The 71,563-nt window shown below is 48.0% G+C and overlaps 2 protein-coding genes across 6 annotated transcripts; one reads left to right on the plus strand and one right to left on the minus strand.

Annotated features, from left to right (window-relative positions):
- Positions 1-12,237: 12,237 nt before the first annotated feature.
- LOC111841717 (zinc finger CW-type PWWP domain protein 2 homolog) lies at positions 12,238-18,565 on the minus strand. Of its 5 annotated transcripts, none has more exons than XM_023807688.1 (6): positions 18,522-18,565; positions 16,305-16,605; positions 14,912-15,074; positions 14,351-14,470; positions 12,995-13,126; positions 12,238-12,488 (listed from the first exon to the last, which is right to left on the minus strand). In XM_023807688.1, exons 2-6 carry the CDS (start codon positions 16,568-16,570, stop codon positions 12,393-12,395), a joined length of 777 nt encoding a protein of 258 aa, XP_023663456.1. In that variant the 5' UTR covers positions 16,571-16,605; positions 18,522-18,565; the 3' UTR covers positions 12,238-12,392. The 5 variants fall into 5 exon arrangements, with proteins under 5 accessions (XP_023663456.1, XP_023663453.1, XP_072572001.1 ...); XM_023807685.1 differs by having other exon boundaries at positions 12,995-13,141; XM_072715900.1 differs by lacking the exons at positions 12,238-12,488; positions 12,995-13,126; positions 18,522-18,565 and adding exons at positions 13,176-13,656; positions 18,188-18,372.
- Positions 18,566-18,627: 62 nt separating this feature from the next.
- On the plus strand, positions 18,628-35,539 carry azi2 (5-azacytidine induced 2). The gene is made up of 8 exons (XM_072716315.1): positions 18,628-18,790; positions 21,783-22,006; positions 23,019-23,135; positions 24,062-24,161; positions 24,245-24,366; positions 25,978-26,039; positions 30,528-30,643; positions 33,381-35,539. The coding sequence occupies exons 2-8, from the start codon at positions 21,791-21,793 to the stop codon at positions 33,725-33,727; spliced, it is 1,080 nt and encodes a 359-aa protein (XP_072572416.1). The 5' UTR covers positions 18,628-18,790; positions 21,783-21,790; the 3' UTR covers positions 33,728-35,539.
- Positions 35,540-71,563: the final 36,024 nt, after the last annotated feature.

Here is a 71,563-nt window from a genome sequence, read left to right on the forward strand (position 1 = left end):
ACAAAGCTAACGACAGAAAAAACATAATAAAGCTTGTGGAAGCGAGAAAGTCTAAACAAGAAATCAGAATGTTAACTGCAAAATGTGACTGCAAAGCATCGTATAACATCGGTTTTCATAATTGTCTTTTACTTCTTAATGCTGGCAGTCTAGTGTTAGTAGTACTTGGAGGACATTAAGGTCAAACGCAATGCCCCCCCTAACAGGACAACTGCTGCTAGTCAGTTAAAATGGTCTAAGAATGTCACCGAGCGCACAGCTCAAGATCACAACACCGATTCGAACCTGCAACCTTTTAAGCAAAGAACTCTGCTTGAGGACTGCTGCACCTAATGCCCTCTTCACACCTCGACGTCAAGTCACGGAAAAGAGCAGCATCCCTCAATGTGACTCTTCTTCAAACTTCCCAAAACAGAACCCTAACTTTTTTTATGAAGAAGAAAACTAAGTTAAGCTCTTGGAAAACATACGGCTAATTTTATTTATCTTAGATTAAAAAAAGCTAAATGTTACATTTGTTTGAAATAAATTACATCTGCGGTCACGTGTGAGGGAGGGTAACCTGGGGGATGAAGGGATTCGAGACACAGAGGAGGAATGAGAAAATGGGGCTAGGGCACAGAGACACACACACACACACACACACACAGGCCACATATATCTACATGTACATACATACAGCCACAGAAAAAATTGAGACCACAGCACAATTTTTGTTTCACTCATTTATCAATTTATGGGTGTGTATCTGTGAATAATATTTTTTTTCAAACTGCAGCCTGGTTCTCCTCTGTTTCTCATTAATGAAGGGCTTCTTCCTTGCATTATGGGACTTCCTGCTTCTAGGAGTCTGATATGAACTGTCCTAGCAGTGCACTTCACACCTGCACTTAATGTTTCCCATTCCTTTCGAAGGTTACTTGAGGTCATCCTATGATTCATGAGAAACTGTCGGATAAATCAACGGTCAACTCTGACATTAGAAAGTTTCTGCCCTCTACCTGGCTGGTTTTTGGTTATTGCCAGTGTCTCCTGCTTCTCCTTGTTCTTGTGTGCTGCTGACATATGAATTATGAGCCTAGAAACAACCTTCAGCTCAGCATCGTCTGCCAGCAGAACCCCGATTAAATCAGTTTTTAAAAATTCAGATGTTTGAAAATATAGAGTGGTCTCTTACCTTTTTCCACAGCTGTGTACACACACACACACACACACACACACACAGATATATAGAATAGGAAAAATGTAGGCATACAGTTTTCATTTTACAACACTGATTGGGTCATGTTTAGTGTCTTAGATGGTTGAAATGTCCTCCCTTAATGTTGATACATTCCTGCAGCCTGTCCTGTCACTGAGACACACTGTGGCTGCCTTGAGGACACCTTTCCACAGTGCTGGATCTTCAGCATTGACTGACCACCACGTTCACCCAACCTGACACCCATGGACTTTTATTTGGGGGGGGTGGGGGGGGGGTAGGCGTACAGGAGAAGGTTTTTGAGAGGAAGCCCCACACAGTGGATGAACTGAAGGAGTTAATCTCACACGCATTTGTGGATTGATGCTAAACAGGATTTGTGTGCTAACGTGTGTCACAGTGTCAGGGAGAGGCTCCAGGAATGTGAGAAGGACATCTCGAACACCTAAGAGGCTAAACAACACCCAATCATTACTGTAACATAAAGACTGTATACCTGCTTTTGGCTCACCATGTATATACGCACACACACACACACACACACACACACACACACACACACAGTGTAACACTTCACTTGAGGGGACACAAATAATGTAGTAGTAAGCTCTTACATAATTTTTACATATTTATTAACCAGAATGTAAACGTTAGTTAAATATACTATGTTTATCATTAATCAATCATGACAGTTTCATGTAGGAACTCATGATGTGTTCTTGAGTAGTAACTCAGTGATTAAGTTATTTGTGCCTGTTTAAAGTGTAACTCAGACATGCTATCAGAGCACAACTTCCTTCCTTAACCCCACCTGCATCTGTCCAGCATTTTGCAAATTCATGTTTTACTGATTAATAGTAGGGGCAGCTTTTGGGGGCAGGGACAGGGACGGGGACAGATGACACACTCTAGATCATCATTCTCCTTGCAGAGCCGCAGTCTGCACACGATGCCACCCTGCGGATCACAATCCAGGCTTCAGGAGCTTCTGCACACCTGCAGCCAAGCACCAAGGACGAAAGGCAATAATGACACCGGCAGAGAGGTTCAGATGCTGCTCTGAAGGACGACTGGTGCTAGTCAGTTAAAATGGTCTGAAGAATCACCTCCTCCTATTAGTAAAGATGCATGAGTTACAGTTCAAGCCAGGCAGGGAAGAAGGTAGAAGATACACAGAATTCAGATTACAACTTCCCTGTGACACTTTTATACTGTAAATATGAGAATAATAAAAATACCAGACTCTGCAGCTTCAGCGTCGTTGATCAGCACTATGCAGAGCCAGCAAATTTGGTGGGAGGGGTCAAAGGTCATCACACTGCAGTGGAACCAATTATCTCACAGATCCTGTGTTCTGTTTAAAATCGCCTCAATTGTTCCATACAATGGTGCTAGACTGGATTCCTCCCACAGACAGATACAGGAGGCCCAGGCCATTAAGAGAAATCTGTTAAGAGAAATCTGGTGGCATTTGAACTACCCATAATTAAGAGCGAGAAGCCGTTCCAAGAAGAGCTGAACATCTGAGCGTCTCTGGCAAGCCTAGCTGGAAGGCACCAGCCATACCGTCCTGTTTCTTCAAGCACACTGACGACTTTGCGCGCTTTTCAGCTGTGACACTAATGCCTCACAATCAGGGCTGAACCGAATGTGCTGGAAACCCGGATTAAAGATTCAAAGATTCAAAATCGTTTATTTGTCACATACATGTTATGCTATGAAATGTATTACCCAAGTCGCTCCTGGACTGTGTAATAAAAATAAGAAGCAGACAAAGAAGAGTCAGCAAAAAGATTTTTCAATTAAAAATAACCATTAAAAGACAATCCGTTAAAAGGCAATCAGATGGAATAATGCAATTAAAAATATATACAACAGAATAGCAGCTGGACTATGAATCATAAGTAGGAGAGGTGCAAATACAATAAGGTAACAATGTACATCGTTCACAGTAGTGGACATAGAACTAGAAAATGAACAACGTACAAAGTGGCTCTGTGCATGTAAGGATTCAGATTTCTGAGGTGCAGACGTGAGGTGCGTGACGTCTGGGGCGGTCGGAGGACAGGCATGTCACTATTAAGGATCCTAATGGCATGAGGATAGAAACTCCCCCCCGAGTCTCTCAGTTTTGGCCGTCAGGCTGCGGAATCTCTTTCCTCAGTTCAGCAGAGTGCACAGGAGTGCAGGAGGCAGGCCTTTGAATGTTAAAATGTCACGGAACATACAGGAAAGGCAGAGGGCGCTGGACCTGCAGGCTCAGGACACCCGAGACGGGTTTAGCAGGCTTAACACGAAGCTGAGCGGCAGCCTGAAGAAACCTGCGGCTGGGCCCCAAGCCCAGGGGGAGAAACGAAGGTGGGTGTTTCTGAGATAACTGGAAGGAGCATCCCAGCCCATTTCTCCAGTCACCACAGAGGGAATCCAAGTCATGGACATCAGCCGAAAATGACCACCAGGTGCATCGCAAGGAATGTCCTTAATCAACAACTCACAGACCGCTTTTACATGCAGACAAACCGCGTCCTACTGACCCCGAGAGTCACTGGTACATGAGTCCCTGCGATTACAATCAATTCAGCACTACAGACACACAGATCGCCAGTGTCGGAATCTCTGTAATTAGAGCAAAGTTATCAGCAGACACAGAAATCACAGTAATCAGTGTAGAATCAATGTAGCGCACAATGTACTGAATGACCACTGGCAGACTGTACTGAATTAAAATCACAAACAGCAAAGTCAGACGGCCCTCCACAGCGCCTACTGGTCTGCTCAGACCACCCACCCAGAAATCTACACTTTCCAAACAAAGGCGGCCCAAATTCCTGCCTTCCAACCAGTTTCACCGCTGTTGACATTACTGCTCATAAATACGCATAGCCTGTATAAGAAATGAGCAATATCAGCTCACACATTTCCCTAGATCTGAACTGACACACACACTCCTAACCCGAAACAAAAGTTTGTTGTCCACAGGGAAATTCAGCGAAGAAAGAGACAAACTACAAAATCTGCCTTTTAATCAATCACAAAGTGCCCATCACATCAGAAAAATACAATGAATAAATGACATTTAATTACAATGGACAGGCTGAATTTAACGCCTGAGCATATAAACACAATATCTGTCCCTACAATAATGATTAGAAAATCATTACCAGTGTTTTTATAGCAGCAAGAACAGACATGCGATAAAAAGTGTAGAAATGAGCGAAAGGGCGTAACTGTCACAATTAGCTAATTGTCATTTGTGTAGAATCAGATAAAAAGCTCAAGTTATGCTAATTTTCTTCATCTATTACTTAGACATCGGCCATTTGCAACTTCACGTGTGTGACAGTGCTGTGACTTTATTGGTTAGTGTGCTTTTCAAGTTACTAAGCAACACAATACTGCAGACCCAGGTGCCTTTTCCTCGGGCTCCTCCCCTAAGGCGCCCACAGATACCACCCGCCTGCTCTGCTAAAATCCTCCAAAACTACAGCCTGGAAGCACGACTAAATCACGACTGGATCAGTATAAATGCTCTTGGTTCTTCATTTTTCTGCATAATCCTGATTTTATACAACCATCGACTATGCAAAGGTCATATGTAAGACAGCGGCTCACTATTGCAGTGACAGATCCTCATGCATGTTTAATTTTTACCAGCATAATATGTATTTTTAAGGTACGTTTGTGTTTACTAAACAAGGTAGCGAATCACAGCCCCGAGGGAACAAAGTGCGTCAATTGGACACTCATGAACAGCAGGTGGGATGGAAAGATGACAAGTGACCGCAGATGGTGACGTCCAAACAGGGCAAAAATGAGCAGACGTCATAGTAGAGTGACATCAGCTGATAAAACAGGCAGACCAAACCAACATGGCTTAAGGCAGGGGTGTCAGACTGCAGTCCTGGAGGGCCAGAGCCCTGTGTAGATTACGGGAGGTCTGGACCACGCCACTGGTTATGGGAGGTCTGGACCACGCCACTGGTTATGGGAGGTCTGGACCACGCCACTGGTTACAGGAGGGCCACGCCACACCATGGAATATGGGCCACGCTACAGGTTATGGGAGGGCCATGCCACACCATGGGATATGGGCCATGCTACAGGTTATGGGAGGGCCATACCACACCATGGGATATGGGCCACGCTACAGGTTATGGGAGGGCCATACCACACCATGGGATATGGGCCACGCTACAGGTTATGGGAGGGCCATACCATGGGTAACGGGAGGTTATGGGGCGTGGGGAGCATCCAAAGAGGAACAACAATAATAAATATGTGTGGTTATAATGCCTGGCTGTTCATGTGACTATCAGAAAATTTTGAAAAATATACAGTAAAATCTCACATTAGGAATAACCACAAGTTTTAAATAAAACATTCAAGTAGTAATACACTGAAATCCAAATTATAGTTCTAAAAGAGCTATTGTGACTTCAAAAGTTAATTGATAAGCTCAATGGGCGCCTTTTAATTAGCAACACCATTGTAATATCAAACAACAAACATTTGTGTTTAGTATCCCTATGAGAGCCCAGTGACTACAAATAACAGAATGGAAAGAACAGAGCGGAATGTATCAATCAAAAAAATTATGATGCTTAATAAAAAGAAAATGTCTGTGTTAAGGATACGTGTAGATATTGCTTGTCGATGGACGTTTATTATGAAACCTATGAATTTTAAACATTGTTACAGGATTAAGCAAGCAAAGCATTCCAAAACTTTCTGCGAGCCCTGCATGGTGCCGATTTCTTATGCCGCCCAATGATCTGAACTCAAGAACCATAAAACTATTTTGTGGTTTGCATGTCGACAACTGAACAACCTAATGAAGTCCTCTAAATCTATGGAGTGAATTTCGTAATGCAGAGTGATCACTTCATTTACCAGTTTTCTAATTCTGCAACACTGGAACAATGGAAATTACACTGGGATAAAACTGGCGAAATATCACAAGCACGAGGAAAATGTCACCATTAATTCATGGGAAAAAATTTGAAAGTGAATAGAGGCGAGAGTAAGGAGTGCACAGCAACAAGTTTCCATAAGCTGGGTTTGCTTACGAAGGCCCGAGCTGGAGGGTTCTGCCATAATACCTCTGGATCCCTTACCTGTGTCTCACTCGCACATCTGGCAAAACTTTGCTCTGCGTTCTATGATCAGCATCACTCAGAGCCAATGAAAACTAAGGGGTGGGCACCAAGGGGGCGAATCAGATTTCAGGGACATCTGTGGCTCTGCTGCTGGCAGTGATGACATTCATCGGGCTATCTTAGTCATGTGCTTCACCTCGCACCTTGTGGGAAGTCGTAGTACTTGCAGATGGAGTTTCAGATGACAGATATATGACGTATTCCAGCATATGTAAATCTGTGGAAGCCTGTGGTGATCGTACTACCCAACTCCACACTGCCAGCATCACTCTGCTCTTCAAACAATGAACTGTACTGGTGCCAGAGAAGACAGAAGTCAGCCGAATAGAACGCTGTCATAGATGAATAATCAGTAGTGGGATATACAGTTTGCTAAGCACACGAGTGCTATATGCTGAACTACGCAGTACACCTTGCATAAGGTGGCCCCCCTAGGATTCCAAGAAGGTGGTCCTGACCACGTTTGTGCGCCATGTGGCCCTGGCACCCACCTGACTGCGGGTTAAGGGCACCAGGCATGGCGGCTGCATGCAGACCTTGCAAGGAGGCCACGCCCCCCCCGGAGAACGGGAGAAAAGCCAATGACGTCCATCCAGGCAATCGCGGTAGACCGTTTCAGTGGAGCTCATTCATCACTCTCTCTCTCTCTCTCTCTCTCGCTCAGGGCACTCGCTTACCTTCCTGTCCTCCTTGGGGGCGTTCTGCGGTGCGGGGGCAGCATCCGTGCCCTGCCCTGAGCCGGGGGCTCCGCCCTGACCTGGAGGCTCAGCCTGGGCCAGCAGTGGGGAGGCACACTCCGGGGGCTCTGTGGGGGGCTGAGCAGCTCCCTGCCCCTCCAGCTCCATCGTCCCCTGCGCTGCTGATGGTCCCGTGAGAGGAGACACATAAGAACGGCGGGCATGAGAGACACGTGGACACGAGACAGGCACAGGTGAAGACAGGGAAACACGGCAGTGAGATCCAGCAGAGGAACCACACACACACGGCAGCGAGATGCGGCAGAGGAACCACACACACACGGCAGCGAGATCCGGCAGAGGAACCACACACACACGGCAGCGAGATCCGGCAGAGGAACCACACACACACATACAAGTGCACACACCCATCTTAGCTGTCCATCGTGTCCGATGATGACACTTGCTCCGGTGAGCGGGAGTTAGAATTGGGGAGGGGGCCACAGGCGCACACACGCATACAGAGACACGCAGACATGCACTAACACACACGCTAATAATAAATATGGGTTTGTTAAGGTATGATTTTCATCACTTTTGAACTTTCCGGTTCTCTGATGATGACGCACCCCAAAGTTTGTGCCATCCACCAACCCCCACCTCTCAAGGTCATGTCCCCAAAATCTGCTGATGGCAGACTTGCCGTCCCACCCACAATGCCCCCCACCCCCACCCCCTAGTAGGTTAAACACAGATCAGCCAATGAGTGAGGGGAGTCTAGCAGGGGGGAGGGGCAGCACAGGGCACACACCTCTGCCTGCTAAAAGCTCCCTGTCAGCACAAATCTCCGCTGCAATGCACAAGACCCTGGGCTGGGCTGGGAGATCCCGGGTAACAGCTTCTCATTAGCATTAACGTCAGACAAGTAAGGGCTGTTAACTGCTCAGGTTTAAGCAGCATGCCCTGCCACAGGTGCAGAGCTGCCAGAGCATGGAACAGCACTCGTGTCCCTGGGTGACCCTTATGGGCACTGCCTTCCTGGGAACAGATCCTCACCACTAAGAGCAATGAGACACACGGAGAGCACAAATCCCTAAGTTTACTTAACATACTATGATGACACACAGCTTGTAACCTGGAACAGACGGACTGCAGCATGAACGAATATGGTTTCCCTCAATATAGCATGCTGCAGTTCCAGCAGAAGTGATACAGAAGAGGGGACTGACTCCTGTGCAGCTGATTGGTCAGACAGCTGTCCCGGGGATAATTGACCTAGAGGTTCCTCATCAGCACTGATTTCCACACCTCCTCTGTAATACAGGGGCAGCCAGCCGGACCCAAAAGCCCAAGTGGGCCTCATTTCTGACTGCCCAGCTGCTCACAGACCACCATTATCCAATCAATGGTTGTTGTGATAAGAATGGATTCTATCTCTATAGAGAATGCGGGGATACTGGAAGCCGTTAAAAAAATAATAGAACCTTCTGGACCAATGCCCAGTGAGCCTGGAGATCTGCAGCACAGCACCAGCCAACAGCACCCACAACAGAGCCCCCAGTGAAACTATGGCACAGGGGATGCTGGGGACCAGCTGAAGAGAGAGATCATCCCACTCAGGGGACCCACATCGCTGCTCTGTAAGGTTTAAATCCCCCTTGTCCCACAAATACAGACCACTTTGTTTACCGTTAAAGGAAAAGGCTGGAATTAACTTCCTTTGACCAGAAAACCTCTTGATGCCACCACAGCTAACAATATTCCTGGGGAAAAAACCCTGATGTCTTACTTGATCTCTTGGATTTAGGTTCTTAAAGATATGCTCTAAAGCAGCGTTTCCCAATCCAGTCCTCAGGGACCCCACAGCAGTCCGCAATTTTGCTCCCTTCCAGCTCCCAAGGTGCCTGAATCAGGTATTCATTGTTCTTGATTGGCTGGAAGCTGGGAGAAAGTAAAAATGTGGACTGGCTGGGGGTCCCTGTGGGCCAGGTTGGGAAACAGCGCTCTAAAGTTTCTCATCCTCTTGTAGATTCACTATTAGCAGATGCTAGGGCCATTCTCTGCCACTGGCCCCTCCCAAATAGTATCAAAGTTTGCGGTTTTTTCCCCCAAAGTTCATTGAGACCTGGGAGGGCTAGGTTTTCTGAACCACCTTGGAGGAATGCAAGAAAAGCAAAGATCTAATAAAAAAAAACATAAAAGTTTAAAAACAGAAGATACTTACAGCTGATGCAAGTCAATCACTGGATTTGTGGATTGTCAATAATAGCAACAAATTTATTTCTTATACAATTTCTTGACTAAAAAAGTGGCACGACATGACAGAAACTTCACTCAAGCTGCGAGTGTATATCTGAAATCCTCTCCTCCTGCTGGCTCCAGTTGAATGCTGAGAGTAAATATGGAATTTTTTTTCCTCTAAAAAAACTTTGGTATTTATATTTGGAAATACCACATGTAAAGTGCTAACTTTGAACTGCGGAATAACACCGATAAACCACAAACGAAAGCAGCTCCAAAAGCAAATTCTGCTAAATACATGGAAATACAAATCATCGATGTTCAGGTCATGAGAAAATCAGAAACTTACGCATGATATCAGCGTTGGTGTAAAAATAATGAGCCAATGTTTATCAGATTGAGCTGGACAGGTGATTGAAAGGTTTTTTAAGAGGAGGAAAGGCATGCAAATGGAAAAAACAGTCTTTAATGTGTGCCACTGTGTCGAGAGATCAGTCAGACAGGGAGGGAAGTTCTCCAAATGGGAGATATTTCAGAAAGATTCAGTGATGGGTCCTTAACTGTCTGCTTGCTTGCAGTGAACGTGCCCAAGAATAGCAACACATTAGCAGAAGAATTACTAACAGAAGCCTCTTTAAAAGACAGACGAGTTTTAAAAAATGTTTTAAAAATAAAAATCATAGAAAGGTGCCCAAACAATACTGCCTGCTATTTTCTTTGTTACTGTGTGGTTCTAGGCATTATTGAGTGAAATTAGAAATGCGTTTACTTTTTGAGGGGAACTTTTGTCTTGCCTAGAACACAAGTTTAATTAAGGTGATAAAGTTTAATGTGGAATCCATACCTTAATAAGCTTAAGTGGGCTCTCTCTAATAAGTACAAATTTAGGATGCAACATCAAAGTCATGCTGGGCACTGTCTCCTTCACTCTCCTTCCTCAGGACAGCTAGGTATCTAAGAACTCCATATATGATATGTAAAAATGAGAAGGAGATACACAGGCTTTGTATTTCACATCTGGCCCCCACCTGACAGGACGTTTAATACTGAGTACTAGGCAACTGCTTTATTGTCAAGCACGAAGTTCAATCTTTCTGGAGATACCGAGGATATAGGGGATGATGATCTCCCGTTAAAATGCAAGTAGGTGACCGCAACACTGGCATCCCATTATACCCGGGATATCCTTACTTGTGTTTTGATCTGAAGACGACATCTCGTCCTACAGTGACTCCCAATTCTGGCCATTTAGGACCGCAAATAAACAAACCGCTGACATAATTCAACACCAGATCGCCTGAAACAATTCGAAACTAAATAACACATACTCATACAATCACATAAAATCACGCAAAAGTTAATACTGCGCGTCCATTTGGGTCGGCAAAGAAGGGAAAAGAAGCAGTGCTGGAGCATGCAGACGTGCTGGGACACAAAGGCGAGTTAATTGGACCCACATCTGCAAGTTCGCAGAGCAGTTCAGCGGGGCGAACCGATCCGATCTGCCCCGACACCCCGACCGTGGCGGCGTAGCGCTCCTTGGCGTTAAGGTGCCACAGCTAGCTCGTCTATGCGCTTTATTCAATTGATTAGCTACGTATGCTACGGCCGGGGTGTCTTTTTTAAATTATTAACTGAAAGATGCAGCGGCAAACACAATCCAGTGTGCAATGGCTATCCGACGTGCAAGACCAGTAAGTGCGATAGATGAGACGCGGAAAAAAAACGCGCTGCTATAATGCATTGCGTGGCCGTGCATTGTGCAGAAAGAGGCACGAAATACGGTAAAACGTGTACCTTTGGCTTCAGTGTTCCCGGTTACGTTACAGTCTGTAACATAGTAACTGGAGAGGACAATGTGGTGGTAGTTACATACTACTCATCCTTTTTTTAAAGTGCACACCCTCGACGGAACCCAAAAAAAACAACTGGATTTACAAAAGAACAAATGAAAATTGACGAGAGAACGACCAACACGGCTGGCCGATTATTAAGTTATCCTTCAAAAAGTGGGTCCAGCGGAGCTTAGCTGCTGGTTCCGCGGTTGACGACACCGCACGAACTCCGTCGATGTCACCGGGCGGGCGGAGCCGTCGGCGCGGCACCCGCCCTCCGCCCCCGCCCCGTCTTTTACCCCAACCGGGGGGTCACAAGCCCAAAACCCTCCGAGGAGGAGTCGAGGGGAGGGACTGACGCTACTTAAAAAGGTGAAGTGAGGTGTGCGGAGGCGACAAACTGCACGCCGATACTGCCTCGTGTTAAAGCAGCCCGGTCTTGCTGTGCGAACACATATTTTTGCACAGTATTTCTACAACATTTTATATCTGACTTGCTACGCTATACTGGACTTAATACAATCACTTCAATCTATATTCCACAAAGACCTTTACAATATGCATTTATATTTCTGAAAGCACCATGCAATTGCTGATAATGGAATAAAATGTCTGAGACTGTGCAATAATAAGAATGTAAGGTAAATCGGTGTACCGTCACGTCGGCGCTCGGGGACGGTCCTTCCGTGGCCAGGCATGAAGAATGCTTCAGCGAATCGCGTTTCGGGCCCCACGAGCCACCGGGCATCCCCGAAGTTCAGACCCGGTCGGCGGCGTCGGCGGTGCGCATGCGCCGAACACAACCGATTCCGGGCTCCGGGAGCACGTGCAACGTGAACGGTGCCTAAAACCTTGTAATTACCTTGTAATTTTATTATTCGGAAGGAATGTCTTCCTCAGAGTAAAACGCACACTCCTTCCCGTCAGCTTCCAACAGATTAACTGACAGATGTTCAAAATGACTTTAAAACTACACAATTCTCCTGAATTTTTCGTTAAATTGATTCCCGTACTTACGTTCCCTTACATGTATTTTTAAAATGTACATCAATGCATATAATGAAACACTTCTGCCAACAATCACAGCACAATTTTTAATGATTCTTCTTGGAACTGTACATAGCGAGTAGACCAAAAGCATTTTTTCCCATAAATACTATTAAAAAGAAATTGAAGGACAACACATTTCTTGCGGGTTATCCGATAGGCTAAACTGAGGTTAAAATCTCTTAATCAAACAATTCAACTATTGTAAAATGCCAGAAGTTGTAAAATGGTTGGTTCATTCCGCCGAATGCTGAGTCTGCCCTGGGTCTCTCGGAATGCCTTGCGAGTGTACTAAGCGGGTAAGGGGAGCTGACGGGGCCACAGACCTCACCTGTAAAAGTGTCACCTTTATTGCAGGTGCAGAGCATGTGTGCATACTGAATGCATTCAGTTTGGATCAGGTACACTGCAAAGGATCCGTGGTATTACTGTACAGCTCAGCACTGGGAGCAGCCTGGCTAATGTTAGCGCTAGGCTACATTGGCCTTCTGTGAGTGTGTAGATGCCTTTGTTGGGGGAGGGGGTGGGGATTAGGAGTACTATATTTCAGCATCCAGGCCCATGGTCTTGTGTTGGATAACAAACCTGATTGTGATTACTGCAGGAGCAACCCCACCTCCCCAGAAGGAGCATTCCCTAGGATTTTAATCCCCCATTTCTGGGAAACAAACATACATATATAGAAAAGTTAAACAAAGGTAAAAAAAAAGTTTTAATCCCCTGCCAAGGCGTACATAAAAATCTACTGTGTTTCCCTCCGAGTAAGGAGGAGCCAATCAGAGAGCTGCGCCCGGTGCCGCCCGTTCAGCAGCACATGGCTGCCCTGTCTCCCCTCACCTGGCGGCCCGGATGGCACGCTGTGCCCACAGCATCCTCCATGTGTGTCCAGCTTTTAAAAACGAAGCCGCCAATGATGATCGTTTCTGCCTGCGGTTCCGACTGCATGCATGCCGTCGCGGAGGACCGCGCCTTTAATGCGTGATTCTAATGAAAAACAAGCTGCTGTCCTGGTCATCAGACTGCTCTGCATATATATATATATATACACACACACACCGACATACAAAGCTCTGGAAAAAATTATGAGACCACAGCAAAATTTTCAGTTTCACTCATTTCTCAGTTTATGAGTATGTGCCTCTGTAAAATACACATTTTTTTGCAAACTCCAACCTGGCTCTTCCCTGCTTCTCATTAATGAAGGGCTTCTTCCTTGCTTTATGGGTCTTCAGTCCTGCTTCTAGAAGCCTGATACAGACTGTCCTAGCAGTGCACTTCACACCACTTAATGTTTCCCATTGTTTTTGAAGGTCACTTGATGTCATCCTCCAATTTATGAGGCACTGCCGGATAAGTTGACGGTCATCTCTGGCAATAGAAAGTTGCTTCTGCCCTCTGGCTGGCTGTTTTTTGGTCATTGCCAGTGTCTCCTGCTTCACCTTGTTCTGCTGTCTTAGAAAATCTGAGCCTGGAAGCAACCTGCTGCTCAGTCTAGTCTTCTGCCAGCAGAACCAGGATTAAACCAGGATTTAAAAATGCAGATTTTTAAAATATATAGTGGTCTCTTAATTTTTTCCTATGTGTGTGTGTAAGTAACATATTAACATATAAAAAATATGGCATGTGATGAAAATAAGGATAAAGCAGTTTAAGCTTGATATCTTCCTGTCAGTGTTCACTAGGTTACATTGGAAACTTACACTCACAGGTTGAAAATAATCACTGAAATAGCACACGATTACCACAGCACATGGTCTAAGAGGACACATTCTAACACACACACTCTGTGTCACTAAGGCAGATTCGAGTAACTTAAAAACGAGGTCAAAATAGCAAGTTTATCAGTAACCTCTGAACATCCACATGAGGCAACATGTTAATTGGTTATGTCACATGACCATTCTGGATGGCTAGGGTTTTTTGCATTATGAATACCATCAGTCAACTAGTAATTAATCTTAAATGCTAATCCATATGCCATATAGAGATGAGAGAAACATTTTCTGTATTTTTCAAACTGAAATTACACTCTCGAGTGTGCATTTAGGTTTGGATTAGCTTTTCATTTTAAATATTAATGGAGGCACGTAGAGACTGAATTACCAATAAAAACACATCAAAACAAATCTGTTTTTTAAAATCAAAGTGATACATGAAGTAGCCTGCGCCTGAGGTCACTGGAGGTCTACTCACGTTTGTCGGTCTGAAGTGACACATCTGAAGTCTAACCTCACAGGGCACGTCCTTCATCTGGACAGCCTCCTCCATAGCAATCACATAAGAGCGCTTCAGGGAGCCCCTCATGGCTCTGGGCTGCACACCAAGACATTCATGCTTATTTTCACCAATCACAGTACTTACAACCCCCTTTAAAACAATGGGATCGTTCCCTCTTACACTTACTTATCGGGTTTTAATATTACCGCTCGACCAAAGGAGCATCAGTACTGTTATTACCGGTCTAATACCAAGATTAAAAATAATAATAAACACACTCAGTCAGTGGAATGTTATCTTCAATTTGAAGTCAGATTGGTTTTTGTCCAGCGGAAGAAAAAGTTTTGGTATGAAAGTTTAAAAAGAATTAAATGTAATAAAGCCAAACTGGCCTCGCCCATTCCTCCCAGTCCAACCAGATTTGTTCTGATTACAGACAGTGGAAGCTGTACACTTTCCCAACCTGAGGCCATTGAACATTTAACGCTGTTGCCCTGGAAAGCTGCGTGATTCTTTCCTGCTGAAAGTTAAGCTCACATTGGCACAGGGTGCGTGATACAGCTCCGTGCTTTTTGGCGAGGCCCAGAACCGGGTGCGCGGACTTCCCAAGAACTCCACGTGATACTTCTGCATGCCGCCATCACCGCCGAGCTTCACGCATTCCCCCGATTCCGGGTCGGGGCTCAGAACGGCCGGCCACCTGACACACAGGAGAGCTGGCCATCAACCACTTGACAGTACTGATAACATAACAGGGATGCAGGCTAACCGCCATGGAGTGTAAGGAGAAAGCTCCACTTCTGTCTTAAACCTTCTTTCCTATGCAGTTGCTGTAAAACAATCTTTCATCTCAATTAATACATACCGTCATTTGATAACCCTCGCTAAAACAATGTCTGCCAAAGTTGTTTTCTTACAGCATTTGTAAACAGTCCCCTTTTGCACATTGCTTAATAAATGTAAACGTGAAAGGAAGGCAGATTTTTCTTCAGGCATCTGCGGGGACACTGTACCAGTGCCAGACCTTGGCGCTGAACTGCCGCTGTAACGGCATGCGTTGCAGCTACTGAAGAAATGCGTCAGAATGAACACGCTGGATGCAGTGTCGCACAGCTTCATTTACACCAAGGTAAGTAGCTACGCCACACTAGGGCAGCGGAGTTTGGATAAACAGCCACAGCAAAGCAACAACAGAACTTATACAAGGAGATAATTACATTTTAAAGAAGATTTATAAGCATTTTAAAGAAGCTTTTTGAAGTTATACCCTCATACCTCTAGCACGGATCTTCTAAACTGAACCCAGGATTCAACATTCAGTCCATTCATATGGATTAACGTCTGTTTATTTACATGAAAGTAGCCCAGCCTTTTGTTCATGATTGGAGAATCATGGGAATTCCTGTATGTATTAACACCATTGCTATGCTGGCTGACCGTTGTTTCCATGTGCCTTTAAAGCTTTAAAAGACAGTTACATGTAAAAACCTTGTGATAACAGGGTCATGAAATATCACTGCCTGCAGGTGGTAAATTTATCTATGTAATATGCTATCAATGACCTTACTATAAAAAAATCTGTAAGCGGTAATGAGCCAGAGGGTTTATAGATTAAATGATCCCTGTTAGATAAGCGTATTTCAGGTACGCTTCATTAACTTCAGGATAGAGGGGCTCCTGAGCACTGATCCAGGATCAGCTTCATGCCTTCTTATTGTAACAGCTGGTATTATGAGCAAAACTATAAAAGGTCTCACTCTCATTCTTCAAAGAGCCCAGTTTTTAAGAGCCTAAGTTATACATTTCCTCTATGCTTTTATTAAGTCCTTGCACCATGTTTAAAGGATATGCTGTCACCAGTGCTTCTGTTGACACGACTGTGCTTTTTAAAGAGCTTCCCGACCTTGGCCTCTCGCTAAGGCTGTCTTACCATGGCCACCTGCCTGCTTTCACCATCAGCAAGGTCCCGACGGGAAGCTGGCAGCGCCTCCCCCTCAGCTCCTGGGAGACGGAGCGGTGACAGAACGGCTCCGGGTTGGTTCGACCGCTCCACAGCTGATCCGGATCGAATGTGCAGCCATCTCTCACAGACTGCTGCCTCCTTTTGAGGCCTGCCTCAGAGTCATGCTTCACCAAGGCCCTGTCCACGTAAAATGGAACCTCCTCCTGCTGCTCGCTCTGACTCTGGGACTCCATTCCCTCTGGGCGAAAGGAGGCTGCCACTAGCTGGCCTAAGACATGCAGAATTTATCAGCGAATATTTACTCTCTTTAATAGGTATTATCCATGGCACGACAACACGGTCAGGTGACCCAGTTAACGGATGAGAAATTCTTATTTCTGAACATGAAGAAAAGTATCTACTACCAATTTGTATAATGATGACCTGTTTCAACAGCTATTAACCAGGCAATACACTGCCTTTGTTTTTGCTTAATTTTCATAGCATTTTCGAAGGACTGTTTTAGGCTCCTTTATGCCCATAAATATTAAAAGTGAATTAAGCTTTTTTTTTTTTTGCTTATAAAGTACATTACCTCAGTACCTATAATAATTATTGTATTCTTTTACCTGAAATCCATCCATCTTCTGTACCTGGTTATCCAGTACAGGACACATACACTTACACAATATGGGCACTTCAGATACACAAATTCACATACTTTTGGTATGCGAGAGGAAACCCACAGAAATTGTACGAGGGGTGGGAATCAAACCCATAATGCTGGTTGTGAGCTGGCACTGTACTACTCACAGAGCCACCAGGTTATGTACATCCATCCATCTTCTCACCATTTAAACCAGGCAGCATCATATGGGGGGCTGGAGCTTTACTTTGGAAGGATTCCATTCCCTCACAGGGCACATACACACACAGATGTCAGTTAACCTACTATGTGTTCCTCAATCCCGTTCTCAGGGACTCATAGTCGGTCCATGTTGCTCCCTCCGAGCTCCCTGCCAGACAGTCCGCATTTTTGCACCAGGCTGGGAGGGAGCAAAAACGTGGACTGACTGTGGGTCCGCATGGACCAGATTGGAAAACATGGGCCTACTATATGTCATTGGCATTGTGTATGCGGGTTTTCGCAGCAACTCCCTAATTAGGTCACTAATTAGAGGACTCATTGGCTGAAGAGTCCTCACACCTGGGTTTGAACAGCTGACCTACAGGTTATCCCAAAAACCTGCATACACGCCGGCCCTTTGCGGATAAGATTGGCCACCCCTGAGCTAGAGGAAACCCACCAGGCAAGGGGAAAACAAGCATGCTCCACACAAACGCAGACAGCAGCGCTACTCACTGCCACCATGACACCAATATATGTACATGTAGAGCCAAAATAATACAGTGGCAATACAAAATATTTACACTGAGTTTTGGCAAGTAGCAAATGAACATCACACTGAAACCACATAATGTATCAACAATGGTAAGACGAGTTTCAGTGGTTTCAGCCTCCAAAGAGAGAAACATAGAGACCTTTAGTTATATGTATAACACAGTGTAAACATTAATATTGTTCTTTTGATATTTTTTGCAACTAACTATATTAACTCTAACCAAAGAACGTGCTATTTTGAAGTGATAACCTGGAGTAACATTTACAAGTTATTTTAGTTATTTAATTTTAAAAGACGTGAAAATTATATAGTAGGAAAGATCATGTAACTAAATACATTATATTTCATTACAGTCTCAGGTTTTTGCGTTAAACATTCACGAGAAGAAAAATTAGACAGCTGCCCAGAGTCATTTCTGAAATAATGCCTTTTAAGCTAAGATCATTAATCATGCCACGGCGTTATTACCGAATGGCACGGTGTCTTAAAGCGTAACACTTTTGCCTCACGACTCTGTTAAGTTTAAACGTTCACCCTGTCGCGCGGGTTTTCTTATTCGGTTTCTTCACCCAGTCCAAAGACTTGCTGCGAGGTTAATCAGTGTCTCAAACAGTGTGACTGTGTGGTTGCGTGTACAGTATGTGCCAGGCGACAGACTGGCATCCCATATAGGGTGTACCTCAGCCTTGTGCCACAACTGCCGCGGAAAGGCTCGGGGCTAGCACGCGATCATGACTAGGACATGCGGTTACAAGGTGAATGACACAAAGAAATACATATGTTAAAAATAAATACTGAGTACCTAAAGCCGCTGGGTGATTTGACTCACTATCGGTTTAGTCGTATCACGTGACTATTACGTCACTTCCGCATGTTAGTCCCGGCCGGATGAGCCGTTTCCGGTCCCGTGCCTCATCTTCAGTGTTTTTTAGACCGATGGTGGTCGGAAGCGATCGAGTCGAGGGGGGATCGCATTTTTATAGTCTTATTATGAAAACGTGACCTGTCCCGATGTTATTTCCCTATTTCTAATAACTTCCTTTTTTAGAAAAGTTGTATTTTCAGCGACTGGTAAGTGGCTAGCTGGCTGAGTAACCAAAAGTGTCAAAGTTGACAAACTAGACAGCCAGGAAGTCAAACGGAATCATTTATACAGATTCAAATGGTTGGATCTGTTGTTATGTATGAGATATACAGCCGATTTTGTTGCATTTCTCAAATAAGGATATGCCGTGTCATTCCACGGTCAGTCCGTGATCATTCCTATTTTAGTTGTCATCTGAAGTTCTTTGATGGGCATACTGGCGGACCAGCTATTTTCTGTCTTTTTTTGTTTGGGGTTATTCTGCCAGCTGATTTCACATCACGTTATTAAGGCTGTCGTTTGGTGTGGGTGGGTGTGTGTGTGTGTGTGTGTGTGCGCGCGCTATATATATATATATAATAATAATAATAATAATGGTGTTTCTTTGTTTGCGTCTACTCCAGTACCCGGTTTGTGCACTTTACCTTTCGTTTTCGTCTTAGAGTTGACCGGCTAGCTAGCAACTTCCAGGTCAGGAAAGGGCTCAGAGAGCACCGTGTCATGCATGGCTAGTGGGTCATTGTCACAGGATGACTTGAAAAGGTACCTGTGTGATCCCTTTGCATGCATCGTGACTCCTGGTCTTTGGAGTGAAATGCTGCTGGTTGTGGTGGAGCTACTATATAGCTCAAACTCCGGTAAAGCGCTGTACATCTATATAATGTATATCACACACCAGCCAGCTGATCGCACGGCTGGAAAGGGTTGTAAAGCCACAAAACATGCGCTGTTACGCCCTTGAGTGCAGTAAATGTGCTGCATATGGATCAAGCAAACTGTCAGTGTGAAAGGATATCGGATCTGGCACGCTGACACTGCTGATCGTGCTGGAGGACCCATCTAAAGGTTCAAAGTTCCAGTTTATACCATTTATCGTCTAAACCCATGTATGCCTTAAGGGTTTTGATTAAGCGTATCTAGCAATACAATACTTTTAATAAGTATTCGTTGTGCTTTTTGTTTATAGAACCTACCACGTTTATAGACAGGGAAAATGAACTGTTAGTGTCTCTCAAATGTTGTTATAGTTTATTTCTAAATGGTTGCCATAGGCTACTGTTTAAAGTATATTTTAAAATGTATTGAAATATCAAGGCTTTTGTTTGCAGCCAACCTTTCTGAGAGAAGAAGGGCCACTATTCGCAGATAATTTGGAATTATTGCTGAATAATTCATGTAAATTGAATTGAATATATATGTATATATGGTATTTGGTTTTATGGGTGACAATGTTGAAATGCCAATCAGCTGAGACAATAGCCAAACAAAATTATGTAATTTAAATGAATGGTAATTTTGTCTTCTGCAGGTGGGGCACTGGTGACTGGAATGAAACTCTCAGGAGCTTTGATGTGCCTCTTTCAGTTCAGTTCTTAGTGCCATTGATTTGAAAGCCAGTTAAGCTACAGGGAAAAGTAAAGGATGTTTTTCCCATAATAGAGCTAATGGGTATTTCCTCCCTGGTAATGTCTTAACTACTTTGAAAACAAAGATGTAACTTAATGAAGTGTTTACTGGAACTTACGGTACTTTGGTATAATGGCACCTATTGTATTCTACATAGTGTGATTTTTCCACTGAACTTTACTTTAAGCAAGAAATTAACAGTTTAAAAACAGTCTGTCAGATGTCCAGAAATATGTAACACAAAACAAGATCCAGGGACTTTGCTTGACTTTCATCGCCTGTTTGATGGTGAAAAATACAGTCCTTACTGTAGCCCACAAGGAAGGTGAAAGTCAGTGCTATTGTAAGGTAAAGGTGCATTGAAATTAATTCCAGAGCTAGTTTAGGTGCCAGCTGTCAGGCAGATATTACAAATCACACACTGATGGAATTCTAAAACTGTAATGGAAGATGAATGACAGATGAGTCTGACTATTATTCCTGATGATGATTGGTCGAATGCTTTCGCAGGGTAGGGCGTGCCCTTATTGTAGTGCTTTTTTATTGGGGGAGAAGTTCTTTGGCTGTGGGGGGGCAAAATGAAAAGCCATGCCAGTGCATGCTGGGAAATGGCTCTACCCCAGAAGCCCATCGATCCGACAGGCTTCAAGGACTTTCCTGGAAGGTCTGGTCATGCCTCCACGTGGTGGTGATGGAGGATTTGCGGGATGGAAAACAGCTTCTCGTGAAAAGTTTGGGGTGGGGTGGGGAGGGTCACAGAGATCCCCATGAAACTTATGGAGTGCTGTGCAGTCAGCCTGTGCATTTCCTGGGGGGTGGTTTATTTTGTCAAGTGCATCGGTTTGCAAATAGGTACTGCTGCATTCCCAGAGGCTCTCTATAAACGATATTAATTCCATGCAGGAGGACGGGAGCCATTGGCCAGAGAATCTAGGCCCTTCCCAAATTCACTCTGGCCTTTCAGTTGCCCCAGTGTCACCAAAGTGGAATATAGACCTTGCGTCTCTCCCAAACTGCCGTCTGCGCAGTTTTAGACAGCCGAGCAGTTTTTCTGTTGCCCATCTGATGTCGCAGTGCGCAGCCACGTCTGCGAGGTGCAGCATGTCTGCGGGGCTTGTCTCTCACCCCCCCCAAGGCTGAGTCAGAGTTGCCCATCAGCTGTATTAATCCTGAAAAAAATAACTCGCATTTTGATCTAACATCTCACAAGTTTTCCAAAGAGTTATGCAGTTTGGAACTTATACCAGTACCAGTAGACTACTCTGAGTGCGTCAGGGTCTCATTTCTTAGCCCTGAGGTCTAATACCTGCTGTTCTGGGCTTTGATCCTCCTCCCTGTGTGCGTGTATATGTGTGCATGTGTGTGTGCATTTTCTTCCCTTGTATTGCCGACTGTGTGTCTTGCATCCAGGGTATTCCACATGCGCTACACTTCCTGGCATTGAGCTCTGGTTCTCCGTGACTCTGTACTGGATGTGTGTTTATGAGCAAATTCAGGAAAATAACCAAGAAATATGGTTTCCTGGTTGCATGGTCGACCTTTGACCTTTGACTTTTGACCTTCGTCCCCCAGGGCTGGCCATGGATCCGGCAACCATGGAAGACGATATCTGCATCCTGAAGCACGAGACGGCATGCCCGCCAATAGAGAGCCCAGTGTCGGGGTGCCCCGGGGACGAGTCACTGGCCTCGCACTTCGCCCTGGTCACCGCCTACGAGGACATCAAGACCCGGCTGAGGGACGCGGAACAGGAGAACGCGTTACTGCGGAGGCGCGTCAGACAGCTGGAGGACAAGGTGCTGAGCGCCCACATCTGCAGGAATGTTCCGGGGCTAGCCTTCACTGCTCGCATGTCCTGTCCATCATGCTTGGTGACATGTTTCTCTGCTTTTATGAAAGCATTGCTGTACAGTGTTCATAAGAATTCACCAAGGCCTGTCATTGGTAACCAATTATTTAAAATTGACAACAATTCCAGTTTGCTTTGAATTATCTTTGCTGCCCCGTGTACTCAGTGTAAATGTTTCTACAAACTGGCTCTTCCCTGTGTTGTGATGCTCTCTTATTTCTCTTTAGAAATATGTGATGCTGCCAGGAATTTAAGCTCAAAATACATATTACAAATCATGCCTTAATGATAATGAAGTATGTACCCTCTTGTAACGAGACACAAATGAACATTACACAGTCTGAACTGTTCCCATATTTAATGTCACTGCTGTCGAGGCTCCATTTTCCGAGGAGTTTCCAGCTCGGAGCAACACGGGTTTTGTTCAGCTCACAAAACATCCAGTTTCATCTGTGTTATGGACGTTTCCTATCAGTAACCTCTCTGAGAGCTCGGAAGTGCCATTTTCATGTTTTCTTTGCTGATTTTTGGCATCCACATCAAATTAAAACGCATATTTAAAATAAATTTACCTTTTACTTTGACGACATCTGACAGTCTTCACACAAGGCACGCTACAGATCCTCCCGATTCTAATTTTCACTTAATTCTTTTGTTTTACACTCAAGTTGGTGCTTTTCCTTTTTTTTCCTGTATTTAAAAACAATCTGGTGACAAAACAGAAATTGAAATTGCAACAAAACAGTCTTTGAGTTATATAAGCACTACGTCCGGATCAGGACTGAAGAAGTCGACCATTAAATCTGCAACCCATAAAACTGAGGGTGTGCTGCATATGGATTCCTTGTTTTAAAAGCTTTGAAAGCTCTTTAATAGGCTGCAGTTTTTTATGACGTTTGCGCCTCTGACTCTTACTGAGAAAACGTCACCCCCATGTGTCCTACTTTGTTACTGCACAGCTGTACAAACCAGAGGAGGCCGCTACAGATGGTCAGCGGTACGTCAACAAGGCCTACAGCGCATATCGGGGCATCTACATCCAGAAGAAGGACCTGCAGATGGAGCTCAACAAGCTGGTATGATGTTACCGGGGGGGGGGGGGGGGGTATGGCTTGGAATATACGGCTTGCGGGGTCTCGCTTAGTGGCACGGCAGCATTACACTTCTGGGGACTCTTTGAATATTTTTGGGGCATTTTGCTAGTTCATGCAGTCGCATGGTGTCATCCACAAGCAAAATGGCTATTTATATTGCTGCCAGTCTTGGAAGGCAGGCCTGTTGCGTTTCCATCCATGCAGCTCTCGTTTGTTTGTCACGGGTAGGTCTCGGGCGGGCAGTACACGCACAGCGGAGGCAGCATTCAAACCCCCGACCCTGGAGCTATCAGTCACCAGTGCTGGCCGCTTAGCCGCCATGCACCCTCCTCCTCACTATCCCTAATTTTCAAATTTCCATTCGGCGATTTGTGCTTGTGATACACTAATTTCAACCCTTAACTGAAGGGGGTCCTATAGACCCCTATTATTCAAATCACGGTCCTCGAGGTCCGATCCCTGCTGGTTTTCCAGCCTTCCTTTACCCGTGAGCCAGGTGTGAAGCCTCTGACCAATCAGAATCAGTAATTATTAAAGTAACTGCCTGGGAGAACTGAAAACAAGGCCTGGATTTGGAATCGAGGTCCAGATTTGAAGATTCTGCCATAGATCTTCTGCCCATAGCCTTTGAAGGGAGGGGGCAGGAGACCCTGACACAAAGACCAGACCCGGCTGTGCGTCGAGGCTTAAAAAGCGGGGCGCCCCCTCCCCCAGCCATTTCTGAGCAGAGCGTCTTCGTCGTGCTCCAGTGCGTGTCTCTGTCTTCAGCAGGACGCCGGCCTCCTCAGCTTTTATGTCCTCCCCAGTCTGAATGCGTGTCCTCTCTGAGCCATTCCCCCCTATGTCTTGGTTGGAGGGAGATGCTGAAACTAACATGTAAGCCCCCCCCCCCCACACACACACTTCAGAAACAGGAGAAGAGTGAGTCAGAGAGGCTCCTGACGGATCAACTGCAGGCCCGGGAGCTGGAGCTGCTGCAGCTCAGGACGGAGATGGAGACCAGTCAAGGTGCGACCTGTGTGTGTGTATGTGAGTTTATGTATGTGCTGACCACCAGACTAATGGCAGTGTATTTGCCCGGTCTCCTTCAGTGATGCGGAGTCTGAGTGCTTCCCACATGGGCACGGTGAACAGCGAGCTGCAGATCCAGACCCTGCAGCAGGAACTGGAGAGGCTGAGACTGCAGTGTCAGAACCTCCAGGAGAAATGCCAGGTGGGACCTCTGCCTGTCTCTCTCTCTGTCTCTGTCACTCTGTCTCTGTCACTCTGTCTGTGTCACTCTGTCTGTGTCACTCTGTCTGTGTCACTCTGTCTCTGTCACTCTGTCTCTGTCACTCTGTCTCTGTCTATGTCTGTGTCTATATCACTCTGTCTGTGTCTATGTCACTCTGTCTGTGTCTGTCTGTCTGTGTCTCTGTATCTTTGTGAGTCTGTGTGTGTGCGCATGTGTGTGCGTGAATGTATGTCCGCAATGTGGTAAAACCTGTTATTTTTCAGGTCCCCACAAAATGAACCAAATGCCAAAAGTCTGTTATTGTTTTTGGTTACTTATGGTTAAAGTTATGGCTGGGTAAGGATGAAGATTGTCATTGTTAGGATTAAGGTTTTTCTCATAGAAATAAATGGATTACAGTGTTTCCTCTAGGATTTTTTTCCTCCCAAAGGGGTTTTGTTGTACCTGGGTAGTGTGCATACTTGGTTCATTTGAGAACAAGTAATATTAGGTAATTCTCTCACATCACAAATATTTGATCACCCAACCAGTAAACACTGCAGATGCTACCTCTGCCATTGCATACTGCAAAAGCAGAAAACATTTCTCTCCCTCCGTAGCTAAAGTAACATTACCTGACCATCTTCCTCATGTTAGGCATCTTTCTCTTCTTGGGGAAGAAGAACAAACTCATCTGAAAATGCAGTCAGGAATATTTTATTACGTAGCTTGTATAAACATCGTTGGCAATTATTTTACTGACGTTTATTGAAGTAATGTTACGGGTATTCTGATTCACCGAGTTCGCTAATGTTAACGTTAGGTTAGCTAGACCATAATTTCATGATACATTAAGAATAATAATTAGTTGGCCATGAACATAAATAGAGAATTACGTCACATTGCGAATGTTCTTTTAAACCGTAAAATCTATCTAACTTAACGTTGGCCAGTTAAATCGACCTTTCTTTTACTTCTCTCCTGTCAGCCTTTTTCTCTCATTTCTCTCCTCCTGTCGGGTGCATGGATCATAGATATCTGACTGAATACATGCATATGTGTCGTCACGTGTCTCCACTCCCTGTATCTTTCATTTCAGATTGATGCCTTTTGCAGACTCGTGTAATTGCAATTTCATGTCATTTCATAAAATTCTGAAGCAGCAGCGGCAATAAATGAATATAGCAGAAACACTGGAATATATATGTGTGTGTGTGTGTGTGTGTGTGTGTGTATGTGTGTGTGTGTGTGCTCGCGCGCGCGCATGCATGTACACTCAAGTTGAGGTGCAGGAGAAGTGTATACATTGCACTGTTAGGACCTGTTATTTTGACATTGTGGGGACCATTTTTGAGGTCCCCACAAAGATATGTGAATGCAGTCAGAAAACTTAAAATGCTAGATGTCTTGTATTTTGTTTGGTTACTTATGGTTAAGGTTAGGGCTGGGTAGAGGTTAAGGTTGTTATTGTTAGGGTTAGGGTTATGCCCATAGAAGCGAATGGAGAATGCATACAAAAATATAGATACCTAATCTGTGTGTGTGCACATGTGTGAGACCCTTACAGTCTGCCTGCCTTTATCATCCTTGTTCTTCTTCATTGCTGTTCAGGAGCTTCCTGAAATGCCAAGCAGGGGTGCCAAGCAGAACCAGGAAGTGGAGTCTCCAACTGGGTATGTCCTGAGCCCTGTCTGTCTGCGCTGGGTATGTCCTGAGCCCTGTCTGTCTGCGCTGGGTATGTCCTGAGCCCTGTCTGTCTGCTTTGGGTATGTCCTGAGCCCTGTCTGACTGCGCTGGGTATGTCCTGAGCCCTGTCTGTCTGCGCTGGGTATGTCCTGAGCCCTGTCTGTCTGCGCTGGGTATGTCCTGAGCCATGTCTGTCTGCGCTGGGTATGTCCTGAGCCCTGTCTTTCTGCGCTGGGTATGTCCTGAACCCTGTCTGTCTGCGCTGGGTATGTCCTGAGCTTTGTCTTTCTGCGCTGGGTATGTCCTGAGCCCTGTCTGTCTGCGCTGGGTATGTCCTGAGCCCTTTCTGTCTGCTCTGGGTATGTCCTGAGCCCTTTCTGTCTGCGCTGGGTATGTCCTGAGCCCTGTCTGTCTGCGCTGGGTATGTCCTGAGCCCTGTGTGTTTTTGAATTTTTATATGTCTTGAGGCATGTCTGTGTACACTGGGTGGGTCCTGAGCCCTGTCTTTCTGCGCTGGGTGTGTCCTGAGCCCTGTCTTTCTGCGCTGGGTGTGTCCTGAGCCCTGTCTGTCTGCGCTGGGTATGTCCTGAGCCCTTTCTGTCTGCTCTGGGTATGTCCTGAGCCCTTTCTGTCTGCGCTGGGTATGTCCTGAGCCCTGTCTGTCTGCGCTGGGTATGTCCTGAGCCCTGTGTGTTTTTGAATTTTTATATGTCTTGAGGCATGTCTGTGTACACTGGGTGTGTCCTGAGCCCTGTCTTTCTGCGCTGGGTGTGTCCTGAGCCCTGTCTTTCTGCGCTGGGTGTGTCCTGAGCCCTGTCTTTCTGCGCTGGGTGTGTCCTGAGCCCTGTCTTTCTGCGCTGGGTGTGTCCTGAACCCTGTCTGTCTGCGCTGGGTGTGTCCTGAGCCCTGTCTGTCTGCGCTGGGTATGTCCTGAGCCCTGTCTGTCTGCGCTGGGTATGTCCTGAACCCTGTCTGTCTGCGCTGGGTATGTCCTGAGCCCTGTCTGTCTGCGCTGGGTATGTCCTGAGCCCTGTCTGTCTGCGCTGGGTATGTCCTGAGCCCTGTCTGTCTGCGCTGGGTATGTCCTGAGCCCTGTCTGACTGCGCTGGGTATGTCCTGAGCCCTGTCTGACTGCGCTGGGTATGTCCTGTGCTCTGTCTTTCTGCGCTGGGTATGTCCTGAGCCCTGTCTGACTGCACTGGGTTGGCTATATACCAACCAAGGGGAAACCGCAAACATAAGATGCAGATCTAGTGAGTCTGGGCCACACTGCAGGGAATGAGATACCAATAGCATCCAGTCTTGCCAACTTTAATTATGCATTAAACTTGTAAAAATACTAACATTCCAAATATTGAAATTGATCTTCAGTTACATAGACCTGTGTGTATATAGGAATTTATTTGCATGGATTAATGAGTTACAGGCTATTTATTGGTCAGAATCAGCAAAACTTCCTAGCCGCACGTTTGATCACAGCGTTTCGTAACCTTACAAGCATCTTAACGGTCCTTGGTGGTCCAGAACCAGCACTTTGTAAAGACTTTTTTTCTAGTCCCTTCCATGGCCTTTTCTGGGCCGCTGTAAGCCTGGGCCCTCTCTCCTATGAAACGTGTCCCATACCAACGTGCAAACGGATCACTCTGTGAATTTTATCACACCAACACTCCAATTATCCTCCTGTCAGAGGCTTTTCACTTGATAATGCACACCCAATTAACACCTCTCCCAAGGCCTAATAGTGGGGATAATTGTCCTGCTTCCCCCATCGAGTGCATGTGCTGAAGGCGAGAGGAAAATCATGTTTGGCATGTAATGATGCCTGCTGGCCACTAGGGGCCAGTCAATTACTTCTCTTTCATTGGCCTTCTCTAGCAATGATGGATCTTCTGTGTCTGTGGGTATTAACTGATGCGTAACACAATATTGTAACTTTATCTTACACCTTTTTGTCTAAGTCTTGTATGGGAACTGAGGGTCATTCATTTCAATATGAGCAGTTAGATGCAAATTTGTAACCTTTTGACCTGAAGCTTGTCTCTGATTCAGTGGACACATAGTTTCACTAATTTCAAGCACTCTGCATGTTAGCTGTTACTTCTGCCACAAGGGGGCACCAAGACATTAACGAAATGAGATTTGTAAAACCACATCCTTCAGCCATGATACATGTGAACCATCTGACATCAGCAGCTCGATTTGGGTGAGCGAAAGAGTTTCTAATTTCGTTAAAAGCATCTTTGAATTCCAGGTGATTTTTGTTATCGTTCCTGAACAGCCACTCCCTCCATGATTTCTAAATCATTGAAGGTGGAAATGGACTGCACCAGTCTTGGGTCTTCTGTAATACGAAAGCGATTCTGGGAGATGCTGCTGGTGGTTACTATCTGCAGAAACACCCCCCTCCCCCCCACGCCCATCAGCCCTTGGGCCACCCCGCCTGTTTTCCTTTGAATTTGCCCTTTACTGTTCGGAAGTCTCCTTCCAGTCAGTGCTAAGTAAGGGTGTAACATGCTTGGTTGTTGTTGCGCGTGCACTTTGCAGGAACTTGCACCAAGGCCTGAGTAACTGTGACTTTCAGAAGCTCCTGAGGGGGGGGGGGGCTTCCCCTGGATTTTTCGTCGTGTCATACACACATGCAGGGGATGGTTTCAGGTAAAGGAATCGCGCTGCTCTCCTAAGAAAAAAGCAGTGTGTGGCTCAAGATAGCTATTCTTGTTGCTGTGGTACCCCTGTTCTTCCAATAGAAGGCGCTGTTTCCCACACTGGACTGTCACACATAAAGCGGTTCATCTGAATACCACTTGCTCCTTTACTAATACATTTGTACATATTTTGCACAGGACGGCCGGTGGTCGCAGGTTTTAATTTGTCCATGGTTTTGTTCGTGCGCATGATTATTGGTGTGGGTCCCCTTTCTGCCTTTGGGAGAGACCAAAGTAATCCTGCGAATACACAGGTTCTCTGGCATCCTGTCCGTACTGCGCACAGCTGTGTCAAAGGCCCCAGTTTATTGTACAACCCTCATTAGCGAAGATGCCCCTTTAAGACCCTATAGCCCTCCTTCATGAGTGGTGGCCCTGGAATTCCGAAACCATAAAATGTGCCAAAACTGACCGGCGTCGTGTTCCTGTGCCATGTGTGGAGTTTACAGCTACAGCGTGATTAGCTTCACAACAAACTTTTACTGCGTGGAGTTCATCCTTCCACACGGGTCGCTTACGCCTCATGAGCTCAGTGGGATAACAGGGCCTCGGAGGCAGAGAAGTGAGGTTCTGAAATGACTGATGTATTAGTGCCTCGTTCAGTTACTCATCCTCTGTTGGGTAGCGGCTAAAGAGCCGTAGCGAAGCAGCAGTCCTGTCTTCGGTGAATGAGGCGGTGATGTTACGTGAGTTGAAGGCAGCAACCTGCCCTCAGCTGGTCTCTGTCAGTCACCCCGCTGGTCTCTGTCCGTCACCTCGCTTGCCCAAGCCTCCTACCCTAAGGTCTTCGCCGGATCCCTAGGGCTTAAGCATGCACGAGGGTTTTGTCGGTTCTCTTGTTTGTCCGTCGGCCCGTTTGTTCATGAGGAGGCGCCGGCCTGCTGCTGTCGTGGTGACGCTCCCTCAGCTCTGCCTTGAGGATTCGCTGCCTCAAATTTGAAGGAGCGGCTGCTTCAGACCGTGATGAGCCTTTGGCGCCAGTGCAGCTCCCGCCTCAAGCGCTAGGATGTTACTAATTACCCGTCCACACAGAGATTGACACCATACCCGCGGTGTTAAAATCCAGATCCGCCCGAGATATTTTAAGAACATTCACTTAATTCACTTAAATTGTTTGACTACTGATGTCTTTCTGTCCGTCTAACACTTCTGGCCCATGGATTAGAATTCGAAGGAATCGTTCGGCAGGTCACGGCAAGTGCCGCAGCCCTTCCGAGTCGTCGTGGCAGTTGTGTGCCTTGACAACACCGGTTTTCACAATGCTCCGAAGGCCTCTGCCGCTAGTCGGCTAATCATGTATAGCCACTGATTGCCCAGTGGTGTACCAGCATTTCCCAGCATTTCCCAGGAACCTTGATTCATTGACTATGGCAATATAACCCTATAGGCAGCCGCCGATCATCCAAGGGCATCCCGCCATTTCCCAGGAACCTCACCTCATTAGCTTCTTGTGATGCGGAAGCATAATCTGTCTCCACTCCTCTATACTTCTGCTTCTTCATTCCTCAAGGAAGAATCTGTTCTGTTTGTGTCTCAACACAAGGTCTAGTTGACTTAATTTCATAGCTGAATTACCTTTTCCGCATTACTGTCACAGGGTTAATGCAACATCGTTCTATTCTTCTTTTCTAAACTTAGTGGGAATGATTATCATGGTATGGAACATGGCTGGATTGATGGGTCTCTTTTTTTTGTTTTTTACACATTTGCGTCTTTGTGTGGGGGCTTGATGGTTAAGAGCAGGTTGCGTATCCTGGTTTCTCCTGGCAGGGGTGGCACGCTGCTGCAGACGTACGCTGATCTGCGCGGCGCAATGTCCCGCCTGCGCGTGGAGACCAGAGCACAGTCCGAGGCGCTGAGGAGGCTGAAGGACTCCAGCCGGCGAGGTGAGATGTCACTGGCCAGGTGCATTGTGGGAAGGCGTCCACCTCACCATCCATCTTCCTGCTGTTGCCCTCACCCCCCCCACCCCGGAATGTCTTTGTATCTGTACACCCGGTCAGGCTTGGAACGTCTCGTCTTTTAGGTTGACCAGTCTTAGCACCCCCATTCACCCACACGCATGTACAGAAATATAATCATGCACGCACGTGTGTGCACACAAACATAATCAAGCGCACACGCATGTACACATGTATACACTAACAATTGCACACCTGCATGTATGCAGTCTCCCATGTGTGCTATAATCACATACACGCGTGTATACAAAGTCATGCTCACACAAGTGCGCGCATAATCACGCGCACACACGTGTACATATACATAATCACATACACACATGCATGTAAACCTACATAATCACACACATGCGTGTACACAAACATAATCACGCATAGAAGCACACGTAAATCAGCATCTTTGACGTCCACTAAGTGGTCTGCGACCTTGACAGTTCTGACAGTGGCTCCCATATTTCAGTCCTTTAAATGTGTATTTTTTTTGCCTTTTTCCCCTCTGTCTTTATGTGACTTGTGGCTTCAGTTTGGTGGTGAATTAAGTTTTTATTATCGTTTTTTGTTGTCGTTTTTTGTGCCCTGCAGTTCCCCTTCGCTGAGGAAGCGCTGTCGAGTTCCCCTTTCTCTCTGATCACCACAAAACCTCCTTCCTCTTTCCCCCCCCCGCCCCTGGTCACCCAATCGGACCCCCCCCCACCCCCCCCTTAAAGTTGGGCAGCGGCCGTGCGCATGAAACGGCCCCTGTTACAAAACGGCTGTTAAACAGTAAAGGTGTGAAGGGGGGTCTAAAGTAGAGACAGTAATTAGGGGTGCTGGCGCGTGTCCGACTGGCCCTTTTGCAGTGTTTATAGACCACCTCAGCAGTGCTGGTGGCCACGGTAAAGTCTCTCTTATTTTTCTTGATTTATATATTTTCTTATTTATTTTTAGTGGCGGGAGAGATGATTAGAACATTCCGGATAATGATTTTTTTTTTTCCTCCCTGCCATCGCCTCTCCTCCCGGGGGGAGACTGTGTTTTCATTCCCTCGGCGCAGCCGTCAAACGGAGGTGCAAATTAAAACAACGGGAAAAAAAAGAGAGGCAAATATCACGCACATGCAAATTTAAATAAATCATACGAGCCGCATCAGCCCCCGGCTTCTCCTGACCCCGAGATCCGCAGACGCCGGGATCCGTGGCTCCGTCGTGCCCGGTCCTATCTGCACATTGATTTGCATTAAGGCGGCGGTCCTCAGCCCCCCCCAAAGTCACGGGAGATGGGGGCAGCCTGTCGAACCCGGCGCACTCTCACGTTCAGTGTTGGTGTGAAATAGTGATGATGGGGGGGGCAGAATGGAGAAAATGGTTAATCACCCAGATCGAGATACTTCCCCATTTAGCTGCTGAGTTAATGCGGTCACATTAACTGCGGATGCATCAATGTGCATTTGAATACATTCTGTTCAAACTGTACGTTTCTGCATTTATGGATTAGCTGCTGCATATTTCATTTCTCCCTAGTTAGTATTTCAGGATTACATTTTTTCTGGCCACCTGCCATTTGCCAGCATCATTAACATTTTTAGGTAATAGATGTAATCACCGCCGACCGAGGCTAATGTCACAAGGCGATCAGGTGACGGGTTCTCACTCGGGCAATTTCAGGACTGAATCCCACACAGATTCCGGCTGTCGCTGACCTTTCAGGCATGCGATTGGCTAACCCCACCCCCCCTCCCCCCACGCCAGCGAGCCGCACGTCACCTTCGGGGGGACGGGCCACGGAAGTAACATAGGTGGCCACTTCAGCGCTCCTCCGAAGGAGGCCAATTAAATTCCCATGCTTTTGGGACGCTTCCATCTGTGTGCAGCGCTTTCCTACGCTGCCACCTAAGGCTGCCTCGCCTCTCAGCCTGGCTCTGCCGCCTCTCCAACACCAACAGCGGCAGCGGTTACAAACAGGAAGGTTATCGAATGATTTCAGACCATTTAATTGCTAATACACAAAAATAACATTTTTCAGTTTAGCAGTATAAACGCCAAAAAATGGGGGTTGGTAATTCTTACAGCTATGTGTCGTTTTCGAGTCTTGTGGATATGCCACAGAAACACACACACGCACAGATTAAGAATCTATATCTTTATGGGGACTCTCCATTGATTTCTATGTGCAAAACCCTAATCCCAACAATGACAACCTTAAGCCCTACCCAGTCCCAACCTTAACCGTAAGTAACCAACCAAAATACAAGACTTTTGGCATTTTTATTATTTTTTATTTTTAAAAAACGGAGGTTATCCTTGTGTGGACCAAAACTGTTCCCACCATGTAAAAAGTTACAGGTTTTTATCACATTGAGGACAAATAAGGTCCCCACAATGTAATAATTACAAAAACACAAATAGAGACACACTAAACTAAGTGCTTGATCCTTTTCAGTCGCTCTCATGATTGTTAACCCACAACATTAGTTACATCTTGTTGCATTTTCTTTAACTGATTTAAAGAATTTCTAAGATTTTTTAAAAACCTTTGGCCTAACATATGCTCACACCAAGTATGAATCAGTGCAAAATATGTTGAAAGTTACACCCTTATCAAATTAATTTTCCACTCTGCTTCCACTTGTGTCTCTGTCTCTCATTGTGTTTTATGACTCTGTCTTGTGTATCTCTCTTCACAGCCTCCTCCAGTATCCCTGTACAGTGTCTGGATGACGTGGAGAGGAACAAGCAAATGCCACGCCCCCCAAGTGCCCCCCCAGTGCCCTCCAGTGCCGGCAGACCTTGCCCCCCCACGGGGCCCCCGCCGGTGGGGGGGGCTAACGAGTACACCTGGAAAGGAGTCTTCAGCTCCACCCCACCTGTTCCGGGCCCACCCCCGCAGTCCTCTGATTCCCTGGACATCAGCTCCTGGTCCTTCCCCACACCCCCTAAGCCCAGCGACGCCCTTTTCTGGGAGAACCCCTCGACCCCCCCTGCCGATATGGCACATGGGAGCCCTGGCACCGAGTGGCTCCGGCCCTATTGAGGGGCTGCACCCCCCCCCCAGGAGACCGCCTGCCCTGCTTCTCACTCCATGGCTGATCTCCCCCCCCCCCCTGGTTCACCACCAGTGGGCGCTGGTTGTGGGTCACTATTTTACGGATCAGCAGGTCTCCTTTGGCAGGATTGCGTTTCCCGACCACTATGCAGCCCTGGCACAGTGAACTCCCGCCCAGGTCGGGCATGGGGCCGCCTTCCACGTCGCTTCCGGCCGTCGTTTCAGCCTAAGTCACCCTTCCGGACTCAGCTGTGGAGGAAGACCATCCTTTTGTGAGGACGAGCCAGTAACATGAAGGATGAACCGGGCTATCAATGGCACAGGATGGAGTGCAGTTCAGACCAAATGCAAGGAAGCATGGGAAATTATTTACCCCCGTGAAGCAGGTGGTCAGCTCCTCTTCCCCATTCTGACGCTTTTGCTTCACTGGGTCTGCACCCCGCCCCCCATCACCCCTCCCACTCCCTCTCACGTCGAGGTATCGCGCATGATACAAAGATGGCTGACTGCACACTCCTGTTTTCCAACACACGTGCACGTGCATTTTGGTCACATGACCGCACCTTGGTCACGGTCTGCTCTCACGCCAAGTCTCGCCATCCAGGCCGCGTCCATTTGGGATGTGCAATACACTTCTCTGCTAATGCCCATCCTTGCCAGCTTTCGTTTCTTTGCCGGGCTGCCATTTCAGCATGGTCGTCATGTGACTGGTGGTGATTCACCACCGCGCTCTTTCATTGGCTGCCTGGATGCGCTATGTCCTTCACCTTCAGTGGTTTTGGTTCTTCAGCAGGAGAAGTGTGGCCTCTTACCATGTAGAATAAAGAGTGTGGCAAGAGATCTGATACCGAGTTTAACGTTTCAAATTCGGAATCGGCGGCCGTGTAAATAAAGTTGGACGTCAGCAACCGTCCCCTGCGAAGTTGGGATTCGGGCTGTGAATTGCCGGATCCTCCTGCAGGAACCAGGACAGACAAGCATTTTATCATTATTGTTTTTTTTTTTTTTTGCTGTTCGGTCTGACAAAGGTTCCAGGAATGGTTGCCCAGGGCCACCTCCACATTCAGCAGGGCTTTGAGGAGAACCATGAGTGCAAGTCCACACGAAGATTATGATGTAGATACGCAGCAGAGACCAGCAAGCAGAAGGCTGGTGCCTTTGTTTAGTGATGTGAGGATCTAGATCCATTCTTTATCTGGAATCTGTAGCATTGTGCTATAGAGAGGACCATTCATAGCTGTAATATTCATCCGCATCCTTACAATCACACTACTGAGCATCTCTATACCAAGTCCCCTTTGTCTTCATACTGTTTTATCTGCATCTTAGCCACAAAATCGTGTGTAGTGTAGCTACCTCTCGACCTCTGTGACAATGTGTCCTGTATTTATTTATTTTTCATTTGAGCCTATGAGAAAACAAACCACATTTCTGGAAACAGACCGCGTCACTAAAACAGAATGTGATGTGTACAAGCTTTGTCCAAACGTCCGTCCAATTTGTCGGTCGTAGCCCCTCCTCCTTTTCAAGGCCTTTGCTTATTCGCACGTCAGTGCCCACAGGTTTCTGCAAAGCGCTTTGTGAAATAATTCGTTCATGTTAAATTCTCCTGGTTCTGTTTTCAAGGTTTTGTTCCAAGATTCCTGTCATGGTTACGTTTTTTTTTTTTTTTTATTACAGCAAAAGTTTGAAAACCAAAAATGCAATGTACAGTATGTATTGATTATATTTTAAGATTACTCCAGATGGCAAATACTGTTTGTAAATAATGTTGAGATTAAAAGAAAACCGTGAAAACTGTGTCGATATCCTGTCATTCCTATACAGTTTGGAGTTCATCTGTCATTTCTGTTCCAGCATTAAGAGGATAAGAATGGTTGTGATGTGTGTCTGTCCATATAGGCTACAATTAGCTATACTTCAGCTACTGAGCAGTAAGGTACTTTTTTTAATGGCGTTTTTGAAGGTTAGGGCTCGGGCCTGGATCATATGAAACCCCGACTGCCTGTATGCTCGCTTTGGGGGGGGAGGGTGACCATGCCTTCAGTGGCTCCCCCATGGCACCGACCCAGCCCCCCCCCGCAGGGACAGAAAGCGTTTGGTGTCCCTGAAGCAGCTGTACAGGCAGTCGGGTGGCGTATGATCACGGCCAGGCCCTTAAACCAGCCTCCATAGCCATTAGCGGCGAAGCGGACCCCACCCCCAGTCGGTGTGCATCAGCAAGCTGTCTCCGCAGACTCCTTCAACGGGGAGCAGCATGCCGGGGTGGGGGGGGGGGGGTGTGTAAGAGGGAGAACTTTTGTTTTGGCCGCACGTCACCAAAGGAAAGGAGCCCCCCTCCCCCAGTTGAGGCAGGAGGCGTTTGGCGCACGGTGCCGGGGAGCCTGCGATGGTGACGCCGGCGTTTCCCCGCCCGTAACGCACGGCGGCGGCGACCACAGCTTTCCTCACAGCGGCGTTTGGCGGCTCCCTGCGCGGACGCCCGTGGGCGAGGCGGCTGGGCGTGGGCTGGCGTGCGGAGGGGCTGCACGCCGCCTCATTGTCTCGCGTCCCCTTTCTGACAGCAGCTGATACCCAGCATGTCAGCAGCCCCCCCCGGGAAGGGGGAGGGGGAGTCGGACCCCAAATCTGCCTGGCAGGTAGGGCCGCCCGCATCAAAGCCCACCTGTTTCAGGCTCATGGTTTGTTTCCACTTTAGTGGGGAATCCCACCCCCCCAAAGCTCCCCCACCTCTGGGGTGGGGTCATGGGCAGCACAGAGGATTGGTTCCTGGTTCTTAAAACTCATCCCAGTATTTTATGTCAGCGCATATATCAAAATATACGGTAATTATCCTCCCCATGCATATATATGTAGCCTTTTATTAAATGAAATCTACAAATTCTCCAAAGGCGTAAGATATGATGCAGTCATTCGCTCACAGCGCTCATGTCTGTGAGGAAAAAAAAACACTGCTTTTTCAAAACGTATGAAACGTAGCTGGAGGTCAACCTGGAGTTTAACGCTTATCTGTGATGCCCTTCAGGTGCCGAGCCGTACACTCTGCTTGGTGGAAGGCCGGCAGGAGGCTGGAGGCTTTGGATTCGGCTGTCGGAAGAGACGCTGCTGTGGGTCTAGTGAGAAAAGATCTACTGTGGGAGACCCGGGTGCAAAATAAGGCTCTAACCACGATACTAATTTTCTGTTACCAGTTAGTGTATTTTTCTTGGGCCTCTGGGCAAAGGCGTCTTCTTGGCACTGATTGGTGTGTGTATTTATAATAACGACGCTGTTTTTTTTTGAGGACTGTGGTACCAGAGGCTTCATACATTTCACTAAAATACATGAGCAGGCTGATGATATCGAGTTTTCTCATTGTTCTTGGCCAAATAGGTGACAAAAGTCCTTTAACCAAGTCTGAATACCTGCTTTTTTTATACTTTTGGAACAAGAGACATATGCTAAGTAAGGGTTAAGTTTCTTTTCAGTTTAGATTTCAGGAGTTCATTGTGTCATTCCCCCGATTGAGAATGAATATCCACAATGGGGGTTTGGTAAGTTGTGTTTAGCATTGTAAGGTAAAAAGGTAGGAAATCAGTAGTGGAATTTAACTGTATTTCCCACCATAATTACCATGAGCAGCATCCACCCAAATGGCTTGTCTGCACATCCAACGCAATTCAGGCACTGGTGCCCACCCAACATACTGAAATGCCCATCCCAGGTTGGCATTCTGTAACGCCTCTGCCTTGGACCACGTCTGTCACACCTGTGGGAGCACGACTGTACAGAAGGTGGGTTCTCGTGTCTTGTTGATATCTGCATGGCTCCTGCTTGCCACGTCCTGCCCGTTATGACCTTTAAAGTACATCCAGCCCTACAAGCGGTCCTCCGACATGCAGGGAAAAATTTGGGGGTTGGTGGCAGGATTGGCACTCCAGCCACCGTAAAACCTTCACACAGTTCCGATGAAACAGACAGGACTCTTCTCTGCTCTCTTCCTGCCCACAGGAAGGCTGCACGCATCCTGAAGGGGGGGGGGGGGACAGCCCTCAGGAGCCTGATCCCCGGACCGGCTGAAACCGCCACAGAGCCAATGGGGTTCGGGATCAGAACCGGGGTGGTGATGAGGGGTCTCATGCTGCAGGGCAGCACTCTGCTTCCAATCTGAGGTGGCCTATCTGGGCAGGTGTGTGGAACATCTTGTCTCTCCGGCATGATGCTGTCAGAGGAGCTTCGTAAACGCCGCATTTCGGTGTTGGCGCTCTCCGAGGTACGCAGACTGGGGATGGGTGTATTCAGGTATTAGACAAAAGTATTTTGGTTAGTGATCAAATTTTGTGATGCAGAAATGGAGACGCAAGCAGAAAACGTATTTATTATTTAACTTGTATAATTCCATCTGCTCAATCTCTTTTACTGCATTTCCGTGTAACTTTCATGTTAATGCCGGTGCTTGTGGTGAACCAGTCAGCAAGCTATGGCTAAGGTATGCTAAGTGCTTGCCCTGTAGGCCTACTTCGTGTCTGGACGAAAAGTACCGAGACACGATGATAGTCCCTGGTTCTGGAAAAAGGTTCTGGTTCGGGAGAAAGTTCCTGCGGTGTGAAAGCGCCTCTTCTGAAGCCCACAGCCCCCCCCCCCCCCCCATCTCCAACATTAGCTGCAAAGGCTGGCAGGAATGAAAGGCGCAGGATTCTGGTGAGGAACACAGGGAGCAGAACGTTCTGGAAAACACATGTGCTCCTACCCTGCAAAACTCTTTTAAGGTGCTTGAAAGTAGCTCTCAGCATTTAAGGTTGTGTTTTTATATCTGTATATTACCGCCCCTGTGTGCCTGCATGTTATTGGCTGGTGGAGAGTCTCAGGTAACTTCACCTAAAGATCTATTCAGGAATGTTAAGTATATATCCTTTTGGAAAGAGAAGTATCTCTAGCCTGGCCTTCCACCAAGAGGTATGGGTTCAGCTCCCGTCTCTATTTTGCATTTTTGCATGATCCTCCTGTATACATATGGGTTTCTCTTTTCCAAGTTGCAATCGACTCCGTATTCCAAAGACATATTCCCTGTGCCTCCAGGGTGCCCACTGCCTCATGCCCAGTGCATTCTGGGATAGGCTACAGGCTCACTCTCAGTCATCCTACAAAAACCTATGAAGAATGGGCAGAGTCAATGATGGATCCTTCTCCCAGATTCACTGCTACAAACCCGGCTGGGGGAGGTTCAGCTGTCTTCATTAAAAGTGTTACGTGTCAAAATTCCTTGCCAGCACTTGCCGTAGCATATTGACTAATGATGGAAAACAGTCAGCCTTTCCCAGTACCTGGGCCCCCATCCACACTGCCACCTCCCAAACCACAGACAAAGTGAGCAGCTCAGGTCAGGTCAGGTTGGGGAGCATGCACAAGATGAAACACGTCAGGATCCCAGTGGGCGACCCCCCCCAGGCCGACTCGTGGTGCAGTCCCACTCTCTGGAAGTGGCCGTCTGTCTGCCACAGCCAGGTGTTACGTAGGTGTCTCCTTGAGGTGGGTGTCCAATTGAGCAGATGGAATTATTTTTGTACCCAAGTTACATATAATGCATCAATAAATACATTTTCTGCTTGCGTCTCCATTTCTGCATCACAAAATTTGATCACTAACCAATATACTTTTGTCTAATACTTGAATACACTGCTGGGCCAAAAAAAAGTCACTGTTTGAATTTAAATCAGCAAATACTTACGAGTCAATGATTGGATCATTATTACACTCAGCAAGGTTATGCAGCAATCAAGTGAAGTCAGCTGAATTCCTGAATCTACTGAACACCCAAGTTATCCCTTCATTGGCTTTTTCCTTCCCTAACGGCATGGGGATATTCCAGGATGATTATGCCAAGATTCATCGGGCTCGAGTTGTCAAAGAGCGGTTCAGGCAGCATGAGGAATCATTTTCACACATGAATTGGCCACCACAGTCTTGACCTTAACCCCACTGAAAGTCTTTAAGATGTGCTGGGGAAGAGTTTACAGAGTGGTTCAACTCACCTATCATCGATAGAAGATCTTGACAAAAAATGAATGCAAATCTGGATGAAATAAAGTGTTGAGATGTTTCATAAGCACGTGGAAACAATGCACTGATGAATGTGCAGCATAATCAAAGCTAAAGGTGGAGAAATATTAAAGTGTGTTTTCTTGGCCAGGCACTGTATATAGCTCATTTTGTCTAATATCTGAAACTTGCCAGGGCTTATTAGTGGGATAACGTTACATCGTTCTTTATTCTGTGGAAAACAAAAGATCAGTCTGCTGGCCAGATTTAGTGAGGTTCAGGAACATTTACAGGTCATATAATTAAAATATAAATAAAAGGCTGTGTCCTGTTTTGATCACAATCGATCCCCCAAGTAATTAACAAATAACAAAACAACTTTTTATCCTCCACTGTTTTGGAGTGGCACTGCAGTTTCTATGAAATTATGTAAGTTTAACCTATAAACTTTTTGCATTTCCCATACTTATTTAGCATAAAGGTTCCAGTTCCTATTGTGTGGTGTGAAAGCAACACACAAGAGTGGCCTGGAGCTACAAAAGTCCCTGGTTGAGATGGCCCAGGAACCAAACCAGGAACAGGTTCCAGAATATCAGTGTGAAAGCAGCCATATTCATCCCAGGAATCAGGTCTGGGTGTCTCTACGGCAGGGCCCATGTCACATCTGCCCTCCCCCTTCCAAGGCACACAGGGCCCCTGCTGCACCCTGGGTGACCACCGAGTTGTAGTTGTTGTGCTTGAGCCTTTCGTTCGTGGGCGTGGTGTGTTCCCGTGCCTCCACTGCTTGTGCCGCTCGTGTTACCAACGCAATGTCACACGCTTGTCACATCCCACAGCTGACACAGCAGGCGTGTGGAGTGAGAGGAACGTCCTCACACCGTGTGCAGAGTGTCGTCCTCCAGAAACAGCTCAGCTTCTGCTGAGGAGCCTGTGTGAGATCCTTCAATGGCTCAACAGCATTTTCCTTAGATGATTCAAACCCACAAACATCTGTTCAGTACAAGGAAGGTCCAAAGTTGCTGGCCTAGCCATGCTTCCCAATCTCATAAGAATCACCAAAACAGACACATGGGCCAAAACACAAAATCCAGCTTGACCTCCACTGACTGTCATGGAGAGCCTCCACGTTAGTCCATCAGCATGTCCCAGTGCTGCCCATGAGCCCCCCCACACCCCCAGATCTGCCTCTCTGCCAAAACTTACGTCTGTCTGAACCTCAACTAAATTTATGAACTTAACACAAGCGTGCAAAAATACTTCCAGTACCACCGACTCTCAAGTCAAGTACCACCTACCACATCTGCTCTTATCTCTCAAACTTCATATTTCCTGTTACATCCCCAAACCAAAAGTATGAACCGCTGTTGGTAGCGAAAATGACATGGGCCCCATTCGAGAGCACAAGATCTGTCAGAATAACACGCACCCCCAAAAAAAACTCACCACAGGCTAGTCACCAGGAATATCTAACATACATAGGAATATACACTCATTCACACAACTGGTGGCACAAAGCAGACCAGAGAAGAACGGGGCCTACAATCAGCCCCCATGGTGGAGAAGAAAAATACCCCATCAAACCGTATGGTTTCATCAAGCCGGAGCCTTTGGGCAGACTGGACGGTAGGTGAGTACGGGCGGTCAGGGTAGGAGGTCAAAGTGAGCGATCAGGATGGGTGGTTGGGGTGACAGGTCAGCACGGGCGGTCAGGGCAAACAATAAGGTGAGCTATCACAATGGATGGTCATGGGGGGCAGGTCAGCGCAGGTGATCTGGGCGGGTGGTCAGGGTGGCAGGTCTGCACGGGAGATCAGGGTGGCAGGTCAGTGTGGGTGGTCAGGGTGGCACGTCTGCGTGGGAGATCAGGGTGGCAGGTCAGTGTGGGTGGTCAGGGTGGCAGGTCTGCACGGGAGGTCAGGGTGGCAGGTCAGCTCAAGTGGTCAGCATGGATGATCAGGGTGGCATGTCAGGGCAGGTGGTCAGGGTGGTAGGTCAGCACAGATGATCAGGGTGTGTGGTCAGGGTGGGAGGTCAGGATGGGTGGTCAGGGTGGCTGGTAAGCGCGGGTGGTCTGGGCGGCCTGAGTGGTCAGGGTGGGCAGTTAGGGCGGCAGGTCAGGGTGGCAGGTCAGCGCAGGTGGTCAGAGTGGCAGGTCAGGGTGGATGGTCTGGGCGGCAGGTCAGGGTGGCAGGTCAGCGCAGGTGGTCAGAGTGGTAGGTCTGGGCGGCAGGTCTGGGTGGCAGGTCAGTGCGGACAGGGTGGGCATCACCTTGCTGCTGATGGTTCCTCTCCTGTACATGCTACTGCTGGCCCTGGACGTATTGAAGATCTTCTGTGTCCAGAAGCCTAGAAGACCAAAGAAAGTGGCTGGGGGGGTCACTACACAGCGGGGCTCCTCCCCTAATGTAGGGGTCCCATGGGGAGAAGGACGCTGGCAAAAATATTGCAAATGTATTGATTTTGCAACAAAAATCATTACTTTACTCATTTGTTTACAAAAAAAAATATCACCTTTGATTCAGCTAGAATAAGAATCAGCTTTAATGGCCAAGTACGTTAACGCATACAAGGAATTTGTCTCCGGTTTTTCATTGCTCTCAGTTTACTTGTACAGGACAGACATACAGCAAAAAAAAAAACACTGCATGTGGCAATATCATGTTCAGTTTCTGGTAGAAAAGCATATAAATTCTATTCCAGTTTGATTTATAACTGCTCACATATTAAAATTAAGGAAGCCCTCTGCCAAATGAGTATCCGGACGGTTCCCATTCCGCAGGCCACCGTACGGCATGTGTTCCTGGACAGCTATTGGCCGGCTCGAGTGAGCAAAGAGGAGAGTAGGGGGGAAAAACACAGCGATACAAGAATTAACGTGACGGTGGGTGGAAAGCGGGCCGTGGACCAGCCCATGGGCCCTTAAAGCCCGATCTGTCTGCCCAGTCAGCAAGCCGCTCAGGCTTTTAGCTTCTCAAACCGACGATATATTAACCATCTGAGACTTTTGGGGTGCCTGAAATCTCTGGTGTCAATATGGGAAATTTCAGAGAGACAGCAGTGACCATATAATGCTAAAATAACCCTGAGGGAACACTGAGGAAACGCTGGAAACTGGCTCCTGTAGACTGGGCTGTCTCTGCCACACAGTCCCAGGTCAGCTTTTCTGTGGCTTTCTGTTGAATGTAGTTTTTTTTTTTTTTGGGGGGGGGGGGTGGGGTAGATTAAATAATGATCCAAGATAATAAAAAATCAGAAAGACTATACAGGCAGAGGAGCAGACAAGATAAGGCAATGTACTGAGCGCTATAGCGCAATGGTGAAATGCCTGTAGGAACTCGCTGCTGCCCCCTACAGGATCACAAGAACAGTGATTGACCGAGATGGCAGTGGGAATGTCACCCCATCTGATGGATTTAACTCGCTCACCCCCCCCTTCCCCGGGACACCTGGGGACACAGAGAGTCTGGCCGTCAGAGGCTGTACAGGCGCGCACACTTCACGCTCACACTGCGGGGGGCGTTAGCGCTGCGGGGCACCCCTGGCCAGGCCGCAGTGGTGGGGGAGTAAGGGGGTGGGGGTCTGGGGTCTGTGTGACACAAAAGGAGGGCCAGGCTGGCACAACTGGTCCCAGTCTGGTGTGGTTCAGGCTGGGCATCTCAAAGGCGCTGCTGGAAAGTGCTGAAATGGCCTCAGGCGACTCGCAAGCGTACCAGGCCCGGAGTGGGGGGGTGGAGGGGGCAGGCAACCCCCCTGCAGCTTTAATCACCGCTGAGCAAGTCCTTCCATTAATGGCATTCCTGGGGCCGTGAGACTGCGGCACAGCGGCGGGGGGGTCAATGCGACGAACCTGCCGCTCATTAAGAAATGGTAATGGCCAGCGTGCCCCCCACCACCTAACACTGCATGCCAAATCCCTCTCAATCCTAAACCCCACCCCCCCCCCCCCCCCATTAGACTCTCTTCGCTAAACGAGGGCCGACTCCTAGTCTTTCAGAGCTACACAAAGCCATGCCTGTGGGTTCGAGGGCACAGTGCTCACACCTGTTCTAGGTAACCTCACAGGCCTTAGTGTTGCCAAAGGATAGGAAGTAAGCAGGAAGTAATCCGGAAGTAAGCAGGACGTAATCCGGAAGTAAACAGGATGTAATCCGGAAGTAAACAGCAAATAAACAGACGTGTCTTTCTGCTCATGGCCATCAGCTGGAGGTGGTTATCTCAAATGATGCGAGATGGTCAGGTTGCCTTCAGAAACGGCTCACACCAAGAAGGAAATGCATCGCAGTCCGATGTCCTACTCCCTATTGGGTGTGGTTTAGGGAGCAAGTCACTGGAGGGAAAACAGTCACATCTATGGAAGCAAGAACTGGAGGCACTGGGAGCAGGACATCAGTCAAAGTGACATTGATGAGTTTGCAGCGATGCATGGCAGGTGGCAGAACCTCAATGCAATATTTAAATGACGTATTGCAGGCTCTGCTGAGACAACCCCCTATTGGATGGTGACGTGCGTCCAGCGTCTTCCTGTAACCCCCCCTCGCACTGCTCCTGCTGTGCAAAAAGTCTCATTAACACATCCTCATTTGTTGCCGATGAGTGCAGAATTAGGTGTTTATTTTATTGATTTCCTTCATAAACCAGCCCCCCCGCAGGCCCTCTGCTCAGTGGAGCCAGCTGTGGAAAAACAAGCTGTAATCATGCTGCGTGAGATAACCTGTGAGTGCGGTGGGCAGGGGGCCTGAACTCACCATGGCGAAGTATACATGGGGGAGGGGGGGTTTGAGTGAGCTCTGGACAGCAACCCCCCCCCCTTTTGATCAGTAGCATGTAGGCAGGGCCAGCTACCTGCACCCTTATGGTAACTCATTTAAAGACATTGGGAGGGGGGGGGGGGTGACAGTAAAATTGGTCCTTCCTCAAAGAATTAAAAATTCAGTACCTTTAAAGAGATACTTTAATGGTACTGTATATAGGTGTATTCTCACTGCATTTAACTGTCCTGACATGACGATGCTTAATGGGAGGGAGGGAGGATTATTTTTATTCCTCTTGTGCGTTCATCCCTCGAGGCACCAGGATCCAGGGCAGCATGCGGGATGTTCACACGTGTGGATGCTCGCGAGCATGCAGGCCGGCCTTCAGCAGTGTACATGCAGGCCTGGTGCCTCTTAGGATTCCTAGGAATCTGCATCCTCCTGCACCCCTGTCTCTACAGCGGAACACCAGTTCAGCTTTCATTGGGGCATTTCTTGAATTTGGCTTTCAGCTGCGTCAAATTTCAACAAAAAAAAGTCAAGTACTAAGAGCATTGTCACCTAATGTGACCCAGGAATGCAGGTCTTAAAAATAAACACGAAATAAAAGTTTCTGTTCATCACATTGACACTTAAACCCGTCTCCTACCAGCCTGATTCGTGTTGAGTCACAGTCAGGTGTCATCAGCTGAGTTCCTTTATTTAAATACTGAGGCCGTGTTGGGCACGCGTCTGCACGCGCGTGCGAGAGCGCGTGTGTGTGTGCGAGAATCCTTTTTTAATGAGACTCACAGCGAGACGGCTTCTGGGGGCAAATTAAAGGTGTCAGGAACAGATGAAAGGCGCAGGCTGTGTCAGTGTGGAGCCTATATTTAGGGCCCGGTTCTGAATTTTCACCGCAAGAGTAATAGGCCTTCCGAACGGATCGCGGCATCTCCGCTGTACCATTAGAAGGCCCTGTGGCTCTCAGTGAAATGTTTTTTCATGCTGGGCTCATTTATTGTTTGCAAATAACAGTAAGTGGTTTAAACTGAACTTAAACTGCGAAAAACAATCACTGAGACATTACTGTAGTAATTTGTTCACAAAGACCCCGGTAAAATTCCCCAGTGAGCCAAATTCTTCTGTACATGGATCGTCATCCCTGAAGTCGTTCTGCTCCTAGTATCTACAGCTACAGCATCTCTTTTGGAGAGCACAGCCAGGAAATTGTGTCAAAAAGAAAAACGTACTTTGGAGAATTTTGCAGATTTTAGAGGTATTTCTCAGAATTTCTAAATTTTCTTTGTGTGGGAAACTTACAGAACATAGAAATACACATTTTTTTTCCTGTCTGGCACTTAACAGTTCTCTTTTTTTTGTGGTTGCATCATAAAAGATAAGGCATTCATTAAGTATATTAGCTGCCTTGTTGTATTAGTGTATATTTTACATACATCTGGCTCTGGGTGTGACACTGTAGCTTAGTGGGTAACACCTCTGTTATTAGGGGTTTGAAACTTATCTCCACTCTGTGTGTGGAGCTTATTTCTTCTCATTGTGGTTTCACCAGCAGTCCAAAGATATACAATTAGTGTGTGTGGCTTATTGAGCTGGGATGCTGTGTTAGATCCCTGGGTCAGCACAGTGATGTCATCAAAGTGCCCTTGGGCAAGGCCCGTTACCCACAATAGCGCCAGGGACCGTTTGACGCTGCTTTCTCAAAAAATGCATGTCGTTTTAGATAACAGCATATGCTTCATAAATGTAAATGGCATCTCCAACCAGGGATTCTATGGATGGATAAAATATAATATGACTACGGATAATAATGTGGTAAGTAGCTGTACTAGTTATCATATTAGTACTTATTGCTGTTCTGGTTACCGACCAGGATTCAAATCTCATGAAAGAAGGTATTTCAGCTTTTAGGCAGGGATCAAGAAACACGTCTCAAATGGGCAAATTGAAAAACAGGAAATGTATAGCTGCCCTCCCCCCCCCCCCCCCAAAGGTATGATGGGAGTGTGCGGCGAGGCGCCCATCACACCGCCCCCCTCCTCCACCGGGCTGACGCGGGCAGGAGGATGCCCCCGTGGAGGAGTGTTGCGTCATTCCCCTGGTGGCGTGGAGCCGCCCCTGACGGCCTCTTGGGCCTCGGTCGCGCCATCCCGGCCTCGGGCAGCCAGGACCCGTGCCCCAGTCAGCCAGCGCACTGTCCGTGTTTCCCTCCTGCTGCCCATCGCGCTGCCTGCAGGACCCAGCGCCTACACACCTGCCGTCCAAACAGGCACTTTCCCTTAGTTAAGTGATATTTCCTTATGTTTATCGTGCTTCTTATTTATGTTTTCTCTTCCTTTAAAATCCCTTAGAAAACAGGTGAGTGGCGATGGCAGGAGGGCGGCAGAGTAAGAAGCAGGATGAGCCAGGTCTGTGTTACGACTTTGTCCATTTTGCAGTGAGAGGCAGGCCTGTAGCTGGGCGGCTTTTCAGGAAGGTGTGAGGGGTGGGGGCAGGGTGGGGGTTTATGCTGCCATTTTGGCCCGCGCAGCAGCAGAGCAGCTTGGAGTCTGACGTGCCCCGCACCCCCGGGGGCTCGGGCCCGGCTCTGGGCCCGGTCAGCATGCACACGGGCGAGGGCCCAGCCAGGGCCAGCCCGGCGCCAGCGTCTCAGTGGGGCGCCCCTTTCCTTCTGGGCCTGGGCTCGGTCCGCGCCCCAGCAAGGGGGTGAGGACACACGGAGGAGCGCAAGACAGCCCCATCTGCCTTCTCCAGCCTCGGCCTGCTCCCCCCCACCCAACCCCCCCTTCCCCTCTCCTACTCTCCCCACTCTTTCTCTTTCTTTCTCGCCCCCTCTCTCCTATCGTCCCCCTCTCTCCGTATCTCTCTTTCGCTGCCCTTCTCTCTCCCTCTTTTCCGCTTCCACTCTCCCACACTCCTCTCTCTCTCTCTCCCTCTTTAACTCCCTCCCTCACTCCATCCCTGCCCACTCTGTCACATTATGTAAATGACCAACTGGCACTAACGAAGCACAAATGTTATCATTCAAAAAGGTTAGAAGAAGAAGGACTTTTTTTCTTGTTCTCCCGCAACTGAATTTTGATCCCATTTTCTCCCCATACCTGGACGAGAGTCAGGTCTCTGAAATCTCCAGCCTGCCTTTTTTCCCTCGCGGTAGTCGGACCTCAACATTCTGGTGCCTGCACTTCTATTTCATGGAGCCCCCATGTGGATGAGGAACCAAAGGGTAAACAGAGTTGTAACACTTGCTCTTACACTACTGCTGCAGTCCCATTTCTAGATTATTACTTCTTTACCTCATGGCTGTAGTTCTGCTGAACAAATGAATGCCAATGCAGCAAATAAAAATGACCAATACAAACAGATAGTGACTAATAAATATTTTAAAAGTTCATGAATCTTTACCTGCAACAGGAAGGCCTTATTTTATCATGCACAAGCATAGATTATTACAGAGCATATCCAGATACAGGGAACTTTCCGTGTTGGTCAGACTGCTTAAATATAGATTTCCAGTTTCTGAAAATGTCTGACAGCTGTTTTCTGATGAGCACATGCTTCCCAGTTACACATCGTGATGCAAAAATACAACAATTACCTAACAGTGCAGGGTGAAAATTGGTCTCTCACATAATCAGCGCGACAGATATTTCTGATTGATATGTCAGGAACATAGATCTCATTTTCAGCTATGCGTGCAGCTAGAAGCGTGTTTGAAAACTAGGCCATCAGATTGGACTAGATGAAGGTCTACCAGTAAGACCTCTGAGCTATTTACTTGGATCTGCACTGAGGGCATCTGACTCAGTCCCTCAAAACCTGATTGCAATTCATTCATCATAATAAGAGACACTGAACTCCTTTACAGCTGGCCCAGATCATCCACCCTGCATCTGCTGCAGCTGATCAGCAGACCCAATGGCCATCACCCTGAGGTTGCCTGGGTCCCAACCAAGCCAGCTGTGTGGTATCTCAGCATCTCCGTGTCCCAAACAGCTCACATTCCTCAGAGGCATCACCAGCATCTTTTCACTGGTATTGCAGTCAAAGTAGATGATCGAGTAATTAGATAATCAAGTGCAGTGCAGCTACTCAAGAGCTGAAAGTGACGAAGCAGCAGATTGGAATGGTGATAAATCTGGAATGGAACAGTGATGGGTGGTGCAGTGGTTAGCACTGTTGCCTCATACCTCTGGGACCTGGGTTTGAGTCTCTGCTGGGGCTCCATGTGTGACAAGTTTGCATGTTCTCCCCATGTTGGTGTAGCATCTCCTCCGGTTCCTTGTATGTGTGAGTGAATGGTGTATGAATGAGCCCTGTGATGGGTTAGTTCCCCCTCCTGGGTCGTTCACTGCCTTGTACCCATAGCCTCCAGGATACGATCTGGAACCCTTGCAACCCTGTATAAGATAAGTGGCTTCAGAAAACGGATGGAATGGTGATATGCATGTCTATGCTTACTCATCCATTTTTTTACACCTGTCCCTCTTTGATAACCACTCACCCTGTACAGTGTCACAGTGACCTTGGAACCTGTCCCAGGACACTCTGGACGGGATGCCAGTCCATCACAGGGCACGAGGCAGGGGACACCCTGGACGGGATGCCAGTCCATCACAGGGCACGAGGCAGGGGACACCCTGGACGGGATGCCAGTCCATCACAGGGCACGAGGCAGGGGACACCCTGGACAGGATGCCAGTCCATCGCAGGGCACGAGGCAGGGGACACACTGGACAGGATGCCAGTCCATCACAGGGCACGAGGCAGGGGACACCCTGGACAGGATGCCAGTCCATCACAGGGCACGAGGCAGGGGACACACTGGACAGGATGCCAGTCCATCACAGGGCACGAGGCAGGGGACACCCTGGACGGGATGCCAGTCCATCACAGGGCACAAAGCAGGGGACACCCTGGACGGGATGCCAGTCCATCACAGGGCACGAGGCAGGGGACACACTGGACGGAATGCCAGTCCATCACAGGGCACGAGGCAGGGGACACCCTGGACGGGATGCCAGTCCATCACAGGGCACTCATATACACTATGGGCAATTTACAGGCACAGATACAAGGAGATCATGCAAACGCCAAAGAATCAAACAGGGGCAGGAATCAAAAGCACAACCTTGGAGGAGTCAAGCTACATTGCTAAACTTTGTGTCATCTTAATTTTATCAAAGAATAAGGCACATATGTCTTCTTTGTTTCCTATGAAAAAATGCTAACATTCTCACTACCTTATAAAATGGCCCAACCTGGCACATGAGGTACAAAGAGCACAGGGTCAGGCAGAACTCACCCGGTGAAACTAAACAGCCTCTGTCTGAATAAACACAAACCCAGAGTGGAAGGTGAACGACTCCCACGGCCCACGCTTGGGGGGCAAGGAAGCCACAGAGGTAACACCCGGGGGCCCGTTTTGCCTGGAAGACTCCTTACCCCCCCAGCCCATGATGAGAGGAGCAAACTTCACCTGCCCAAATCTTTGATCTCGTATGCAGATGCGCCAGTCACGCATGCTGACTGCGGTTGCCAAGGTGAGACATGCAGCACTTTTTTTTTGCATGTGCCGCTGTTCAGAGGCTGGTGCTTTGTAGTGGCTGAGCCCCAGACTGAGCCGGAGAGATGGGACTGAGCACACAGCGCGAGAACGGCAACACCAAAACAAATGGCGGATGTGGGGGTGTGCTGCACCACTGTAGGGGGGTTTCCAAATGCCTGGGGGTCGACAGTGTGGAATCTCAAACCGGTTCCCAGCCCCCAAACAGCATGTGCACCTTTTACCCAATGGTCTGTACTATGGCCCTCATAGGGCCGAGAATGAAGTAGCCCCCCCCCCCCCAGGGCTCTGATGAAGCGAAAGTCGCTTCTTATCTGCCAATGGAGAGCCGGTTAACAATGACCACATGGTGCTTCCAGATATCACCATTCTACCGTTCTGCAAGCGACAGAAATTTTAGTGAGATTTTGTACAAGCGATCGGCTCTCCTAAGTTTCCTTTTTCGTCTGAAGTGTTGACAGTAACTAACATGAGAAAGGAGAAGCTCTTGACAGAATGGGGAAGTCAGGGGTCGCTGCTCGAGTTCCGGTGAGGACAAGGCCTGGGCCTTCAAGCTCCTTATCTGACAAAATCTTGCCCTGGGCTTAAAAATGAAATCCGTGTATGAGTCATTTGCGGAGGGGTGCATACATGCGAGCTGCATCCCACTCATGCAGCAGAAGATGGCCACAGTCGCTCGCACGAACCCAGAATGTGCCGGTGGCCCAGAGCAGAGCGTATGGGTTCATGTCCAATCAGCACACTGGGCCCTGGCTCATTAGGGGTCACGAACCTGCATCACCGGTGCATGCCGTCAACGGCGCAACCCAGAGCCGCTCCGCGTCGAGCCATTGGCCCCCATCCAGCTCCCATTTGCCAAATTGCCTGCATGCTGGTAGAAAATAGAAAGTCAATAATGAATCGAGAAAAAAGGCCTGAAGAAAAGGAAAACACTTTTCCTCCAAAACAGGGCAAGCAAGCTTCATTCTGGGCCTCCAGTGCTGGACAGATAGTGAATAGAAAGCGGATCGCTCTTCTGTGCGAGGCCCAGCTGTCAATTATTGGTGAGGGTGTGGGGCTGCCATGAAGGTTTTAACATGCTGCCTTAACAGCCGCCCTCGTTAGCCTGCGCTAAGACTCGTAGCCGCGAACGCAGAGTGTCCGCCGCACAAAGAGAAGCTAATTATCGCTAACAAATGAGTTCATCCGCGGCAGCCCGAAAAATGGACCCGTGCGGCTGAGCGGCCGGCGTCAATGGGGGCCCGCATCTCTTAATTACCGCCGCTGCACCGACACAATGGCCGCCGTTTTTTCTCCCGTGAGAGTGGCTTCGTTCTCTGTGCCTCACACAGCATGGAGCTGGGGGAGCCGGTCCGGGGATTGGAAAGGATTCCCCCCAGGGCAGAGAGAGAGGGGGCATGGGGGACGGGAGGAGAAAAGAGCGAGAGGGGAGGCCGGTACGGGAGCGAGGGCGTGTGAGGGAGACCCGTACCCCCACAGGGGAGCATCCAATCAGGACTCGGCCTTCCTAAAAGGCCGGGGGCAACATTGGCAGAAGTCCGTATGGTGCCACTTGAAAGCTGTGCGAAGGACCACAGATCACCGGGCCGGATTGCTGTCGCCCTTTGGGCTGCCCATTTAATTCAACACAAAAAAAAATAGAATTACACAACGCAAACATATGTACATACAGAGCGGGCTTAGATAGCCAAAAAAGGGTGCTTATCACTGTGGTCTGGAAAAAAAGGGGGTAGATTATCAAAACTTTTACTCAGTCGAAATAGGGGGGATGGGGGCGGTTTAGTGTATCCCAGGCATGTAAGGCTGCAGTTATTGTTGTGTTTCTCATCAGTGGAAAATTCTAGAGCAAATAAAGAGACTCCTTTCTCACGACGTCCCTGACAAGGCTAACGGCCCCTCTCGCTATGCAGCGTGTGCCTCACTCTTCTGACAGCGCCAGGCTGCTGTGGAGATGATGCCCAAAAAAGCATGTCGCTGATACGGGACACAAGATTTCAGCCAGAGGGGAAACAGGCAGGGCAGAAGACATAAATTGGAAAGTGACCGGTAGGCATGAAGTCAGGGCCGCAGTTAAAGGCCGTGTGCTCACGGCGTACGGAAAAGCGCCGCGCTCCCAAACGACTGCTCACGATCCTCAGAAATTCAAAAAAGACACCTGCTGTTTTTAACCAGCCAGCAGTGTGTGTATGTGTGTTTCTGCTTGACAGAAATGGGCACAACGTTTTACAGGTGACGAAAAAGCAGAAAAATATTAATATAGTAGGGAGATAACACCTACGTAGAATACTGGGCACTAAAGTTGAGAAACGGTCAGATATTTGCAGCGAGCCAGAAGACTGTGCTGGATGAGGTCCATGCTATTTACAAAAGTTCTATTACTTAGTGTTTTTTAAACTTTTATGCAGCTTTGAAAGTATCAGTGCGGTGGCACATGCATTCAGTGAAGCACCTAGAGGGACCACCCTGCCCCTTTTAACCGGAAGGCGGAACTTGCTGGACAGCTGGCACCTGACTGGCAAGGCGGGCAAGTTGCTTACAGCTATGGAGGTGTGGATATGGGGTCAGCCCACCGAAGCTCCCCGCGTGGATGCCCACGGTCAGAGCCCCTGTGCATTTGCAGTTACGCATCCGGGGACTGGAGCGGCCCCACCCGAGCTCCATCCGCGGAGGCGTCCCTGCCGAAAGCCGCGCCAAAGCTATCCGGCATGCTCGGCTGTGGAGCTCGCGATTTTGGATGCGCTTATACAGCGCGGTCAGACTGGCAAGAGTATGGGAGGGTTTTTTATAGCGCGGCGCAAGCAAAACCCTGTATGGAAACACTCACGCACACGCAGGCGTAAATGTGGCAACTGCATCATTACGCTGAGAGCTGTTTTAACGTCCATCCTCAGCAAAGCAACATGCTACCCTTTAGCTCCCATATCCACAGTCAGATCCCACTGTTTTCCATTCGGGAAAACTCTACAGACCCACAGGCCTCGAGGCTCTCTGCTCGGCGGCCGCGTGTGTTCAGACACGGGTCATTTCCTGCACACGCCTCGCGTCTTCCCCCTCAGAACACATGCATTCATCTCTTGTGAAGAACAACACTTGATTCGCTGTGTGACACTTTGTTTGAAGACAACTTTGATGCATCCAGCAACGTTAGGCCCTGTCCCTCATCGACACTCTGTCACCCCTCCCCCATGTTAGGCCCTGTCCCTCATGGTGCCGGTGTCGGACTTTTTCCCAATCCGGAACTAGTTCCTCATGTTTCCACTGCAAAAAATCGGCCCTGGACCAGAAAAAAAGGCTCCAGCACGGCACCAAAAGCTGGGACGTCAGCAAAAGTTGGACGGGCTATCACATCCAAACCAAACACATACCCGGAAAATTTAATTCATAACGGATATAGTTTAGTCTAATATGGCTGGTGCTGACAGCGAAACAACTTGCCAGCTTATTAGCGGATAGCATTTCATCCTATTTTTACTTGATCGTCTGGCCAGATTTAATAATAAAGTATAAATATGTCGCAGTTCGTATAAATAAAATATTATGCCGTTCGAGTGGAGAAGAGATCACGACAGTAAAGTTCGGTTTTTAACCCTGTTGTATTGTGTGATCCTTAAAAGGACAGTGGTAAAAAAGTGAGCGAGAATAAACACTAACACACACAGTTGGGGGAGACTTTATGGAGCAAAAATGTCATAAAATAGTTTGAAATAGTATGGGTTGTATTTGCTGAAATTACGATCATTATTAACATGAACTAAAACACTCGTTTAATTCACATAAATAATGCAACATTTCATCATTTTTATTCTGCAGAAAATGAAAGATTGATATAATAATAAATTATAAACATGTCGCAGGCCGAATAAATAAAATATTGTGATGGTCGAATGACAAAGGGATCATGAGGAAGACAGAAAAGTTCAGTTTTAAGCAGACTCATTCATTGCACAAATTATTTTACTCTCACTGCTGCCTATGTAATACTTCTGTTCCGTTCTTTTTTGAAAAAAAAAAGCACGGGCAGGTTTTCGAAAGGCACCAAGTGAGAACCAGCACAGCAGCTGCACCAGCACCAGCACCGGTTCCGTGTTGGTGGGAATGAGGAAAAAGACACTCTGTCACCCCACCCACATGTTAGGCCCTGTCCCTCATGGACACTCTGTCACCCCACCCCCCATGTTAGGCCCTGTCCCTCATGGACACTCTGTCACCCCACCCCCATGTTAGGCCCTGTCCCTCATGGACACTCTGTCACCCCACCCACCATGTTAGGCCCTGTCCCTCATGGACACTCTGTCACCCCACCCACCATGTTAGGCCCTGTCCCTCATGGACACTCTGTCACCCCACCCACCATGTTAGGCCCTGTCCCTCATGGACACTCTGTCACCCCACCCACCATGTTAGGCCCTGTCCCTCATGGACACTCTGTCATCCCACCCCCCATGTTAGGCCCTGTCCCTCATGGACACTCTGTCACCCCACCCCCCATGTGAGGCCCTGTCCCTCATGGACACTCTGTCACCCCACCCCCCATGTTAGGCCCTGTCCCTCATGGACACTCTGTCACCCCACCCCCATGTTAGGCCCTGTCCCTCATAGACACTCTGTCACCCCACCCCCCATGTTAGGCCCTGTCCCTCATGGACACTCTGTCACCCCACCCCCCATGTTAGACCCTGTCCCTCATGGACACTCTGTCACCCCACCCCCCATGTTAGGCCCTGTCCCTCATGGACACTCTGTCACCCCACCCCCCATGTTAGGGCCTGTCCCTCATGGACACTCTGTCACCCCACCCCCCATGTTAGGGCCTGTCCCTCATGGACACTCTGTCACCCCACCCCCCATGTTAGGGCCTGTCCCTCATGGACACTCTGTCACCCCACCCCCCATGTTAGGGCCTGTCCCTCATGGACACTCTGTCACCCCACCCCCCATGTTAGACCCTGTCCCTCATGGACACTCTGTCACCCCACCCCCCATGTTAGGCCCTGTCCCTCATGGACACTCTGTCACCCCCCCCCCCCATGTTGGGCCCTGTCCCTCATGGACACTCTGTCACCCCACCCCCCATGTTAGGCCCTGTCCCTCATCATGGACACTCTGTCACCCCACCCCCCATGTTAGGCCCTGTCCCTCATGGACACTCTGTCACCCCTCCCCCCCTGTTAGGCCCTGTCCCTCATGGACACTCTGTCACCCCACCCCCATGTTGGGCCCTGTCCCTCATGGACACTCTGTCACCCCACCCCCCATGTTAGGCCCTGTCCCTCATGGACACTCTGTCACCCCACCCCCCATGTTAGGGCCTGTCCCTCATGGACACTCTGTCACCCCACCCCCCATGTTAGGGCCTGTCCCTCATGGACACTCTGTCACCCCACCCCCCATGTTAGGGCCTGTCCCTCATGGACACTCTGTCACCCCACCCCCCATGTTAGGGCCTGTCCCTCATGGACACTCTGTCACCCCACCCCCCATGTTAGGCCCTGTCCCTCATGGACACTCTGTCACCCCACCCCCCATGTTGGGCCCTGTCCCTCATGGACACTCTGTCACCCCCCCCCCCCATGTTGGGCCCTGTCCCTCATGGACACTCTGTCACCCCACCCCCCATGTTAGGCCCTGTCCCTCATGGACACTCTGTCACCCCACCCCCCATGTTAGGCCCTGTCCCTCATGGACACTCTGTCACCCCCCCCCCCCCCATGTTGGGCCCTGTCCCTCATGGACACTCTGTCACCCCACCCCCCATGTTAGGCCCTGTCCCTCATCATGGACACTCTGTCACCCCACCCCCGATGTTAGGCCCTGTCCCTCATGGACACTCTGTCACCCCTCCCCCCCTGTTAGGCCCTGTCCCTCATGGACACTCTGTCACCCCTCCCCCCCTGTTAGGCCCTGTCCCTCATGGACACTCTGTCACCCCTCCCCCCCTGTTAGGCCCTGTCTCTCATGGACACTCTGTCACCCCACCCCCCATGTTAGGCCCTGTCCCTCATGGACACTCTGTCACCCCACCCCCCATGTTGGGCCCTGTCCCTCATGGACACTCTGTCACCCCACCCCCCATGTTAGGGCCTGATCCTCATGGAGGCCTGCGTTAGCGGCCCCTGGATGCCAAGGCACGGCAGGAGAAGCCCATAGCCGGGCACCGGGACAACAAGCATGGAGCTCGACCCCCAGCTGAGAGAAGCCACGGGGGGTGTTCGCGCATAATGTCCCTAGCGCTTTGGAGCTGGTCCCTGGAGCCCATGCTTGGCCCAGACTCGCGTCGTATGATCGTCCCCATTGAAAAGGCAGGAATAACAAGTGATGTGGCAGGCAGCCTTCTGGCACGGTGACATGGACATGGTGTACGGCTGCGCTCGCTCCCTCACCCCCCACGGCGAAGGAAACTCCGGAGCGCAGAAGCCAGCCTCCCCCCCCCTCCCCCCCTCTGGACTGAACAGTTTATCGATCGGCCTTGACTGGGTTGCATTAATCAATACCCTCCATGTGTCGAGTCGCACTGATTTCCTCACCTCAGCGCTGCTGCTGTCTCATGGGATCTTACGGCGGGAGACGTCATGTTGGATGTGGGGGTGCATCCGCCGCGCCGCTCCGCCACATACACATCTGACCTGGGATCCCTTTAAGACAACGTGAGCAAATGGTATCCGGATGGCAGCATCTGTGTGTTGTGATGCCGACATCTGCATTATCGTCTTGATGTTTCCGAGACTCACAGCACAAGAGGAAATAGGCCATAGCTCGCCTTCCCTGCCCAAAAACTCACAAGAAACGTGCAAATAACATTAACGACGTGTTTACAAGGGCATACAGCTGGCTTTTATTCAAATGGAGTGATTTTGTTGTTTTATTTCAGTTAAAACTCAGGTAGTCAGTCTTTTTTCTTTTTTTAATTTAGACAAGTTGTATGTCAGTTAGCTTAAAACCCATAAAGATATTGTGTGAGAATGTACATTCATTGCACACTGGCATCTATCTAAATGGATTACGAAACTCTCATTTAGTGGTCTGGTTGGGTAGTGCCTTAAAACAGAAGTGGCACATCACTGTGATATCAGTCATCTCAGTCCGGTCTTTCTTTGGACAGCCCTCACTCTGCCATTTATGCGCAAAATATGTGCAGCGCAAGAAAGAGAACAGCAAATTTGTCGCACCAGATACAGACCCAGCCTCTAACACCTCGTGTCCTATTCCCAGACTTAATACGCTAACGATAAAAAAATTAATTAAAATAGCAAGGACACTACAGGAGCAATGTAATCGGATTGTGTTACCCAAAATCTCTGTGAGACGACTTCAAACAGTGCACCTGCCTGGCTTAAATACAACCCAGATGCACATATCTGTCATGAGCCTAATCTAACTGAACCATAAATCGTTTTTTTTCAAACAAACAAATAAACAAACCCAATCACACCTACAAACTCCATCTCTAAAGATGTCGCAAATTGATAAATATTTGAAATCAAAGTTAAGGTTTTAATTTGCCTGTGGCAGTGTGAGAGTGGGGTGGCACAGTTATGATGGCTGATGGGACAGAAGCCCCCACATTGCGGTGACTCCCGACCGACGGCACGGACGACATTGCACAGTGCAGCAGCCGTGTGCCCGTGCCAGTTCCCAACGTGACCTTTAGTAGCCTTGTGCGCCCGGCCTCCTACGCGCTTTTCCGCCGGCGAAAAGGCGAGCTAACGGCGCCGCGCTCCGTGCGATTTTAACGCTGCCGGCCCCATACTAGAAAAAAAAAAGAGAAAAAATAAAGTTACAAAAGAGCTGTGAATATCTGGTGTTTGAGAATTGACATTGGTGGGTGTCAGGAGCACAGAAAATAAGAGTAATAGAGTTGATCTTAACCCTTTCAGTCCAGGCATGGGGGGAGGCACAATTGTATTTATCTGCAAAAGTTCCCTTTTGCTTTGTTTATAGATTAAACACCTGATAGAAAAAAAAACTTTGTATAGGGTGAGTCAGAGAAAAACCCCAAGGTCTTTTAACCCCCCACCCCCAATACGCCTATATAAATTAATATGAATTAATTACAAACAAATATTCCAGTTGAAAATGAAATAGGCCTATAACAGCACTAATCTCTCTACATACAATGAACGTAAACATTTAATCTTTTATTGTCAGGCACGCTGATTAAATGCAATTATTAAAACCACACCCGTAATCATTAACCAGTAAAACAATACAAATCATTGAATTTGTTTACTAAACAGGCCTATATAAGTTTACATAATTGATTTCTTTTAACCCTGCATCAATATATGTGTAGTGCATACAACACAAAATTAAAGATATTATTTAATATTATTACACACAAAAGTGGTTTCACTGGTTTTACTTATTAATAGCATGTTTGACGAGATAATAAATAATAAATTAATCACTAATGAAATCTGAATATAAAATATCTAATTAGAATTCTTATATATGGGAAGATTCTTGAAATGCCAATAAAGACATAACGGTATTAAACTATAGAAAAATATCATACAATGTGACTTCAGGTTAAAAATCATGAAGTCATTTCTAAATTTCCTGATTGCTTTTTATCAGACTATATCGACAAATATCCGACCATATTAAGTGTCGCTATATTTAAATTGCACTGAAGTTCTGAGATCGTAATTCGTTGGCAGATATTAGACGTCGTTTTCACATAAAAGTCAAATCGTTAAAGTTTTTTGTTTGTTTTTTTTGTTTGTTTGTTTGTTTTTTACGGACATATTTGTTTTATCAATTCTAAAGTAAGAAAGCAAATGTTTCTCGTTTTGTACCCCAATCCTGATTTTCTTCATGAGAAGTGAGTGTAGGCTTTGTGTCTTAATGCTTTGCATCTTTTTTTTTTTCCTTGTCACTATTCATAAGACGCAGTGGCACCACAAAAGGGGACTTTGTAACAAAAAAGCCGTGTGAGCGTAAACATTTTTTATCCCTCTGAGAAGATGTGAAAGATTTCTCTTCGGGCTTCGAGAAGCCGTGTCTGCTGAGATAAAAGGGGGGAACGAAGGGGGTGCGAGGCGGCCGGAAGCGAGGACACCGACACCTCTGGGTGCCGCCAGCGCACCTGTGGATGCGGCCGCTGTCCCCAGCGAAAGGCAGCCGTGCGTCTGGCTGCTCGGCTGCTCCAGGGAGGCGAGCTGTATTCTTTATTTCATAGGTTTTTTTTTTTTTTTTTGAAGTCACGGCCGCTTCTCCTCAAGGTTATAAGGTTATTCGCAGTTGTTTTCCACAGGAGGGTGAAAGGCGTTTTTTTTTTTAACACATCGAATGGATTCAGGTCAAAACGTCCAGTAGGTGCGAGAGAGACACTGTCCGTTTCTTGATAATGATACAAAGCAAAGCTGATTGCTCTTCTGGTCAGTAAACAGTAACACAAGGAAATACAAGCGTGATTTGATTGTGATTGGAAGATCATATTATTATAAATATTACGTAATTAATAATCAGCAATAAAACATATTTTAATAATTTTCTATAAAACATATCTCTATACATTTTCTTCAGACAACATTTATAAAGGGTTTAATTGCATTAAGATCTGAAACTATAAATAAAGTGCAACCACAAGAAATGGACTGAATGTTATCTTTGTTTCTCACTTTATTCATTTTCTGGTGATTGTACAATATAAATATGTATTTGATTTGCAGTAATGCATCCTGCTGGTGGAGGACGTTTGCTAAAAACTGTTCCACGGCTGGTTTGATGGATGTGTCTGGTCCTGGTGAAGCCATTGGGGTATCAGCTGCTTGTATAAAAAAAATCAGGCAATTCCTGTCCCCCACAAAACTGGACAAGCTGGGATTTGCACAGAAAAAAAGTACAAGTAGAAGCAATTTAAAAGAGAAAGTAAAATAGTGGATGTATTTCCAGTAAGAGAGTAAGCCACAGGTGAGTGGAGGAAGTGTTTGCCCTTGATTTGTTTTCGTTTTGAGCTCCCCGCCCCCCCCACCATCAACACTCAAGTGATTCCACCAGTCTGGGAAATCTGGAGTGTGTCAGGAAGCTGCAGAGAAGCCTAAACCTCAATTTATATGCGAGCGCGCACACACACACACACACACACACACACACACACACGCACACACACTTTAACAAACAGTCCATGTGTACACAGTAGAGATGAACAGATGACACAACTGGAATTAATATTCTAACTATCTTAAATATTGTTTAAATAATTGTCACCTCTGGTGATTGTGACTCAGCATCAAAGTGACTGCTGGCTCATTATGCAGTGATATTGTGACGCGTTAGGTAGTCAAACAGTCTCTCTACTTTTCTGTGCGACTGGCTGAAAGAAGAATCAGCCCCCGCATCTCTGTGGAGTCCCCTGCTACCTCACGGATGGCCACATGTGACCTTTGACCCAGGGTCTCGAGGTGACAATGAGCTTCTCAGAGACAGGATGTTCTGTGGCTGAGTCTCCATCGCTCAACAGCTTCCATGCTTCCTCCGGTATCTACATATGGATGGTTAGAAGAATCCGGAAATCAGAAGTACCTATTATGTTTATCATTACTGTCTTGCTCCAATTATAATTTAAATTACATAACAATTATCAAAATGACATCACCTTAATCTGGAACTTACTTAAACAATCAGGCTGAGAACTGAGAAAAGTGTTTCTTTGTTAAAAATACTTCCAGTACTGGACAAAAGTCATAGGCCATCAAAGATGATGTTTACAGCTATTTATTTGGGTAGTAAAAGCCTATCTTTTCTCAGAAACATCAAGGGACACACATAACTAGTACGTATAAGTATACGCATTCACCTTTAAGAACGATACGTGCGACAATCGATTGTTCGTAAAAGCACAAATGCGTACTTATTTTATGTGCATTTGCGCTGCTATGAAAGCAAAATATAATGCATTTTAATCTTTATATGCTAACTCGACTTAATTTGCGGTTTACGGGTTAAAATGCAAGGTATTTTCTTGTCATAGCAGCGCACATAAAATAAGTACACATTTGCGCTTTTACAAACAATCGATTGTCGCACGTATCGTTCTTAAAGGTGAATGCGTACTTGCGTACCAGTTATGTGCATCCCTAAACATAACACAATTTAATTTTAGAATAAATGCAAAAAGTTGCTGATATATTACTGGATGACTAGATGAGACGACTTCAGTTCCCAAACCTCTCCTTAGGGGCACCCCAGCCATTCCGTGTATTTGTTAAATATCACCACCAGCTCACTTAATTCTGTAATTTAATTAGTGAAATAATTTGATGATGTATTTATTAGCCATACGTGGCATGCTAGTGGTTCAGTGAGCTAATGTCTGTGTGTCAGACGGTTGCTGCAAATGTCGCAGTGACTTTGGGAAAGGTTTTGAAGTGACTAAGCTGACACACTTTGACAGATATTAAGTCATAGTTTTACACCAACATAAGACAATTTAAACTCTTTTTAATTTAAAGACTTTTGCACAGTACTGTAGATGCTTAAATATACAGTATTGGATTATACAAGATATATTAGCGATAGATCAATGCTTGTTACTCCCCAATTTTTCATCTATCACAGAACATTATAAAACGCATACATATGTATAAATACTCCATACAATATTTGATATAAATATTAAAATTGCAGACTTCACACACGACTGCTGGCCCTGGTATTGTGGGATTGAATGTATATAAACACTGATTCTACCCAAGCAGTGGGATTGAGGCACTCACAGACCCTTCCTGGAAGCTGGGATTTACTTAATATGTTCAGGAGCTCCTGGAAGACGAAGGTAGAAGCTTGGAGGCGGCTCGGATCATTTGCATCTGAAAAAAAAACAACAGTGTTTTTCTACGACCCAGCTCATGGAGAGAAACTCACCACAGCGTGCAGAAGAAGACTGCAACCCTACAGCCAGATGACTGTTCCAGATAGATTTTCCCTTCCAATAATTATCCAGTAGAGAGTCGCAGAGCCTGGAGGCTGTCCCAGGATATGCAGGGCATGGGAAGACGCTGAGCAGGATACGGGTCCATCGCCGGCCGCGCCACGTGGCTAATTTGGAGACGCTGGTTTCCATACGCCTTTCGGCCTGTGAGAGGGGACTGGAGAACCAGGTAGAGAGGTATATAAACAGGGGGGAACATGTGAAATTCAGCACCAAGAGCTTGGGACGGGAGGCGGAGCGGCCATTGTGACCTACCGCAAGTACATCCCATAATGAGAATGTGTGTGCTGCATCGTGTCCTTCACCTGCACACGCTTCAGGTGGCGTCCTGGTTATGGGTGCGAACTCACAAGCAAACCAATGCTGTGTGAGTGAACAATGAACCAACCCAGAGCCAATCGGGTAAAATATCACAGTCTACGTATGGATAAAACAATTCTTAAAACTGTCAGATAAACAAATAAATGCAAGATAATAATAATAATGAAATCTCTAAGTTTTTTACCGGTTGGTTGGCTGATTTACAATCCATGTGGCCTCCCATACAAGATGTTCCTAGGCTTTGTGCTTTGCATTGTCCCCCCCCCACCCAGAATTGCTTGAATGATGGATGGATGGATTTGCTTCAAAGGGTTTCTTTGGGCTTGACTGAGCACAATCTTAAATCGCAGCCTCTCCCTCTTCCTCTCTTCTCTCTGTTCATGCCATCCACACCCCAGAAATTCCTCCCACTTGTCTACCTGGGCTCATATCCTGAGGTCAGCGTGCCTTTGGCAGTTGCAGCCTCCTCTTGGACTTTGGGGAGGGGGATTGTGGATGGATTTGGCAACGCGGCTGCTGTCCAGCCAATGGTAATGGCTCTGGTGGAGCCCTTTGCTGGCGCCTTCCCCCGACCCCTGGCCGTGACACTCTGTCTGATTAACCGGGGCTTACTGCTCTCCTCATGCGGGGGACGTGTCAGAGGATGTTCTGCTAACAAAGCCAGTTCGTCCCCTAAGAAGAGCCGCTTGTGGCCACTTTGGTTGCCACTATCTTGGCGTCAACAGGGTATGGCTAGTTTATTGCTGACATGTGGTGTGATTGTGCTCTTGCAGGTGTGTGTGTTTATGTTTGCCCATGTGGTCTTCAGGTAGTGTGTGAATGGGCTTTTAAGGTTGTGTGGGTGTTTATGTGTGTCTGTGCAGTTGAGGCTGTGTGTTTATGTGTGTTTGTGCTGTTGAGGCTGTGTGTTTATGTGTGTTTGTGCTGTTGAGGCTGTGTGTTTATGTGTGTTTTTGCTGTTGAGGCTGTGTGTTTATGTGTGTATGTGCTGTCGAGGCTGTGTGTTTATGTGTGTATGTGCTGTCGAGGCTGTGTGTTTATGTGTGTTTGTGCTGTTGAGGCTGTGTGTTTATGTGTGTTTGTGCTGTTGAGGCTGTGTGTTTATGTGTGTTTTTGCTGTTGAGGCTGTGTGTTTATGTGTGTTTGTGCTGTTGAGGCTGTGTGTTTATGTGTGTAAGTGCTGTTGAGGCTGTGTGTATATGTGTGTTTGTGCTGTTGAGGCTGTGTGTTTATGACTGTGTTTGTGCTGTTGAGGCTGTGTGCATATGTGTGTTTGTGCTGTTGAGGCTGTGTGTTTATGACTGTGTTTGTGCTGTTGAGGCTGTGTGTATATGTGTGTATGTGCTGTTGAGGCTGTGTGTTTATGACTGTGTTTGTGCTGTTGAGCCTGTGTGTATATGTGTGTATGTGCTGTTGAGGCTGTGTGTTTATGACTGTGTTTGTGCTGTTGAGGCTGTGTGTTTATGACTGTGTTTGTGCTGTTGAGGTTGTGTGTGTGTTTATGTAATAAGCTTGTCCCTTTTGGAGCATGACCGAGCTCCTCTGTGTGCGTGTTTGTGTTTGTGGATTTACTTTTTAATTGGAAGGTGTTGAGTTGGTCCCCCCAGGCGCCCCAGAGGGTCGTCCCAGAGCGAGGCGTGTGTCACGGCGCCGTTCAGGCTGCACCTGTCACAAGCCGCCCGTCTCCACCATTGTTTATCCCGTGTGACATCGGCGCTCGGGTGTGCCGCCTGCAGGGGGGATTTAATAACGGCCGGCCGGCGTGGAGGGAAAGGTCCCCAGTCGCCGCGGCGCGTGCTGCCCTCCCCCTGCCGCCCCCGCGGGGGCCTTATTACGGGAGCGGGTGGGGGGGGGGCGCACCGGCCAGGCCCCCAGCCTACGAGTCTAATATAAACCACCAGTGGGATCCCCGAGAGCTGGCACAGGGCACCTATGCCACGTTAAAGCTTCTTATGCCATGGGTGGCCATGCCAAGTGTGGCAGCTCGACTGTCTGTGGCTTCGGCCGGGGGGGAGGAGGGCGGGGGGGCTCTGTCACTGTTGCTGTTAAAGGGACAGCGCCGCCGGGCTCCTCGCCAAGACGTCCGCGATGCCCCTCACGCTTCCCGGATTCCTTCCCTTCCACCGGACGTGTCTCTTTGTGTCGCAAACTTTTAAAGCTGACCTTCGGAAAGCCCCGCCGCTCAGCGCCGCCATCGCAGCCACGTGCGGCCCGTGGAACATGACATATAATAACGTACTTATGAAAGGGCCGGTTCCAGCCTCCTCTTTTCTCTAACCTGAGTACCAAAGTGCTGAGCAAAGGTCATATTTTTGGGTCGTGGAATAAGGAATGACCAAAAATAAGTGTGACGGCATGTTACTCAGGGGAAAGGGGCTGATAGGGTAATAATTTAACGATGCAGATGGCTGATTAACCAATGAGAACAATACAGCAAATAAATCATGAATGATTTATTGCTAAAGTATTAATTCTATGGGATGGACCAGGCTAGTTTGTTTGTGCGTTCGTCATTCTGCGCCGGTCTGTCCTCTCGCTGGGCGCCACATTAAAGTCTCTGACAGTAAGAGCTCCCAAATCTATCGGCACAGGTGCGGTAAAGCCCAGATCCGCCTTTAAGGAGCTTTGTGTTTTCCGTGTGGATAACGTCTCCACAAGTCGGTTCCGTGGCGGAGAGAATCCATTAGACGGGCCGGGCTGTGTCGCAGCACGCTGTCGCCGTCCGTCGCAAGCCCGTTCTCCCTCGGCAGATGGGTTTTTAGAAAGTGGTTAAGGCTGCCGGTGGGGTGGGGTGGGGGGGGTCCTCTGGGGCTGCCGGAGGGGGTGGGACTGTGGGCAGAAAAAGCCTCTGATCCCGGCTTTCGGATCAGCACAAATCGCCAGTTATCCTCAACTGTTGATTCCTCGGCCGTCTTCCCAGGCGTGTTTTTGGCGAAGGTGAGGCGGAGGGGGAACAGCCGCCCCGGATACCGGAGTGCAGGAGGCACCCTGCGGACTCACCGCTCCCCAGGCCGCCTCTTTGCGCCTGGGCTGGAGGCAGGATCACCTCGCGGAAGCGGCTTAAGGACATTCCGGGCTGAGGGGACCGGCTTCAGGAGGCATGCCAACCGCCGTGACGTTTACGCGCTGGGACGGCCTAACGCGCTCCCAGGTGAGGAGCCTGTAGGGGCCGCTCCCTGGCAGGGCTTTGTCTTTGCTCGCCGCTAATCCCCCGAGGCGCGCCCTGCAGATCCGTCATGTGCTCAAGCGTGATGCTTACATGGTAATACTCCTGTATCTCCGTCGGCTTTCCTGACCCTGGCATGCTGGGCAGACAAGCAGGTGTCTCCTGATTTCACAGCTGAAGGGCAGGACTCATCGTGCTTCAGTGAGACAGCTCGACGGGGCCCTCTGGTCCTCCTCGGGACGATGGCAACCTCCAGACCTCTGATCCTGCTCTCACGCGGCGAGGCGATGCCTGCCAGGTCATCGTCACAGGGCCGACGAGCCAACGGCCTGCAGCTAAAACACACACAAACACACACAAAGTCACACATCTACAGGCACACGGTCAGACACCCCTGGGTACAAAACACAGAGACGCACAACCTCATACAGACATAAAAGCACACATGCATGATTGATTATCTAGACGAACAGCCAGGCTCATACCCATGCTCGCAAATGCACGCTTGCATGCACACGCACACTGCCATGACACACCTGCAGAAATAAATCAGATTCGTCCTTCTGACCATAAGCGGTCTTCACGGTCTCTCACCTCCGTTCCCCTGTGTGATTGACTGAGGAGACCCTCTACATGTCCTTGTGGTCATCCGATTTGGACCCCACTAGCTCCTCGCTTTCCAAACCTCTCCAGCTTTTGGTCCCTTTCCACTCCTGGTGTGTTAACACTGATCCTGAAAGACTTTAGGGACACTTATACTGAAATCACCTCCAGAATCTTTAGATCTTCCTTAACATGCTTTGCTACCTTAATATTCTTTGTCCTCCCCCACCCCCAAAACGCTGTCCCCTTTCCCAAATATTATTCCCCGGAATCTGTGCCATACTGTGAAATAAAATACCTTTAGCTACTATGGAGGTAGTTCTGAACTTACCAGCCGTTACACATTAATTTGAAACGTGGCAGCTAAACATCGCTAATGCTGCCACATCAAGGGTATTTTATGGATGGATTTAAAAGCACTGAATGTATCTGCGAAGCAGTAGAGCCTAGATTACATGATATCCCGGGTTCGCGGTTATTCCCAGATACCCAGTGCTGTTTATCGCTGGTTGGGCTCCGGAAGTTTCCACGACCCGAAGATCAGAAACAGATATCCTCCACGGGCAGCTCTGGTGCATTTTCTGCCGTGAATGTTCTGCTTCCGTATGCGGAGAAGTCCGTGAAGTCATGAGAGGACACGGAGCCCAGAGCAGCATCCGTGCCCTGCTTTCCACGCCACCCCGCTAATGTGAACACATGGGATGTGAACGGAGAATGAATCCAGATTAATTTGTGTGGAAGAGATGCAGAGACGGGGCTTAGCAATATCTGTCATGGGGGGCCCAGATCAGGGTGCGAAACCCCCCTCCCACCTTCAACCACCTCCTCCAGAGCCCTGCTATTCCCCATCCCCAAACACGTGGCTAATTTATCTCTCTTTAATTAATCCTCTTTTTGCATGCTGTTAAAAAAAAAACCAGTGTAATTCTGTGGATCATCTGAGGATCACGGGATAACGATCGTGTCATTTTAACTGACGAACCAACAAAGGGGAAATCCAGGCCAATCCCAGCAGGCCAGGCAGACTTGTGCTCCGAGAAATAAAAACAATCCCACAATCCCCCTGTCCACAGGCTTTGGACTGCAGGGTGGTGGCTAATACAGCGCTTTGAATGCCAGCACCAGTAAAAATGCACAAAAAAAATTGTAAACTGCAATTTGGATTCTTTATAATGCTTTGCTAAATGACGTAAGAGGATGCTTCCGACCACAGGGGGGCGCCGCGCGGTTCCGCCTGGCCCGCAGCAGGCCGAACGCACGCGCGACGTACGCCGGGCGCACGTCCCGGAAACACTGACACGGTCCGAAGATCTGCCTGCAAAAAAAAAAAAGCAACAAAAAAGAAGACAGGAAAAAAGATAACGAATGAGCAGAGAAGACGTGCGGGAGGCCGGCGCAAGACGGCCACGGGGCAACCCCCGTCGTGCCCGAGGCGTCCATGGCGGCGACAGCATGCGCCCGGGAGCACATGCCCGTAACGGGCGTCTTTGTTTACCTTGGCGGCGGCGGCCTGGATTGTCAGGACGCGTTTCCTGCGAGCGCCTGAAGGCGCGCCGCTGCGCTGCAATCTGCACCCGCTTCTCAGGCAGCTAAACCCTTTGACACTGTGGTTTTTAATTAAAATTACATTATGATTAATCAGCCGGAAGGGGGGCGGCTGCGTGCGGCAGGTTTGATTTCAACCTGTGACGGACGCGCCGACTGCCAACTCGCTAAAGATGTGCTGGCAGCTGCCAGCGCCGGCCGGCCAGGGCAAGCCTCTGCCAGGCGCCCGGGGGCCAGGGGCGGAGCATGGGCTGGGGGGCGGAGCCTGGGGGCGGAGCAGTGCAGGCTATGGGCAGCTGTATCGAGTTAGACCCGCCCTCCTGGTGCCTGCACTGTCCCTCTTATGGCAATGCTGTGCACTGGGGCTTGTTCTTCATCCAGCAGCTTCTCACTTGGGGAGGTTCAGTGGGACGTCAGACGGGTCCTGCGGTTCTGGGTGGAGACCATAGGGTGACTGCGAGAGCGACCCCGCTGGCCCTGGAGGCCCATCCCGGAGTTCGCACACAAGGGCCGCACTGAAGCCATAAGACGGAGCCTCCTGCTCTCAGGACAGAGACAGCGCAACCAGTGAAGAAGAGGTGGTCTGTCTGTCAGAGCCCACCAGGGGCATAATGTAAAATGGTGGCATGATGCTACTTAACCGGCAGCGAGCGGCGGATTGAGTGGATTCAAACGCATTCTATCGGTCCCAGGTGACACGGAGCTTCCGCTTAGTTATCAAAGGGCACCTCTGGGCCCAGGGCAGGCTGGGTATGACATCTGCATGGAGGTGACGCGGTCCTCCCCAGTGCAGGCTCACAAACCCCCCACCTCCTCCCCCACAGCCTGACTGGACTTATACACATCAGCTCTGCTTAGCCATCAGGAGGGGCTGAGGAAGGTGCAGTAGGAAGCAGCCCCTGGGCCTGTGTCTGCTCAACAAACACAAGAGATTAACAGGACCCCGAGTTTAAGGGCAACGTTGTTTTTGTGCTTGAGGTGCAAACCTACATTTGCCAAAATACATATGACATTAACAGTGAGTTGTGCTGTTGCTTTTCTATTCGTGATATATGTAGAATATCTGTGACGTGGCGGCATCCCACCCTAAGTACCTCGTCTCCTTGATGGGCTCCAGGGTCAATGCGACTCGCTATTTAATAAGGTATCGTGAGAGATGGATGGATGGATGGATGGATATCGCTGTTTGGTCATTGTGATTACGAATTAACACGCAATTAAAAACAACTCTGTCCAAAGATTAAGGTTGCTTTTTAAATTGATTGCTGTGTATTCAATTGTCTATTGGTGTACAGTAAGGTGTAACATATTATATAGCAGCACTATGCCAATTAATCTTCATTGAAAATCAGCCTTTATACCTCACCTAGGGCAGTGTCACCTCCTGTCCCTCAGGGGGCACTGCTGTTAGACTCTTGAAGTGCTTCATTTCATCATCAGGATCTGCATGCCATAGTGTCCTTTATGGTTTAGGTGTTTGCTGTGAAAGAAAACTGTAACCATGACATTTTGATCTATATACAGAGATCATGGCATCATTTTGGTGTTTGCCTGCGGTCACCAAAGGCCGGCATATCAATGTGTTCCAAGCACATCTGCCAAAGTTTCCATAATCACTGCAGCTTCAAAGGAAGCACATTTAAAGAGATACCTGTGGTCTTAAGCCAACTTTGATAAATGAAATATACTTTTCTGCTATTAAAATCCTTTGCACATCACAATAGATGTATTTAATTTATTTAAATGGACAAGATTCTGCATATTGTCAATGCTATATTTTGGCCTCACCAGGCTAGTACTAAACTGGGATAAACACAAGCTTATGGGTTGGAATGGGTTGAAAATTCCTTTTTTGCTATGTAAGTTATTTTTCAAGGTCTGTTTCCAAGCAAAGAAGGGAATTTTCCACTATGAAGCATTAACTATGTAAAGCTACACTGGATAAAATCCCTAGCTTTAGCATGCCTTTAGCTTTACCATGCACTTTAGCATGCCTTTAGCTTTACCATGCACTTTAGCATGCCTTTAGCTTTACCATGCACTTCAGCATTGCCTTAGCTTTAGCATTCAGCATCAGGTTAGCTTTAGCATGCCCCTAGCTTTAGCATACCCTTAGCTTTAGCATTCAGAATCAGGTTAGCTTTAGTATCCATTTAGCTTTAAAAGCTGTTTTCAGATTTTTATCCAGAAATGTGGTAGCTGCTAATCACAACATCCCCACTGCATTATTGTGGTCTAATTATTCCCATATGGGAAGGTTTTGTTTTAAAGATGAGACCCAGTCCAGACGGGGCGCGATTTGGCACCACCAGGTGTGTCGATACCTTTTACCCAGGGTGCAACACAGTGTGTGCCACTGAGACAGGAGAAGGTCACAGCTCCTTCAGGCTCACACCCTCCCCCCATCCTTACCCACATACCCCTGCTGTTTGCCCCATGGTGCTGGCTCTGTGGGCATCAGTGCCTTGTTCAGGAAGGTCCATGATCTGATGGTTAGAAGGTGGGGTTTCTCAGGAAAAAGCATTTCTCACATGACCTTGAACCAAGTGCTGGCGTGGGCGGCTTCTTAGCGCGTCCAGGGCACTTCCGGAGATGGACTGGGGGAGACGCAAACCAAGCCAGGCAGCTCAGCGAAATTCCCTTCAACTCTGCTTGCCCCCGTAAGCAGCTACACCCAAACACCCCCACCACCCTTTAAAGACTGATTTGTACTCCTCTACTGTAGGTAAATGCAAAGCCTTGTACCCTACATCGTAACCTGATGCCTGTAGGTATATTTCTTGGCAGGTGCAAGGTATAAGGGACATAGCTACGCAGCAACCTACAGAGTAGATTCTACATAGAAGTATGAATCGGCCTTAAGAGATCAGAGGAACCCGGAAAGATTTAGCTTGGCATACTAAAGGCAAAAAGCCAAGATCACACCATCAGCCAGCCCTACCATGAAAGGAAAGAGACAACCTCCCCTCTGTAGGACAACTTAACTGCCTCATGTTAGCTAAAATGCAACAAGAAGGCAGATCTATGTCTATAACTATTTCTGTATCTAGAGAAATATCTACAGAGGAAGAGACCGCAGAATGTGAACTGTTATAATTCTGTCGATTTTCTGTGCTATACGTGTAACGCTGCCGCTGGCTGGCTCCTGCCCGTTCAGTCTGAAAGCACCCGCTGCTTTTATATTTCTGACAGCCTTCGATTTAAGATGGTGCCCGATCCCCCACTTTTCCGGGGGGGGGGGGGGGGGGGGGGGAGGGGGGGTTGGCTTTCTGGCACAGAGTCCCTGCACATATGCTGCCGGGCCGGGGGGAGGGTAGAGGCGGGGCGGATATTAAAGACGCGCACCACCCCCGCCGTGAGCGGCCCAGGGTTGGGGGGGGTTTAATTAAAGACAGAGGACCCCTCGAAAGCCCGTTTTGGGCACGCGAGTCCGCGCGCGGGGCGCCGGCGGGCGAAGTGCCACCATCACGCCCACTTACAGCCTCTTGACCTTGCTGCCCCATTTTGTTCCTGTCAGCCACAATCCTTCCGAACACCAACAGGAAGTCGTTAAAGTCCAAATGTGCCCCTCTCACTGCTGCTGTCATTCACCATTACACTGCTCTTGCACGTTAACCAACAGCATCTACAATTAAAGCACTTTTATTTACGTTATTATTTTCATTAATATCCTGGTTAAAGGGGCCCACGTCCGCGGTCCTGTGGTTCCTTGTCGCGTCACTGCCTTATTGTTACTCCTGGGCTGAAATATTGTTCCGTGCTGATATACAGCTTCCTGCGGACAGTCTGACAGCCAGAATTAAAACTCAGCTGGAGGTACTTTGCTGTCAAAACACATAAACCTTCATTGGGGGGAGAAAAAAGCACAGCTAATCGGAGCATCTTCCTAATTAAAGGAGCTTTGTTAATATGTGTCGCGATT

This window comes from Paramormyrops kingsleyae, chromosome 9, assembly GCF_048594095.1.
Source record: "Paramormyrops kingsleyae isolate MSU_618 chromosome 9, PKINGS_0.4, whole genome shotgun sequence".
NCBI classification, from domain to species: Eukaryota; Metazoa; Chordata; class Actinopteri; order Osteoglossiformes; family Mormyridae; genus Paramormyrops; species Paramormyrops kingsleyae.

Bases quoted from the DNA above. Each gene is read 5' to 3' on its own strand.
- azi2 (XM_072716315.1), top strand. From the start codon at position 21,791: ATGGATCCGGCAACCATGGAAGACGATATCTGCATCCTGAAGCACGAG. The intron at 24,162-24,244 runs GTGCGACCTGTG...GGTCTCCTTCAG, and splicing joins GGAGATGGAGACCAGTCAAG to TGATGCGGAGTCTGAGTGCT. The intron at 24,367-25,977 runs GTGGGACCTCTG...ATTGCTGTTCAG, and splicing joins ACCTCCAGGAGAAATGCCAG to GAGCTTCCTGAAATGCCAAG.
- LOC111841717 (XM_072715900.1), bottom strand. From the start codon at position 16,570: ATGGAGTCCCAGAGTCAGAGCGAGCAGCAGGAGGAGGTTCCATTTTAC. The intron at 15,075-16,304 runs GTAAGACAGCCT...CCTGTGTGTCAG, and splicing joins AAAGCAGGCAGGTGGCCATG to GTGGCCGGCCGTTCTGAGCC. The intron at 13,657-14,350 runs GTGAGTAGACCT...TTCTGCTGGCAG, and splicing joins GTCACTTCAGACCGACAAAC to AAGACTAGACTGAGCAGCAG.